The sequence below is a fragment of the Silene latifolia genome, chromosome 8 (genome assembly GCF_048544455.1).
Source record: "Silene latifolia isolate original U9 population chromosome 8, ASM4854445v1, whole genome shotgun sequence".
Lineage (NCBI taxonomy): Eukaryota > Viridiplantae > Streptophyta > Magnoliopsida > Caryophyllales > Caryophyllaceae > Silene > Silene latifolia.
In genome coordinates this window covers 101,040,210-101,112,298 of record NC_133533.1, presented here as the reverse complement: position 1 = coordinate 101,112,298, position 72,089 = coordinate 101,040,210, and the positions used below count along the sequence as shown (strand labels likewise).

The 72,089-nt window shown below is 37.3% G+C and overlaps 5 protein-coding genes, 1 long non-coding RNA gene and 2 other non-coding genes across 8 annotated transcripts; 1 reads left to right on the top strand and 7 right to left on the bottom strand.

The window, feature by feature from the left end:
• Nucleotides 1-20,423: 20,423 nt before the first annotated feature.
• LOC141595672 (uncharacterized) lies at nucleotides 20,424-24,085 on the bottom strand. Its single transcript, XR_012522287.1, has 3 exons — nucleotides 23,920-24,085; nucleotides 23,753-23,826; nucleotides 20,424-20,793 (listed from the first exon to the last, which is right to left on the bottom strand). It is a non-coding gene; the product is annotated as an uncharacterized LOC141595672 (long non-coding RNA).
• An 11,418-nt stretch (nucleotides 24,086-35,503) lies between these two features.
• Nucleotides 35,504-37,426, top strand: LOC141597133 (protein LURP-one-related 6). Its single transcript, XM_074417487.1, has 3 exons — nucleotides 35,504-35,836; nucleotides 36,083-36,331; nucleotides 36,839-37,426. Exons 1-3 carry the CDS (start codon nucleotides 35,591-35,593, stop codon nucleotides 36,980-36,982), a joined length of 639 nt encoding a protein of 212 aa, XP_074273588.1. The 5' UTR covers nucleotides 35,504-35,590; the 3' UTR covers nucleotides 36,983-37,426.
• Nucleotides 37,186-37,259, bottom strand: TRNAI-AAU (transfer RNA isoleucine (anticodon AAU)). Its single transcript has one exon. It is a non-coding gene; the product is annotated as a tRNA-Ile (tRNA).
• Nucleotides 37,427-38,152: 726 nt separating the features above from the next.
• TRNAI-AAU (transfer RNA isoleucine (anticodon AAU)) lies at nucleotides 38,153-38,226 on the bottom strand. Its single transcript has one exon. It is a non-coding gene; the product is annotated as a tRNA-Ile (tRNA).
• A 6,134-nt stretch (nucleotides 38,227-44,360) lies between these two features.
• LOC141595596 (uncharacterized) lies at nucleotides 44,361-47,042 on the bottom strand. Its single transcript, XM_074415562.1, has 5 exons — nucleotides 46,591-47,042; nucleotides 46,013-46,409; nucleotides 45,161-45,852; nucleotides 44,900-45,001; nucleotides 44,361-44,814 (listed from the first exon to the last, which is right to left on the bottom strand). The coding sequence occupies exons 1-5, from the start codon at nucleotides 47,040-47,042 to the stop codon at nucleotides 44,361-44,363; spliced, it is 2,097 nt and encodes a 698-aa protein (XP_074271663.1).
• Nucleotides 47,043-47,204: 162 nt separating this feature from the next.
• Nucleotides 47,205-47,870, bottom strand: LOC141595594 (uncharacterized). The gene has a single exon (XM_074415561.1). The coding sequence runs from the start codon at nucleotides 47,868-47,870 to the stop codon at nucleotides 47,205-47,207; it is 666 nt and encodes a 221-aa protein (XP_074271662.1).
• Nucleotides 47,871-51,425: 3,555 nt separating this feature from the next.
• Nucleotides 51,426-51,854, bottom strand: LOC141595593 (copper transporter 5-like). The gene has a single exon (XM_074415560.1). The coding sequence runs from the start codon at nucleotides 51,852-51,854 to the stop codon at nucleotides 51,426-51,428; it is 429 nt and encodes a 142-aa protein (XP_074271661.1).
• Nucleotides 51,855-58,447: 6,593 nt separating this feature from the next.
• Nucleotides 58,448-60,698, bottom strand: LOC141597132 (cation/calcium exchanger 4-like). Its single transcript, XM_074417485.1, has one exon. It carries the CDS (start codon nucleotides 60,403-60,405, stop codon nucleotides 58,597-58,599), a length of 1,809 nt encoding a protein of 602 aa, XP_074273586.1. The 5' UTR covers nucleotides 60,406-60,698; the 3' UTR covers nucleotides 58,448-58,596.
• Between the last annotated feature and the right edge of the window lie 11,391 nt (nucleotides 60,699-72,089).

Sequence of the window (72,089 nt, the reverse complement as noted above, 5' to 3'; positions counted from 1 at the left end):
CCCAAGCTAAGTTGGGTCCCTTATGATTAGTTATTCTATAAACTAAATTCTTTCGAATCCAAACTCGTCTAATAACCGTTTTTCTAACCCTTGGTTTATTTGGCTTGGGAGGAGTTCTAGGGTTAGGGTTTTCTTTTGGTCTAGGAATTTCTCTAGGTCCATCATGACTATTTCCCTTGTGAATAGATTTACTAGGTTGAGGTTGACAAGGATTCTGTGATGTACTAGGTTTCTTACTATGGTTGAAGGCCATGTCATAGAATCAACGAAATTTATTGTTTGTTTCTTCGTTAGGTTCCTTAGTGGGGATTTCAACATTCTTGTCAACCGTGTCAGCGGTTTTAGCATGATCGGCATTTTTTCTTATGTCATGAGCCTTTTTGACACAGTTGATTTGAATGTGACCCGTATGACCACAGTAATTGCAAATCAGGTATTCAGGAAGATCAGCATACTTCCTTTTTCTAAAATCAAAATCCGAAGGTGTTGATTTGCATTTAGAGTGATCTCTAGAGCTGTAGCACTCATGTCTTAACCCCATCTTCATATTATTGTCAGATTGTTCGGTTATGAAGTTTAGGACTTTTGTGCTACCTTCCCACTTATCATGGACCTTCCTAGCGTGTAGAAGTAAGTCTTTTAGGTTTTTAATTTCCTCTTGACATTTCGTGTGATCTACGTCATTGTCCTTTTTAAAGTTGTCACGAAAGTCTTGGAATCGTTTGTTAAGAATGAACACAACATCGGTGTGTTGTTTCTTAACATTGATCTTATCGGTCTTAGATTCTTTTAATTGCTTTGAAAGATAATCTATCTCTTTCTTTTGGTCTAAGATCACTGCTTCATCAGATGTGACCTTAGTTTCCAAAAGTTCTTTGGCTTTTCTAAGTTCTAAAGTTATAGCTTCATTAGCTATAACTTTGGCTTGAAGGTGCTTGATGTTAAGCTTTAGGTCTGAAGTTATAGATTCATTAGCTATAACTTTGGACTCTAATTCCTTCTTTTCAGCCATAGTAGAATCTAACGCTGTTGCTTTCTCAGCTATAACCTTAGATTTCAACTTCTTAGCTTTGGCCTTCAGAGTATGATTTTCTTCCGCAATTTCGAGAATCTGTTCCTTTAGATCTTTTAATTCCAAGTCCTGTTCGTGACACTTATCAAGGGATTATTCAAAGAATTCAATTAAAGCACTTTTAGACAACTTCTTAACGCGTTTTTTAAGCTCAAGATAACTTTTAGACTAACACTGCTGAGACAAAGGTTTGCTACTTCGTCGTCTTCAGATTCCTTGTCATCTTCTGAGTCAAGGTCTCCCTAACACGAAGCCATCATAACTTGCTTGAATTCTCTCTTTGTTTTCTCACGTTTTGTCTTGTCCTTTATCTTCTCCCATGTTGGACAATCCTTGATCATATGACCAGATTCTCCACACTTGAAGCAACCTCTATTTGCGAAGGACGACTTTGAGTCAGTAACATTTTTGTTGAATGACTTGTTGTTATTGTTGTTATAGGATGATTTTGTTTGTTTATTTCGAAATATCGTATTTTTGAAACGGCGTGCAAATAGAACAGTTTCATCCTCTAGTTCAGAGTCAACTTCTTCGCTCTTTAAGGCCATACTCTTATTACGGCTTGGTTCAACGTCATCTTTTTTAAGAGTAATTTCATGGGCCATGAGAGCACCAATGAGTTCTTGATAGGATAGGGTTTCAAGATCTCGTGATTCCTCCATTGCGGTGACCTTAACACGCCACTTCTTAGTCAGGCTCCTAAGAACCTTTCTAGCAATGTCCTCAGTACTGAATTTCCTACCTAGGTTTTTTAGTTCATTTATGATGCTTGAAAACCTTGCGGATATACTATCTAGAGACTCATTAGGCTCCATAATGAATAGCTCATATTTTTGCATAAGCCAATCTATTCGGTGCTTCCTAACAATGAAAGTACCTTCATAAGTTAGTTCAAGCCCATCTCATATCTCCTTGGCCGTAGAGCATGAGGAAACCGATCAAACTCTGTGGAAGTCATTCCGTTTTGCAGAAGGCTTATTGCTTTGGAGTTTTTTTCGGCCTTCTTGTAGTCGGCCTCGACATAGTCCTCTTCTTTCTTTTCATAGGTAGTGCCTTCCTCGGATGCCACAAGAATTTTGTGCGGTCCCTTTTGGATAATCCTCCAGCACTCCGAATCGTGACCTTTCACATAGTGAGTCATCATGTTTTTCCATAATCCATAATTCTTCCCATCAAAGACAAGACACTTGAGATATTTGGAATCCATTTATCACGTTATAGGCAGCGGAATATAAAACGATAAGATAAATGAAAAACAAGATAGATCAGCCTCTTTGGGGTTAGGCGATCAAGAGCCCGAGGCTCTGATGCCAATTGAAGAGTCTACTGATCCAAAATACTCAAGGGGGGGGGGGGGTGAATTGAGGATTTAAAACTTTTTAAAGCTTTTTCGATTATGCGTATGTAATTGATTATTTAAAGTTTATTGATTAAACTTTAACTAATCAACTAATGAAAGTAAACAGAATAAACGAAATAAACGAAAGAACGAAGAGACACACGGTTTTTGAAGTGGTTCAGTTTCACAAGTCGAAACCTACGTCCACTATTCTCGATTAATAAATTTAGTACCTTTCTACGGATTACAAATTTACTAACCCAACTCGTACAACTAACTCTAGCTGTAACTCAATGAGTACCGTTAAATACTCGAGTGACTAACTTACGCTAATAAGAAAGCACTAATGATTCTAACAAAGGTTCACGTTAATGAACAAGTTAAGAAATTAACTAAGCACTATTATCTTATAACGATAAAATAAGAACAAGTATGCGAGCTTTTAAAACACACGACCTTTCAAAATAACAAATCGGTTTTTCTGCTTGAAAATTTGCTTTGTAAAATTAAAATCAATTTTTATGCTTAAGGTCTCTATTTTTGATGTTGTAAATAACAAAGTATTTATAGGGAAGAAGGAGTAGGCCACACGGTTTTGCACAAACCCTAATAGCCGAAATAATAAGATATGTAAACAAACCATATCCGATTGGTAACATTACAGACCAACCTGGTTGCAGTAATAATTCAACCTAGTAGTTGTAGTAATGATCCAACATATGACATTGAACATGTTGGTAACATTACTGACCAACTTGGTTGCAGTAATGGTCCAATAGGTGTTGAAGAAATGCATTAGGAGTTTTTCATAAACATGAGTTCAGGTAATTCAGACAACTAATGGCAGATCAAGTTTTATCGACATGTGTACAGGAAGAAGCAAGGGGTAAGGCAGATCAAGTTTTTGCATATTTTGTACAAGTTTGAAGCTAACACAACTAAGCAGGAAGATAGACAATTTAGCAGTACCAGTTTTTGCATAGTAGGTTTATAGACAAGAAGTTAGGGTTAATTATGAACTTTGTACAATTTATTTTGAACAATCAGCATTAATGAACAAAGGCATCTGTGCACTTGTCGTAAGACTTCAACAATTTAGGCATTTCAGTTTTGAACATTAAAGTAACAACACAACCCACGCATAGTGACATAGTCTCATCACATTTAGCTGTGGTGGCGTAATGCATGAATTGTGTCGTTCTTCGCACAGTAATGCCCTCAAACAGAGATCATTGAGCATTACAAATTAATTAAATAGTAAATAACTCAATTTAAGGCGACATGTTCATCATTAGTCCTCAAAAAATGAAAAAAAATTAAAAATTTGAGAGAAAGGGAAACAGAAATAGACCTTCCTTCATCTTCATCTTCAAGTTCAAGGCCAAACATAGGCCAATATTTAGACAGTTCTTGCAAAAACCAACGTCTATGCTCAGGAGAGTTTTGCAGCGCTAACCATTTCTTTGTCCTCTTTTGTATATCTTCCTTCATAAACCTCGCCATATCATCCCTAGGATTCCCCTCATCATCTTCGAGCAAAATCTGATCATGCATGCAAGAATACGAAACCATAGAATCCATTTCGCTAAAGGAATCAGGGACAAAATCATCGGAATCAAGGACAACAACGGAGTAATCAGGGAGCAAATCACCAGATTCCGGCATAACATACCCAGATCTAGGCATAACATCACCGGATATACGCACATAATCACCAGATTGAGTCACAAAATCCTCATCAACATCATCGTAATCGTACTCACAATTGTTAAAAAAACAACTCCCATTATCACGATCTGAGAATATGCAACTAGTTTTTAGGTTTTTTTATCAACAACTTCAAATTCATCGCTCTTTTTGGAAAATTTCATCGTGTTGGAGGTTTGATTGAATGATTGAAGAGTGGGAGAGTTTAGATCCAAGATTTGAATTAAGAACATGAGAGACAAGGGAGAAACAACAAAGGATTTTAGGGTTTTTCTCGACGATTTAGAGAGAGAAAGGGACGACGAAAATGGCGGATGCGAGAGGATTTTTAGGGTTTCTGGTTTAGGGAGGATTAATAAGGTGGGTGTAATTAGGGTTTCTCGTTAGTGGGTGGTTAATTGTGTTGGGTTGGATTAACTTAATTAGTTTAGTGGTTAATTAGCTGGGTTAAGGTGTTGAGTTAGTGTTAAATGTAAACATAATAAGTGGCAAAAATTGTAAAAACAAAAACATAACAAGGATAATATGGTAATTCTATGGGTGCAAAACTTACTAAAAATGGAAATAGGTAAGAAAACCTGAATAATCCGTTTTACAAAATAAGGGAGAAATTATAGAATAGGAGGGAGTACATCATAATCGTAAAAAACAAAAAGCATATAAAGCGACTTGAAGTACCTTCTTAAAGCTGTTTTTCCAAAGGTAGTTGACTTGCTCATAAATATAAGTCATAAATTCTAAATTACAAACTTAACGTGAAATGTTAATCTAGTCGGAACCAACGAGTTCTCATGTTTTGAAAATGGTTTACGAGTTTCTTCACTAGTAATCTTAGAAAATAAATCTCTTTTTATTAAAGTAACTAAATCATCTTTCATGCTATTGCGAATTTTATTCATAGGTCATTGCCGAAAAAACCTTTTTTACACTTGTCGCAGGAATAACCAATACAAGTTTGAGGAGCAAGTAGACCCTTAAGTGTACCAAATGTTTCCTCGTCTCACCAAGCCTCGTGAAAAGATCACGTAGACTCTCTAAATTCCAAAATACATGAGCATTTCGAACATCTTAAACAAAGTTTCCAAGTTAATATTCTAAGCGTAGTAAATCAACACTTGAAAACTCACTAGGATAAAAGCGAGTAAGTCGAAGCAAACAAATTGCGAATATCAAATGAATAAAATCGACCTCTAGGATTGAAGCTAGACATACAAATAATTAAATTTGTACTTTAGTCGTTAAATCGACTTTCAGTTTCTTGCAAAATTTGATTAATCAGGCTAAAAAACTAGGTGCCTAAGACTCTGCGACCTCGGCATAAGACTTTACCACCTTAACTTTCCACTAAATTTTATATTTCTTTATTGTTCAAACTCACCTCAGACTTTATACATTATCCGTTAGACTGACCTCAGACTATGTTTTTGTAACACCCCCAACTACCTAGGAGCCTTTAGCAAGACACTCCTCGATAGGCGAGAGTGCTACCATCTCGGTTGCCCGAGGTAGTTCATATCATTAGACAATAAAAAAACGGTTTAACACTTTATTAAACTCAATCGCAAAAGAAATATCAATGAACAGTCTATTGATCCAAAATACTCAAGAGGAGGGGTGGGGGGGAGGGGGGTGAATTGAGGATTTAAAACTTTTTAAAGCTTTTTCGATTATGCGTATGTAATTGATTATTTAAAGTTTATTGATTAAACTTTAACTAATCAACTAATGAAAGTAAACAGAATAAACGAAAGAACGAAGAGACACACGGTTTTTGAAGTGGTTCAGTTTCACAAGTCGAAACCTACGTCCACTATTCTCGATTAATAAATTTATTACCTTTCTACGAATTACAAATTTACTAACCCAACTCGTACAACTAACTCTAGCTGTAACTCAATGAGTACCGTTAAATACTCGAGTGACTAACTTACGCTAATAAGAAAGCACTAATGATTATAACAAAGGTTCACGTTAATGAACAAGTTAAGAAATCAACTAAGCACTATTATCTTATAACGATAAAATAAGAACAAGTATGCGAGCTTTTAAAACACACGACCTTTCAAAATAACAAATCAGTTTTTCTGCTTGAAAACACACGGTTTGCTTTGTAAAAATAAAATCAATTTTTATGCTTAAGGTCTCTATTTTTGATGTTGTAAATAGCAATGTATTTATAGGGAAGAAGGAGTAGGCCACACGGTTTTGCACAAACCCTAATAGCCGAAATAATAAGATATGTAAACAAACCATGTCTCCTTATTATCTCTTTCCTGAAAGCCTTAAAAGATAATAAAGAATATTCCAAGAGATAGAATATAATCTATTCAAATATTATCTTTACTATAAATTCCAAGATTATGATAAGATTTCCTAAAACAAGAATATCTTTTATCATAAACAAATATATTAAGTAAGATATATAAGATATGTAAAGATAGTATCATAGAATAAAATCTTTACGAAATATACCCTAGGTAACACGAGATGTCACGGCTCATATGCCTCGTGACTCGTGCAACCCTAGTCTTAACATATGGATTAGAATTTAGGTTTTAAGAGAGGCTATATTGAAACCCTAATTAGTACTATGGTCCAACTCATAAGTTGGTCCAAGATAACTACCAGTCAACGTCCAACATAAAACCAAACTCCGCACTAAACCGGGTTTTATTATATAAATACTTTTATTAAAACATTTAAAATAAACTTTAAACAATTTTCAAAACAATTTTCGAAACAATATAAGTCGTGTATAAAAACTCAGCATCTCAATGTTATAGTAGGAGAGCTATAACATTGAGCTATTTTACAGTAATGTTATAGCTGCAAAGCTATAACTTTACCAATTCAAGAAACTCATTCTTGATTATCGATACAAGATAATCACCTATACTATTCTAATCTTCAAGGAGATCTTCGAGTATAGGCTACGTCATTATCCAAGCTTGATTAATCTTTAGACGGACTTCGTCTTCACATAAATCTTGAATGAATCTTTAAACCGTTTGATCTTTGAATAAAGGCTTGAACTTTTTATACAATTGTCACAATCTTCTTTGTTGCTCGTTTGTAATAAGTTGATTCTAAAACACTTTGACAAACGATTACACGCAACAAGTATATAAAATATAAAACACCTTGACATCATCAAAACATAAACATATAAGCTATATGATTCAACAACCAATTATGAAGAGTCAAGGGCGAGAACACCTAAGAGGGGGATGAAGTGAATTAGGTGTCTATTTAAAAATTTAAGCTTAGTGAAAGCTTCTTTTACAACTCTTTGAACACTTTTGACTACACTTAGATGAAAAGTGAGGTTGATACTTAGAACTATGGAGTTAGAAGTATACAACGACAATTCAGCCAGTTTAAGTCACAGTATAATCAACGGCGGATTCTAAAATAAGATCGAGAGTTAAAGTGCATGGGAAATAAAACATAAGTAGACAAAATAATCGATGTTTTTAAAAAACTCCGCGACCTACGTCCAACGTTATTTTATTGAACGTTCCAAAAATGTAAACTCATACAAACTAAAACCTCGAACAATAAAACAACTCCCCAACCTACTCCGGTTTCTATTTGCTTAAAAGTTACTCCGCTTCCAAGACTTCTGCTTAAAGCAACTCCGCAATAAGACTTATGCTTTGGACTACTCCGCCGAAAGACTTCATGCTCAAAGCTAATTCGCAATAAGACTTGGTTGCTTAAGATAACTCTATCATAAGAATTTGGATTAGTTGTACTCGGTTTGTTACAAGACACACAAATCTCAATATATTCACACCTTGAACGGAGGAGATAACGCTTAAGTTCTTAACTCAATACATTGAACAACATAAATTACTTAGTGCAACGAACTAGCTCTTTTAAAAGACTCATCACAATTTTGCAAAACACGACTCAAAGTACTTTAAGAATGATAAACGATTTTGCAAGTTTACTCGATTAAAAACTTCAAGTCTTTTTCGATTTAAATCTTGTTGTTGCACACTTTTTCAAATTAATTTAGCATGATATTTAGAATGTCCAAGTAGTGTATACTTCACACATTAAAACATCACACAACATTATAGTCCAAGTGAAGAAATATTGTAAACAATTAAGGCTTGAGCAACACTCGAAAATGGGACGATTATTGTCCAAGTAAAAATCGAGACCCTTATGCAAGAAACTAGTTACTTGCTTAAGTAATCTTGCTTACTTGTCCAAGTAATCTAGCTGCCCAGTCACACACAAGTATAGGTTAAGTTTTTGATCAAGAACTGAGTATAAATGGTGGTGTTTATGGGAACCATAAACATTGCCAATTATGTAAAAGTAAACAACTCATTTTCGGTAAATGCCTTTTTTTTTGCAAGCAAACTCTTTTATAAGACATCAAAAACCATCTTCTCAATTTAAATGATCAAACCAGATTTTTTTTAAAGTGTATACGGTTTGTCGAAAGTTTGGAAAGCAATTTAAAAGAGTTTAAATATTTTAGAAATGTTTCTTTCAAAGACGAGCTAGAAACCACAATGAACAGCACTGTGTATTTTGAAGCACTTAGAATTTATAAGAGTTTAATGATCTCTTATAACACCATGACTCTATTTATGAAATTCTTCATCTTTGATCACACTTGTGCAATCTTCATTGACGATTAGATCTTCCACGCTACAAGATTAAAACTTAAGAGGCACACGATTAAATAAACAATGAAATTAATTTGTCTTAGGCATTATCAACATTAAAACTTATCAAATTCGGTTTCAACAGATTATAATAATTCCAAAACCAAATGGTCTAACACGGGAAATAAGAATTATCCAATCTAAATGGCATAATAATAAATAAGACTCAGCGGTGACACGCGTCCTCTATTATCCCCGAAGCACTCCATAGTAGCCACATGATCACCTGTCAAGACTCACTGCTCACCATTTGCCGGCAATATCAAATGGATCACCGCAGACAAGTCAAAGAAGATAAGAGAAAAGCACACACACAAAAGTCAGTTACTAGTCACAATGAAATACTTATAAAACGTATACAACAATAAACACACCACCACTAAAACCAACTCCACACCAACCACTCCAATCCTGATGTCTAGCGACGCCGGCTAAAAATCACAAATAGCATCTCTAGAACATTCAATCACGACGCGTGCTACAAATCACAGGTAGCAACCATTACATCATCATAATACGGCACCCGCTACAAATCAGGGGTAGCAACCATCAGCCACGATGCCTGCTACAAATCAAAGGTAGCAACCGCAAAACCTAGACCATTAATGTACACATTCTCCCTGTGGGTGGCACAACCACGGGAAACGATCCCAAACGGAGCCAATCTTCCAATTGACTACTCTAACACCGATCTCCAACAACAGTATCAATAACATCAAAATTATATTACAACATCTTAATCACATCAAGAAAACACAACAACACACTAATAACTGAGTATGGAATACCCTACCTTAGTAGCAATCCGCAAAAACCCTAGCAATGACTAAAATTCCTCCTCTACAAACTCGTTACCTACATATTTACATAATCAGGAATTACAACCACCCTAATATGTATCAATTAACAACAATCCTCCATATCCCAAATTCTTAGGGTTTAGATCAAGTACCAATTAATTTAAGGCATAGATTGAGACTTACGAGAATCAGTTGACTAGGAATGATGAGAAACGATGCACAAACCACCACTAGATGACCAAACTCCTTGCTAGATGATTGGAAATGTGATTAGGAAGAGTTTAAGAGTGTTTAGGGTTGATAAAGGACGGTTAAAAATTGATTAAGCGTCTTATAAACTTCTCCCTTAAACACGAAATGAAACAGGCGAAATAAACAGGCGAAATAAACCTCCAGATCGGTACACTCGGTCGAGTACCAGGGACCTACTCGACCGAGTATAACATATACTTGACCGAGTGCCACCAAGACAGAACCAGGTCTAACACGACTCCCCCACTCGGTCAGCGATACCCGACCGAGTACACAACACTCGGTGGAGTGCCTCCCTACTCGACTGAGTGCTCCAACCCAACAATGCGGAGTATTACAGCTTTTTCACTCCACTTGAGAAAACGTGAGTTTAAAAAAAAAAAAAAAAAAAAAAACGAACACATGAGCTTTTTTCATTAGATGACTTCCCTTAAAAATTGTGTCAAGACTCCACAATAGTCTTAAGTTGAGTCTTAGATTTCCAAGACTCAACTTAAGACTTTGTGAAGACTTAGTAAATTATTGAGGGTAAGATTATTGGTAGTCTTGAGACAAGACTGAGATAAGTCTTGCGACAAGACTCACTCAAGACTACCAATAATCTACCCTAATTTTGACAAAGTATTGTTGATTATTGGGTCCTATGTGTCATATCTTTTTGTAAAAAAAAAGAAGTGAAGTGGAAAAGTAGAGTCTGAGGTGAGTCTAACGGATAATATACAAAGTCTGAGGTGCTGAGTCTGAGGCGAGTCTGAATAATAAGAAATAATAAAAGTTAGTGGAAAGTTGATGTGACAGAATCTTAAGACTTGGAATAGTCTTACGATAATTTGACCCTGAGAGTCTTGAGTGAGTCTTGTCTTAAAACTCATGCGAGTCTTATCTCAAAACTTACCAATAATCTTACCCTTATGAAGTGAATAATTTCTCCCTCATTTGGATGTAGTCGGAGTTGTTGCATGATTTATCTCTTGGCAAAATTATATAGAGCTATTTCGGTAAATTAAATACAAATAATTATGTTATGTCTTTTGTGTAAATTAACTAAATACAGAAAAATAAATTATAATTTTAAAACAAATGGAATAAATCAATCTTCTATTTTCAATAAATTGAAGAACTAATTAATGAACATATAAGTTAACTACATGCAATACTAATAAGCAAACTAGCAGCCTCCACTTTTCCAACTCATCTGATTATGCTGGCTCATTCTAGTTTAAGACCATTCCAAATTAAGATAATGGGGTTGCTTCAAAGATTGATCATACGCAAATTAGGCATTAATTGAACTTGTAAAAGAAAATTACATCAAAAAAGTAACAAATCTAGCTAGATGTATAAGATTTGTCACAAACTTGAATATTATTGATAACCTAATAAGGTATTTATACAATTACAAATCATAGCTAAATTGTTAACCTAAACTACAAGAAAACAATCATACAAAGATTACAACGATATAAAGAAATACATATAAACGAGAAATAAGGAAAGACGGAAGACTCTAGAATATACAAACTAGGAAAATAAGCTAAGGAGAATTATTATTATTATTAACATGCTCCCTCAAGTTGGACAATCCTTGGATTAGACCAATCTTGGAAACGAGAAGCTGGAACCGAGCCCGAGCAAGGGGCTTTTTAAGACCATCAACCAGTTGATCACTACTAGAGACATGAACCACACGTATTGTACCTGCCTGAACATGTTCGCGAACAAAATGAAAAGCAATTGGCAAGTGTTTTATACGAGAATGGAATATAGCATTAGCAGCATAATTTGTAGCACCCAAATTATCACAAAATATAGTAGGAGATACTTATAAAGGAAGCTTAATTTCAGTGAGAAGTGAACGAAGCCAAAGAAGCTCCATCGTAGTACTTGCAATGCGCGAAACTCCATTCAAGAACAAGCAAGACACTTTTGCTTCTTAGAGGACCATGAAATGGGAGTCCAACCAAGATACACAATATACCCAGAAGTAGATACATAATTATCTTTATCACCCGTCCAATCCGCATCACAAAAAGCGTGAAGGGCAAGAGGAGAGTCACGATAAATCTGCAAACCAAGAGTGGAAGTTCCTTTAAGATAGTGAAGAAGACTTTTCAAAGCAAGCCAATGTGAGTCTTGAGGATCCGGTAGAAATTGAGCAAGACGATTGACAGTAAAAGCAATGTCAGGGCGTATTAGGGACAAATATTGCAACCGACAATGGCACGATACTCACTCAGGTTAGAGATGGAAGAACCAAACCGAGGGTTAAAGGTGGATAAGTGACAAGGGGAGTCGGGGTAGGTTTGGCATCAATCATATTATGGCGAGAGAGAAAGTCGTGTATGTACTTTGTTTGGGTAAGGAGCAGGCCTGCGGAATTAGGAGTGGCCTCAACACCCAAGAAATAAGAGAGCGGTCCCAAATCCTTAAGCGAAAAATGGATAGCAAGTATAATAATAAACTGATTAAGAAGAGAATCGGAGGAACCAGTGACGATAATATCGTCGACATATACTAAGAGATAGAGAACAGAAGAGCCTTTTGCATAGAGGAAAAGAGAGGAATCAGAAACAGTAGATCGAAAACCATATGAGAGAAGAAAACCTTTGAGCTCATTATACCAGGCACGAGGTGCCTGTTTGAGTCCGTAAATAGCTTTATTGAGGCGACACACATGACTTGGACGAGTCTCATCAATGAAACCAGGTGGTTGGCTCATATAGACTGTCTCAGCCAAGGTGCCTTGCAAAAATGCATTATTGATATCCAATTGACGAAGTGGCCAATTGTGATGAACGACAAGTGTAAGAAGAAGACGGACAGTGGTTGGTTTAACAACAGGACTGAAGGTGTCAGAGTAATCGACACTCGCTTGTTGATGAAACCCTTTAGCAACAAGGCGAGCTTTGTATTTTTGAATGGTGTTATCAGGGTTATATTTAATACGATATACCCATTTACACCCAATAACATTATAATCAGACGAATGAGGAGTGAGTTGCCAGGTACCATTTGTAACGCCCCGAAAAACAAGCAGGTAGCTCAAAATAGCTCTTTTATTAATAATAAACAGCAGCGAAATTACAAGGACGTCACCGCCGTATTCCCCCTTTAGAGAATACAAGGCTAAACAATTAAAATAAATAAATTATTAAAGCTTAAAACTATTTACAACAATATATATAATTATTATCCTCTATAATGTTAATTCCTCACACTTGACCTTCCCAGATACCTGTACCTGAAAAAGAGTGAGAGTAACGGAATCAGCCAACCACAGGCTGAGTATGACTCCAGTTGCCTCCACCGGCCTTATGTCATATCCTTTATTCAAGGAAATATCTTTATTACCATATGACCCAATACAATAATTTACCAGAATACAGTATTCCCTGCTATTGACCAACACGGTATCCCACAAACATTTTACGACTACCATACCAACAAGATATATGTTCATATGACACTAATACCGATATACCATTACTGAAGAGATATAGACATTACCTTTTTTCCTCATGGGCCAACGCCCTGGAGCTAACGCTCCCTTTTTAATATGGGCAACGCCCTGGAGCTAATGCTCCCTTTTTAATATGAGCCAACGCCCTGGAGCCAACGTCTATAGTACCAACATTGCTTCCTTTTTACTATGGGCCAACGCCCTGGAGCCAACGTTTACCAACATTGCTCCCTTGTATAGAGCCAACGCTCCTACTGTGTACACAGTTTTTATTTCCCTGTAATGTCATCTCAGACCAATAATCGTATCCCGAATGCTACAATTGGCCAATTATGCAATATGACAACAGTAACCTTATCACAGTAATATACTTATAAGACGATAACCTATATAACATGTGAGCAGTATAACAATCATAAGATGAAATTAACAATAAAACTAATATAAACCGATTATTTCTAATCTCTTATTTCAAAGGTAAACAATTACTTATATCGACGAAGGGTGCCGAAATCATACCTTATACGGATATAAAAAGCCTTATTACCTCTCTTAGTATTGTCCCATAATTATTTTAGCCCCGTATGTAATCTCACCCATAAATTATTCATGTTTCTCCACTCAACATTTTTGATTTACCTCTCTTAGATTAACTCTATTTTGGAACAATTTTGGTGGACGGGATGTAGGATGGGGCATAATATCCACTGGTGTAGCAAAAATTTTCTGAGCCTACCAAAGAGTGGGGGTGGCTTGGGCATTCGAAATGTGAGATGTCTTAATCAAGCATTATTGGCTAAACATGGGTGGAGAATCGTTTCTGGAGAATCATCTCTTTTCTGCAGGATTTTCAGGCAAAAGATTTTTGGCACACAGGTGATCCAGCAAGGTATGACCCCCCTTAGGGGCACCGGGTGTTCATGGGGTACACGTAGCATCCTATATGGGTTATCAGTCATCATGGAGAATATGGGGTGGAAGCCTGGTTTTAACTTGAAGATCAATGTCTGGACTGCAAGATGGGTGGGGGGAGAGAGACTGGAGCCCAAAGAAGACTGGCTTAACCTTAGCAATGGATTCCTTGCTAATCTGCAGGTACGAAACCTGTTCCAATCTAATGGTAGGTGGAATAAGGTCTTCATTGAAGGGTTGTTCACTGAGAAGTGGGCTTCACGGATCCTTGCTATACCAAGGTGCGAAGTGAGAAGCGAAGATAAGGTTTTTTGGCCGCTTACAACAACAGGCATTTATACGGTAAAGAGTGGATATGGTTTAATATTTACCGATTACATGGCCAAAGTTGGGACGGATAAGGACAACTGTAGACTCAGCGATCGAGGACGACTGTTCTGTCGGAAAGTGCTATGGAGGTTGTCTATCCCACAGATGTGGAAACTCCTACTCTGGAAGATTATTACAAATGTGCTTCCGACCGGGAATGAGCTCATGAAGCGGAAGATTGATGCGGATCTATTCCGTGACATGTGCAGAGGAGACCAGCACATTATGGAAACACCTGAGCACCTTTTCAGGGACTGTGGTCTCTCAGGAAGGATCTGGGCTGGATCGGTTCTAGGCATTCGGGTCGAGGGTGCAGGAGGCATTCCAATCTCAAATTGGATTTGCGACTGGATACACTATTTACAAAAAAAGGATGAGGGGATGAACCAGGTGATCCATTTTGTGGCAACTTTGTGGGGCTTATGGACAATGAGGAACAAAATCAAATTCCAAAATCAAACGGTCAATTCGCATGTGATCACGAATATGGTCTACAAGGTTATTGGGGAGAAAGTACACATCTTGTGCAATTCCATGAACTTGAGGCAAAATCGGAGTGATCTGCGACGTGAGGAAGAAGGATCCGTCCAAAGGGATGTGGTCGATATTCGCAACGGCCACCCTGTGTGTGTTGTAGGTAAGTCATCCGGCTGTACGATGGTACGCGTAAAAGTGGATGCTAGCTGGAACCAGACTTTTGAGGCGGCTTTCGGGTGGATTGCTTATGATGACACGGGGCAGGAATTAGGTCGTAGACAGGTACGCACCAGAGCTGAATCACCGCTGCAAGCTGAAACCCTGGGGGTTCGGGATATCGTGGAGTGGGCACGTGAAGAGCAGATTTTACATCTTGATATCTCGTCGGATTGCTTGCAACTTATCAGCCAAATAGCAGGAGTGGACAAGGATAATCACAGGATCGCATGGCTCTTGGAGGACCTTAGGGGTTCTTTTAGTTTCTTTCACTGTTTATGTTTCAATTTTATTCTGAGGCAGATGAATGGCATTGCGCATAGCCTTGCTAAGCAAGCCATGAAACTGTAGAAACTTCTTTGACAAAAAAAAAAAAAAAAAAAAAAAAAAAAAAAAAACATTTTTGATTTGCTTGCGATGAAACGATGTGTAATTCATACACACATATAGGATTGCACATATAGCATGACTTGATGAGTCATTGGGTAAGCCACGTGGGGTTTGGGCAAAATTTGTGGTTTTTTTTTTTTTTTTTTTTTTGATAATTATCTATAAAAGTAAAATTTACGTAATAAAAAGATAATTTTACGGGTTATTACATTCTACCCTCCTTAAAATAAGTTTCGTCCCGAAACTTAAAATTAGAAAATCGAAAAGTTAAAACTTCACTTTTCAAAAGATTTATAAGAATTGAATTCAACAATTTTTTTTCAAATTCTCGAAATGAGTAAAAAGTGTACATCTTATATCATGGAACGCAAAAATTCCCGTCGCGAACAAGAATTCAAAGACAAACTCGATTCATGTGTGCGCTGAACTAGTTATTAGACGTCAATAATAATAAGTCCTAGCATCACACTAATCGCACAAAGCCAAGTAAAATCAAATTGAAAAGCTCATTTTCAAATTCTTAATAAAACTACTAATAATATTTTTTTTAATATAATATTAAATTTTCAAACTACAACAAAGACAAACTCAAACTAGTTTAAAATTTTTGTTATACATGAGATAGTTTGAGTGTAAAACTTAAAACTCATGGGAAGAACACTTGTTTACAATGAACGGAAAGACACGAAGTAGAAATCTGAAAGGTAGAAAATCTCGAAACTTGACTAAACTATGTCTTACTTTAATAAATTAACCACGACTCGCCTATTTTCTTAATATATATATGACTAACAATATGGGATAACTAACTCATGCAATTTACATACAATAAACACACAACTATAATTAACCAATGTACTTATTCACTTAAATGAGCAATCATGGCCATATTACATCTATCCCACCCCACTTTTAGGCTAAAGTTTGGCATCAGTTATATGAGCTAGAATAGCATACTAAAGGTATGAAGTGAATGAAGTGAATGAAATGAACAAATACAAGAATCATATATATACATAATTACACATCTTGGTAAGATAAAACGACATGAATACATAACACAACATAATCTCAACCCCACTCTCACTTAGACAGTTTCTATTTTAGCCTATTTGTCTCAAGTTTTATATACTAGGCCCAAAAATCTTTTTCCCGCTAGACGTATGGCCGAAGGCTCAATACGCGGTTGCAGGGTTGCTCTGATACCAATCTGTAACGCCCCGAAAAACAAGCAGGTAGCTCAAAATAGCTATTTTATTAATAAACAGCAGCGAAATTACAAGGGCGTCACCGCCGTATTCCCCCTTTAGAGAATACAAGGCTAAACAATTAAAATAAATAAATTATTAAAGCTTAAAACTATATACAACAATATATATATACTTATTATCCTCTATAATGTCAATTCCTCACACTTGACCTTCCCAGATACCTGTACCTGAAAAAGAGTGAGAGTAACGGAATCAGCCAACCACAGGCTGAGTATGACTCCAGTTGCCTCCACCGGCCTTATGTCATATCCTTTATTCAAGGAATTATCTTTATTACCATATGACCCAATACAATAACTTACCAGAATACAGTATTCCCTGCTATTGACCAACACGGTATCCCACAAACATTTTACGACTACCATACCAACAAGATATATGTTCATATGACACTAATACCGGTATACCATTACTGAAGAGATATAGACATTACCTTTTTTCCTCATGGGCCAACGCCCTGGAGCTAACGCTTCCTTTTTAATATGGGCCAACGCCCTGGAGCCAACGTCTATAGTACCAACGTTGCTTCCTTTTTACCATGGGCCAACGCCCTGGAGCCAACGTCTACCAACGTTGCTCCCTCGTATGGAGCCAACGCTCCTACTGTGTACACAGTTTTTATTCCCTTTTAATGTCATCTCAAACCAATAATCGTATCCGAATGCTACCATTGGCCAATTATGCAATACGACAACAGTAACCTTATCACAGTAATATACTTATAAGACGATAACCTATATAACATGTGAGCAGTATAACAATCATAAGATGAAATTAACAATAAAACTAATATAAACCGATTATTTCTAATCTCTTATTTCAAAGGTAAACAATCACTTATATCGACGAAGGGTGCCGAAATCATACCTTATACGGATATAAAAAGCCTTATTACCTCTCTTAGTATTGTCCCATAATTATTTTAGCCCCGTATGTAATCTCACCCATAAATTATTCATGTTTCTCTACTCAACATTTTTGATTTGCTTGCGATGAAACGATGTGTAATTCATACACACATATAGGATTGCACATATAGCATGACTTGATGAGTCATTGGGTAAGCCACGTGGGGTTTGGGCAAAATTTGTGGTTTTTTTTTTTTTTTTTTTTGATAATTATCTATAAAAGTAAAATTTACGTAATAAAAAGATAATTTTACGGGTTATTACACCATTTTTAAAAAGAGCAGTGTACTCCTCGACCATAGCTCTGATACCATATAAGATTTGTGAAAAGCTTGAATATTATTGATAACCTAATAAGGTATTTATACAGTTACAAAGCATAGCTAAATTCTTAACCTAAACTACAAGAAAACAATCATACAAAGATTAAAACGATATAAGGAAATACATATAAACGAGAAATAAGGAAAGACGGAAAACTCTAGAATATACAAACTCGGAAAATAAGCTAAGGAGAATTATTATTATTATTATTATTAACAAGATCAGAGTTGTAAACGTCAGTCCAATTACTAATTAATTCACATGTAATCAAAATGTTTATTTTAATTTATTCAAATCCCTAGCCACCTAACTTCATATTCCACACCACTCACAAAATTAAACATTGGAGCAGAACGCATGCACAAAGCACAAAAGTTGTAGGGAAACAAGCATTTACAAACGAAGAACTTATTTATATATAGTCCTTTTCTTCCGATTATATATTTATCATTCAAGTTTTGAGTATCTTATCTATTGTTATCTACTTATCATACAATAACAACCACAAATGGTCCCTCATCCCTCCTTATCTTTGAGTTAAAGTAAAAATAAACAAGCAAATAATCGGGACTGAAGGAGTAGTCGATCTAATTGTCCATAATATCATAATCCATTTAGTGGTTTTCCGGTGTTAAGAATATCAAATCACATTAAGGAAACAATAGATTTTTCCATGTATATTTGGTTCAGTCAGTTGCATATATTCTTAGGCTTGATTTACTCCTCAAATCAAGGGATTAGTTTATCTTATTTCCTAGTTTGTTATAGTGTTCATACTCTATGTAAATCCTATAAATTGTTTGTATTATGATCACTGTAAATGCAATTCATATATACAACATTCTTCTATATCTTACATGGTATCACGATCCCCGACGATCCTAACTCTACTCGTCCTCCTCGTCCTTCACACAACACCCATGGCAACCGTCAATAATGCCCTCATTCCCAACGTTGACGAACCCACCAAACCACTTATGTCCATTTCGTTTCCCACCTCCATCAAACTTACCCCGTCAACTTATTGCCCATGGCGATACCAAATCACCTGTCTCCTCCAAGGTTACGGCCTATTCTCCTTCCTCGACGGCAGTAACCTACCACCATCACCCACTGTAACCCCACCTGCCACCAACACAAAACCCAACCCCGACCCTGTTCCCAACCCTGCCTACACAACCTGGTTCCAACAAGACAACCTCATACTCGGAACCTTAGCCGGATCCCTTCACGATTCCGTCTCCACCATCATCCTTGATGCTAACACTTCTCACGAAGCATGACAGACCCTTGCTAGCACCTGGATACACCTGTGTTAAAACCTTTTCTCAAGATATCTTCCAAACTGTTGGGGTCCTTGCTTTGGTGTGGAGGCGGTTCTATCTCCTCTTCTTCGACCTGTTCGTCTTCGACCTCACTCTCAATGTCGCAAAGGAAGATGTTAGGCATCCAGGTGTGCGACAAATAGGAAGAGGGACTCGAACGCACGGTGGAACCGGTGAACCGCGCGAGCTGGGGGAAAACTTTCTTCTTCTCTGACTCCATTCCCCCTATCCGCCAAGAGACCCATTAGACACCTTCTTTAAACAGGCATTATTGGGGAATTCCGTCCTGTAAGTACGGCCGCCCCGCCACAGCAGGCGGGTTGGTTCCTCTGTCGTCACCGGGGAGCTCTTGGCGAGGAGACATGCCAAACCATCCCGCGGGCATATCCTTCAAATAAAGGATCGCCTCCGTAACATCACACTCGGGGATAACTCGATCTCCGAATACATGCTCTCGATCAAAGCGTGTACTACCCAACTAGCACAACTCGGGAAGCCTGTGGATGACGAAGATATTACCACCCAAATCATCCAAGGGCTTTCTGAGAACCTATACACGCACATTATCGATGCGGTTCGAGCTCGGGACACACCCATTTCGTTTGAAGCGCTTCACGAAAAATTAGCTCAACACGAATTAACTGTCAAACGAGAACCATCAAACACCTCTTTGCCTCCCTCTGCTCACACCGCAAACAACCACCACTATTCCACCAACACCCCTCGCTATTGACACCCTACCACCAACTACAACTTCTCCAACAACCGCTCCTCCCACCCTGCCCCCACCCAAAACAGGAACAATCCCGCGACAAAGTCCTACCACAAATTGTCGAAACAAACATAACAAAGAATATAAACAGATAAGCATATTAAATAAGATGTGAGTGACTTGATCAATCATAACTAAACTTGGGATCATACATGTTTAAGACAACAAAGATAAGGAGAAAGGATGAAGTAAATAATTAGGAAAGGCATAAGCAACAACAAATAAATGAAGAAAGAAAATAAAGGGGGTAAACACGATCACTTAGCCACGAGCACGTATTTCAAGGAGATATGAGCAATACAACCATCCAAATAATGCAAGACCTTTACTACACTCATTAAATATAATTTCTCCTGGTAGGACGACCCTAAAGATCATAGTAACACGGTCCTAGTCTAAATCTGGCCAGACTCTCGGGACAGAACGGTTCCCGATTTGACATGCGGCAGAACAGTCCGCATCCAAGACTCGATCGACATAACGGAAGTCGAGTACCCACATTCGGTAGAACAATCTGAAAGAGGTGAAAGGAATGAGATAAATCCGTACTTGGCAGAATGGCACAAGTAGGCATAAAGATAAATAAAGCATGTAAGATAACATTATGGTATTTCCACAAGAATACGACTCCTCACAAGTAATTATTTATAATAACTCTTTCATACTTGTATTATATTGATAAGCATTTCATTTCATAAATTTACATGCCAGTGGAATAAAATATAACAAGCGGTAATGAATAATTTACGTTATGTAAAACATGAAATGAAACGTAAATAAGCACATGTGATTCATTCGTAAGCCCACTCCATAATATAAGATTGGCCCAATGACTATAAAGTGCATACAAGCCCAAATATGAGACATAATCAACACATAAAGAAAAACAAAGGAAGAAGGGAAGCAAGGGTGTAGCCATATACTCCACCCGTGGTCACCCAACACGGCCAGACCGTGGCCACGCCACTAGCCCACGGCCAGCCACCAGCCCCTCCTAGCCTTGTCCATCGCCCGCCCCCACGGTCAGCCACCAGCCGTGGCCAACACCTCCAAAGTCGGTCCAACAAACCACAACAATCACTTACCCAATGCAACAATACATGTAAATAACAAGACAAGTTCATGAACATGTTTTAGACGGGAAATCACATCGACATTACGACTTAAAGCAACCACCTACCTACACCACATTGACCATTTACCCGCCAACACAGCCTATAAAACCGACCTTTCACTGCTGCCCAAACAGCCAAACACAGCTGTATAAACCGTGTCAAAAGAAAGCATGTTTGGGATAATTTTAACACGAGTTTCTAAGCATATGCAAGACGGAATTGTTGGGATTCATTAATCTCATATGTTTACATATTCATAGTATGATAGTTAAATTTAGTCATAAAATCAAATCGGATCTTATGCATGCAAAACTATTACAAAGTATAAGGAGAAAAATCAATTCTTACATTGATAATTTCGAATAAATGGGCACTAGTAAGTTCACCTACTTACTAGTTCTTGAGCTTTCCAAAATGGAAGAATAAGATTCAAGTTGAGAATCTCTCCTAAGGAATTATACCCAAGGTAACCCCTTAATTATTTTAATTAATATAAGACTAGTATTAATTAAAACAAGCTTAAAATTTGACACAAAAATGGTGTTTTGTTCTCTTGTATTTCGGTCAAGAGAGGAGTATTTGTGAGGTTTATTTCTCTAAGTTTTATTTCACAAATTGTAGAGAATTATAATTTTTCTAACACTAGAAAAATTATGTAGTGAAGAATGTGAATTAAAAAGAGAAAAGCCCTTGGCTTTTTTATGCATAAAATCGGTTGGGGGAGGGAAGAGAGCCAATGCATGAGCTTCACATTCTTCCCAAGGCAAACTAGGTATGCATGGCTATAAGTTAGAGTAATCATTGGGTTTTCTTATTTATAATAATCAACACAATTTTAAACCCTAACCCTCCCCATTATCGGTACACTTAATATAAAATGGAAGGTCCATTTTATTTTGTCATTTGTCAATTTTGTCATGTGTCACATGTTACATGACATGTTACATGACATGTTACACTATAGTGTATTTTTAACATATTAAAAATCAACTATTAATAAAATATGTCACATACAGAATTTAATTAGTAATTCTTGATTACTTGTACCAAAGTGGTTTATCGAATTATAAATTACAACGACTTGTATTTATAATAAATTATTCAACCTGTTTCAATTGTTTCGTAAACAATAATTTAATCTAAGTACTAAAAAAATTCGATCACTTAGACCGTATCTAATTTAATCAAATTACAATGAGACACGTTAATTTTACTCACAAAATCATCCGTCAATTTTAAGCAATTTAATTAACTCGTATCGGTATACGATTAATTAAATAATCAATTAAGAGTATTACCCTATAGATATGACCTCTGGGTATCAACTGATCACTACCGTCGCACGACAGTAATGTCAAACTCTAGTCAGCCAATCATTACCGATATGTGTTGACCAGTTGACTGTAAAATATTACTTTCCCTCATGCATTCTTAAATATGAGATTTAAACATGTGATTATCATGATTGACAATTGTGATCGCATTATTGTCGGGGACACTTACTCCAACAGGAATTTTTCCCACACAACAAGTAACAACAAGATGAATTTGACATGTATAAAGCAAGCTCAAAACAGTCCCGAAAGACCACAAAAATTGTTCCACATTTCAGCTCTAAAACTCGCCTTTCACGGCTCCAAAACAGGGTCCAAAACAGTCCATTCGAATCCAAATTAAGACGGAAAGGAAAGCAAGGTTAAGACGGAAACAAAGCACAACTAACACATGAATAACAACCACTAAAATTATCGTAACAATACTCGAAAAGACCATGAAAACAGGCCATTTCCGCCCGTCTTATGAGACGGAAATTCACAACTCACCAACTCATATTCAACTGTCTTTACATGACCTAATCAATTAAGACAATCGGACAAAGACTACAGATCGCACGAAGGTATATATAAATAAGCTATAAGAGTATAAACAATAAAGAAACACAATAAACACAGTGACCATAAAAAGACCCCTGCTGATATACTCACGCCACCAATAATGTCGCACGTTGAAAGGCTAGAAGCCAATATATGAGGACAACCTGGGAAAGTTAACACAATAACAGCCTTGAAAGCATAGTAGCCAGTGGAAACAAATCATTTTATTTTAAATGTAGGTGAAAACAGTCCATTTTAAGACGGAATTTCACCCGGTAAAACACACCCTCCATACCCGAAACACACATGGAAGATGCAAGCTATGAAACTACTCCAAATAAGCATGTAAAAAGACTAATAGTTCTACACATCCAACCACACATATGAGGGAAGCATAAAGAACCAAACTTTGTGACAAATAGAGTGAAAAATCGAGATAGAGGGTGAAATTTCGACACTTTGTCGAGTAACCTATCACCGTTACCTCGAAAGCTCTTTAATCTTCAAGTGAATGGTCCATAATGTAAGAATCTCCCTCCGGGTCTTCAAATTCTTCACCTAGAAGCAAGGAAACGGAATGTTAAAGCTTAAAACCGAAATTCTTGTAAGATGGGTCATTTCGAAACCACTACAAGAGTGGAAATTTCTTACCTAGAAAGTTGAAGGACGGAAAGGGTAAGAGAATGGCGCAAAAATCAAAGGAAACGGTCGAGAAACGAAGGAGAAATCTAAGTTTGAAGGGGGAGTGTTAATGGAGCTTCACGCTTGTTGTGTTACTGTATGTTGTTGTACGCAAATAGAAAGAGGGAAGGAGGAGTACCGGTTGAAAAAAATGTGAGAGTGAGGGAATAAAAGGGATTAATTTAAGTGAGGTGTAAAAAGGTAGGTATGTGTTGTCGACTTGTGATTGGTCCGGATTAAACTAGTCTCACAAGAGAAATGTGACGGCCTTTTACTAGACAGAAATACGTCTCAAGTCTACTATAACTTAAGACGGAAATTATTATTATTATCAGTATTATTACTATCCGACTAAATATATATATTTTTATATAAACTAAGCTTTAAAAATATAATTTTTATAAAGATTATGCTTAAAAATGAAATTAATTAAATTAAGTAATTTAAAATATTTTTTTAAAGTTATTATATGAAAAGAGCCGGTGTTACACCAAACCCTTCAAAGGTCGCTGCCAATATTGTAGGGAAACTGGTCATGTCATTAGCGATTGTCCTGCCTTCAAACGCGACTATCATAATGTTGTCTTCCCACCTCCACCTCCTCGACAAAATCGTCCCCATGCACACACAGCCACCGTGCCCTCAATCTTTCCCTCATCCTACCTCGTCGATAGTGGTGCCTCGCACCATATCACCAAAGACCTCGAAACACTCTCCCTTTATACACCCTATGACGGACCAGACGACCTCATCATAGGAGACGGGTTTGCTCTACCCATCACCTACAATGGTTCTTTTTCTATTCGCTCAACCTCTCGCTCACATTCATTTAATAATGTTCATGTTGTTCCATCTATTTCTCGCAACCTTTTATCTGTGTCTCAATTCTGTCGAGATAACAATACCATTGCTTTTTTCTCACCAACTTTCTTTTGTTTTAAGGACCTTTCAACGGATGAAATCCTTCTCCGCGGACTGTTTCAAGTGGCGTCTATATATGGCAACCACCCCCGTCACGGCCCAACGCTTATTACTCCACCACGTCCTCTAGCAGCTTGTGGCATGCTCACTTGGGACACCCGTCTACTGTAACCTTGAAGCTTTTAAATTCTCTTTATAATTTCCGCATTTCGTATTTCTTGCACTATAACTCGTGTTTAATCAATAAAAGCCACAAATTACCATTTACGACCAACACTCTCTCCTTCGCTACCCCTCTTGACTTAATTTATTCCGACGTATGGACCGCACCAATTTTGTCCCACGATTCGTATAAATATTATGTTATTTTGTTGACCATTTTACACACTATTTTTGGCTATATCCCGTCAAAAACAAATTCGACACCTTGTTTACTTTTCAGCGCTTTAAAGCCACTATTGAGAAATATTTTCAAAAGCCAATATGTCAATTCTATTCGGATAATGGCGGTGAATATGTCAAATTAAACCTGACCCTTCTCAACGATGGAATACTTCATCTCACATCCCCACCACACACACCCCCGAACACAATGGTTTTGTCAAACGACGCCATCACCATGTTGTTGAAACAGGTCTCACACTCCTCACCCATGCTAATATGCCCACCTCGTTCTGGCCTCATGCCTTCGCCACTGCCGCATACCTTATAAACCGGTTGCCCACTCCCACACTTCAAAACAAAATACCTTATTCTCTTTTATTCAACCAAGATACTAATTATAACAAATTACATCCATTTGGTTGCTTATGTTACCCATGGCTTCGTCCCTATACCCAACACAAACTCGAACCCAAATCTCGACCATGTGTCTTTGTTGGCTACTCAACCACTCAAAGTGCCTATCTCTTCTATGACCCCTCAACCAAGAAAACATATACATCACCTCATGTTCGATTTATCAAACATGAATACCCATTCGCTGCTCTCGCTAAAACGGGCACCTCGCCTCTCCCCTCACCTGACCAATGGTGTCACCTCACCATTCCTCTCCTTGAACCTTTCATTCCCATCTCATAGCCGCCCACCACATCTCCCCCAGCCACCACTGATCCCACCCCACCTTCCTCACCCTCCACAACTCCTTCGTCCCCTGTTTCCACTCCCCCCTCGTCACCTGAGACACTACCTACTAACGCATCATCCCCATCCTCCCCACAACCCACCACCCCCTCCCCACTCCCCCTCCTCCACCACCACCCCTACGAGCCATCACTCGTCTATCCAACAATATAGTCAAACCCAACCCACGATATACCAAAATAGCCACAGTTCTCTCCCCTCATACGACCCCCACTACCAAGAAACAAGCTTCAATTGACCCATGATAGCGTGCTGTAATGACTGATAAACATCAAGCACTCCTTCGTAACCAAACATGGACCTTAGTTCCTCGTAACCAAGCCCAAAATGTTGTCGGTTATAAATGGGCATACCGTGTGAACTACAGTCCGGGTGGTACTCTTAAACAACACAAAGCTAGACTCGTTGCCAAAGACTTTCACTAACCCCCTGCCGTCGACTACTCGGAAACCTTCAGTCCCGTTATCAATCCCGCCACTATTCGTCTTGTCCTCTCAATTGTCGTGGCTCACAAGTGGCATCTTCATCAAATAGATGTCAACAATGCCTTTCTCCAAGGCCACCTCACTGACTCGGTTAGCATGGACCAACCTCTCGGGTTCGTGGACACCGACAAACATGACTATGCCTGCAAGCTTTACAAAGCGATCTATGGACTCAAACAAGCCCTGCGGGCTTGGTACACCGAGTTAAGAAACTACCTTCTTTCTTGCAATTTTCGCAACTCAGTGTCAGACCCCTCCCTTTTTATTCTAAAAACCCCTTCCACCACATTATTTGCGCTTATCTACGTCGATGATATCATCGTCACTGGTCCTAACCCCTCTCACATTCAGGATTTCATTGATCGACTCTCCCACAAATTCTCCCTCAAATACCTTGGCCCCTTATCCTTATTCCTCGGCATCGAGGTCACACCAACCAAACACTGTCTCCACCTTAATCAATCAAAATATCTCTCCGACCTCCTCCATAAGTTTAATATGCATGAGAGCTCCCCTGCCTCAACACCAATGGTCACGCATCCACCGCTTGTTAAAGAACCTTATCAACCCATTGAAAATATAACAGACTATCGAACAATTGTTGGTAGTCTTCAATACCTTTCACTTACGCGACCTGAAATTGCCTTCCCAGTCAATCAATTACCCAATTTCTAACCCACCCCACCTCAAGTCATTGGGCTGCACTAAACGCCTCCTTCGATACCTCCACGACACCCTTCATCTCGGCATCTACCTCACCAACTCCACCCCTCTCACTCCCCACGCCTATTGTGACGCGGGTTAGGGTGGGAATCATGAAGACTATGTCTCGGCCATGGGCTATCTTGTCTACCTTGGTGCCAATCCCATCTCTTGGTCCTCCAAAAAGCAAAGGGCCCTATCACGTTCCTCTACCGAGGCTGAGTTTAGAGCGGTTGCTGACACCACCTCCGAAGTCCTTGTAACGCCCCGAAAAGCACGCAGATAGCTCAAAATAGCTCTTTTGTTAATAATAGACAGCAGCGAAAATACAAGGGCGTCACCGCCGTATTCCCCCTTCGGAGAATACAAGGCTAAACAGTTAAAATAAATAAACTATTAAAGCTTAAAACTATTTACAATTTATACTTATTATCCTCTATAATGTCAATTCCTCACACTTGACCTTCCCCGATACATGTACCTGAAAAAAGAGTGAAAGTAACGGAATCAGCCAACCACATGCTGAGTATGACTTCAGTTCCCTCCACCGGTCTTAGGTCATATCATATATTCATAAAATTCTCCTTATTACCATATATCATCCAATAAAATAACTTACCAAATACAGCATTCCATGCCAGGAACCAACCCGGTATCCCAAAAAACATTATATGACTACCATACCAACAAGATATATATTCATATGACACTACTGCCGGTATACCATTACTGAAGAGATATAGACATTACCTTTTTTCTCATGGGCCAACGCCCTGGAGATAATTCTCCCTTGTATGGAGCCAACACTCCCTTTTTAAAATGGGCCAACGCCCTGGAGCTAATGCTCCCTTTTTAATATGGGCCAACGCCCTGGAGCTAACGTCTATAATACCAACGTTGCTCCTTTGTATGGAGCCAACACTCCTGCTGTGTACACAGTTTTTATTCCCCTGTAATGTCATCTCAAACCAATAATCGTATCTCGAATGCTACAATTGGCCAATTATGCAATATGACAACAGTAACCTTATCACAGTAGTATACTTATAAGACAATAACCTATATAACATGTGAGCAGTATAACAATCACAAGATAAAATTAACAATAAAACTAATATAACGGATTGTTTCTAATCTCTTATTTCAAGGTAAATAAAGGTAAATATTTACTTATATCGACAAAGAGTCCCGAAATCATACCTTATTAGGTATATAAAATAACCCGATGAAAAACCAACACCCTTGTTTTCCTCCTTTTGCCTCTCGGTTTTGCGTAACAAAATTTGTGATTTTATTTATTTTTTTTTATTTATATATATATGCATGTAGGCGGTGGAAACTTTAATGTGGTGACACCTACCCAAGTCATTTGGTGAGTCACACTTCATCACGTGTAAAATTCTAATTAATTTTTTTTTTCTTTTTCTTTTTATAATTATGTAATAGAGTAGAAAAATCGTAACGTTTCCGACTCATATACTTTTAGACAAATTACTAAAATGGAGCCGTCTTCGTGTATACAGAAAAATACGAGCTTAATCTATGAAGTCTCTAATGATCCTATTATTATATATATCTTAAAATTAATTTTATTCGGGGTATTACATTCTACCCCCCTTAAAATAAGTTTCGTCCCGAAACTTGAAAATAGAAACATAGAAAAATTGAAAGTCTTTTTTTTTTTTTTTAATAAATTTTTAAAATGCACCAAAGACGAACTTTCAACTAATTAAAAATTTTCGAAATACGTAAAACAGTTTGAATACCAACATTTCGAGAACATGGAAACAACACCGATTGAAATGAGCGGAAGGACATGGAGTAGAATCCGAAAGGTATAAAATCTCGAAACTTGACTAGACTATGTCTTACTCAAAACTTTAAAATAATTTATTAGAATATAACAAAAAACTTTCAATCATATTTATAAAATGATTAAAAAGTGTATGTCTTATATAATGGAAGGCACGAATTCCCGTCTCGAACAAAAATTCGAGTAATCCAATTCAAAGACAACTCATTCATGCGTTAGTTAGCGCTGAACCGGTTATTAGATGCCTAATAACAAGTCATAACATCTCACCAACCGCATAAAGTTAAAGTAAAACTGAAAAGTTCACTTTCAAATTCTTAGTAAAAGTAAACTATTATTTTTTTTTAAAAAAAAAGCAACCACAATTTTGAAAATTAAAGACTAACTTTAACTAGTTAGAAATGTTCGTAATACGTGAAACTATTTGAATATCAAAACTTCAAAATCTCGGAAATAGGACCAGTATCTAATGAGTAGAAGGGTTAGTAATTGTGCTAAAGGTAAAATATCACGATTAAAATGATCTAAGATACTATAGATAATATAATCAAATTTATTATAAAAACACATATTCTGTTTCATAAGACAATCTTTTATCATAAGACCAAACCATTTAACTAAAAACCTCATCATAAATAACGACCAAATATCCTTTAAAAGCGAAAGAATACAAATCTCAACTACCTTAATATTAATGTCTAAATAGTAGTAACTTATTCTCAATTAAATATCGAATTTAGTTAAAAGAACACTCATCTTAAAGTCTACTTTTCCTAAAATCAAATTTCAAACTCGCTTTGACATCATGATGACTATCAGTTTAAGATAGAATTTGGTCAACAATTCACATTCTCAACTCGACCTACCCCAAAGGTTCAATAATCCAGGCTTAAAAAGAATCCCCAAAATTTAAGAAAGATACCCTATATAATGCATCCTTACATTCCTCATTCCTCACACTCAACCATACAAACAACTTCAATCTTATTTACTGTAAAGTTGGTTTGACCATTTGCATTCAAAGTAAATCAACATCTTTTAAATAAAGCCTTTGTCCATCTTATTCATTGATAGTCAACAACTATCTTGGAACAGTTAGCTAAGAATAGCGAAATAAGTATACTTCCATTTTTTTTTTCTCACACCAAATCTGGCTAACACCACCACCTAATCTCGTTCTAACCTTTGGTTAGCGGTCTAAACAATAATATCTCAAATCCTCAAGCACCATAACCACAAGTCATAAAAAAAAATTGAAGAAATTAAAAGGTACACTATCTCCCACTCTTAACCATAAACTTAATTATTAATCCACTCTCATCTCATTACTCAATCTTTTTCATTATTTCGTCTCATAATACAATACGTACAAAGTAACCAGTTATTATATTTTCACCGTAAACCATAAGTCAGGAACAAGGGTAAGTGAACTGTGAAACCATAAAACAATATTTACATATATATTAATATCGATTTCAAATAATATATCAACTTAATAACCTTGGTCACTTCCGAACCGTAAACTTAGCACACAAGCCTCCCCCTAATTCAATACCAGTAACAATTCCATTTCCATATTAAGAAGATATTGTCAAATGTTCATTTAAAGAACTGTTCAACCCCTAGAGTAAATATTCGAGTTACTCACCCGGAGGCCAAGGTCAAAGTTTAGCAATACAATACAACAAGAATCTCTTGGTCACATTATCACGTGTCAAGAATGAAGTCATATTTCAATTGTCCAACCAAAAGGGCTTACAAAAATTTCATGGTCCAATAAATAATGGGTTTACCAACTCAGGCTATATATATGTGTATTTGATGATCTATTTCTTATAGACCAATGATTTCCTTGTAAAATTAAACCATCCCACCCCAATAATTAACCAAGTTTCATCTCACTACTCTGTCTCACTCATTACTCTGTTTCATAATATTATACTCCAAAGTAACCAAGTATCGCATTCTCATCATCGACCCTAAGACGAGGACAAGGGGTGAGTGAACTGGCGAACAAAACCGCGAAACAATATTTCCATCTCAATATCGATTTCCATCTCATAATAATATAATTCAATAACCATGGTCACGCTGGACCGTAAACACAATATGGCACATAGGCCCCATAACTCAATACCAGAAACTAATATTCATCTCAATTTCAATATCGATATTGTCAAAAGATTCAAAGAACCGTGTTCAACACTTAGAGTACAACTCTAAGCTACTCACCCACTAGTCTAGGTCAAAGAAATCAACGACTCAAACACAATATCAAGCAATAAAACCCAATCTTGGTACCATACGAGTACATGCTTGAAAACTAACATCAAAGTTCATATTAATTGGCCAATTAAATTCCAATCATACGTGTGAATCATTACCTTAGGCACTAAGCTTGATTACTGCACTCAAACCCCAAATTTGTGAATTATCTCACCTTCACATGCCTGATCAGTTTATTATTTTCACAAGAATCCTTTTGCATAAAACGTGTAATCCTTAGTAATTAACTCAATTTATATACCATTCAAACCTAACCAAACCTATCTCACCAAACAAAGACAATATACAATAATTATTACGATTATAAAATTAATTCATATATTATAACAACTACCATCAAGTAGCTAACAGATATCACCATAGAATTTCAATTAAGAAAAACGGTTAGCATATACTACATATAACCCCGAACAATAATAAGATTAATAAGATCGGTAGAATCGTGTTACCCCACACGTTCACCTCATATTACTAAAAGCCTTCATCCCAAGGGTTGGAGTGTATGTCAAAATTCCCTTCCCGTCTCTAAAAGGTAGTATCCTTACTTATCTATGTAGCCATTAAAGTTTTAGCTTATAGCTTATAATGCTACTATATAGAACATAAGTTAATATTTAGGTTTATTTACAATAGCATGCCACACACTCATACAGACTTATCTTACAACCAGTTATTATAAACAGTTACACTAACCCAAACTACTTATACGTACCACCCCTCCAACTCTAACAAGTTTACATACGATTACATATACACTAAACAACCAATGTGTACTTACAACAAAAATTTTGGTTGTTTAAACCGTTAGTCACGGTTGGGTCGGTCAAAAGTCGAGTAATCTTTGTCTACTCATCCTCCTCATCTGAATAGTTCATCATCCAATGACTACACCCTGGTTCAGATGGTTCCACATCCTCCTTGGGTCTATTCTGAATGGGTAATTTTCCACACGATGGTGCTATCACAATACACTCTTTGCTCGTGGCAATCTCTTTTCCTTTCCCAACCGGTGAGTCCATCACCTAAACTTCATTCATTTGCTTCTCTCACTCGCTACGCTCATAGGTCTCATTTCCCCATTTCTTCTCCCACTCTACAATCTTGGGTTTCCATATATCAATATATGACTCTTCTATAGGAGAATCGTACCCCTATGGGATTGGGGCATCTCCAAAGGGTACGGGGATTTCTACGGGCATCCCACGCTCCTCTTCGATTGTCTGGGTGAGTTCCTTTAGTGCCATAGACACCAAGTAAATATCTTGGGTCTCTGGATAACCATTCCCAATTCGTAGGTGAAATTCCTGGATTTCATGCATATATTTCTCCCTTAATCTACCCCAAGCTCCAGTGTGGTAAGGTAAGGACTAAAGCTCTCCCTCGCACGTATATATCATGAAAGGTCGAGTCATGAACCTCTGCATAATAATTCATGTAATTTTCCAAACGTAGCAGATGCTCTTCTAGCGGTCGAGTAGTATCCATAGTTAACTCAGAAGGGTGGATATTAGGAAATTTAGCCATCGTAAACTGTCAAGACAAAATTTAGGAAACAAATAACATAAATACATAAAATTAGTTTAAAAAGTAATATTAGTAAACCTTTACATAGAAATATTTACTTCCTACCCCAAAACTTCTACCCAACTCTCATCAAGTTTTAATTTGTTTTAAGCAATCTAAACTTTTCTTAGGCTCTGATACCAATCTGTAACGCCCCGAAAAGCACGCAGATAGCTCAAAATAGCTCTTTTATTAATAATAGACAACAGCGGAAATACAAGGGCGTCACTGCCGTATTCCCCCTTCGGAGAATACAAGGCTAAACAGTTAAAATAAATAAACTATTAAAGCTTAAAACTATTTACAACTTATACTTATTATCCTTTATAATGTCAATTCCTCACACTTAACCTTCCCTGATACCTGTACCTGAAAAAGAGTGAAAGTAACGGAATCAGCCAACCACAGGCTGAGTATGACTCCAGTTCCCTCCACTGGTCTTAGGTCATATCATATATTCATAAAATTCTCCTTATTACCATATATCATCCAATAAAATAACTTACCAAATACAGCATTCCATGCCAGGAACCAACCCGGTATCCCCAAAAACATTATATGACTACCATACCAACAAGATATTCATATGACACTACTACCGGTATACCATTACTGAAGAGATATAGACATTACCTTTTTTCTCATGGGCCAACGCCCTGGAGCTAATGCTCCCTTGTATGGAGCCAAATCTCCCTTTTTAAAATGGGCCAACGCTTTGGAGCTAATGCTCCCTTTTTAATATGGGCCAACGCCCTGGAACCAACGTCTATAGTACCAACGTTGCTCCCTTGTATGGAGCCAACACTCCTACTGTGTACACAGTTTTTATTCCCCTATAATGTCATCTCAAACCAATAATCGTATCCCGAATGCTACAATTGGCCAATTATGCAATATGACAACAGTAACCTTACCACAGTAGTATACTTATAAGACGATAACCTATATAATATGTGAGCAGTATAACAATCACAAGATAAAATTAACAATAAAACTAATATAACGGATTATTTCTAATCTCTTATTTCAAGGTAAATAAAGGTAAATATTTACTTATATCGACAAAGAGTCCCGAAATCATACCTTATTAGGTATATAAGATAACCCGATGAAAAACCAACACCCTTGTTTTCCTCCCTTTGCCTCTCGGTTTTGCGTAACAAAATTTGTGATTTTTTTTTTATATATATATATGCATGTAGGCGGTGGAAACTTTAATGTGGTGACACCCACCCAAGTCATTTGGTGAGTCACACTTCATCACGTGTAAAATTCTAATTAATTTTTTTTTTCTTTTTATAATTATCTAATAGATTATAAAAAATCGTAACGGTTCCGACTCATATACTTTTAGACAAATTACTAAAATGGAGCCATCTTCGCGTATACAGAAAAATACGAGTTTAGTCTATGAAGTCTCTAATGGTCCTATTATTATATATATATTAAAATTAGTTTTATTCGGGGTATTACAGTCCTATGGCTTGTCTCGCTCCTTACTGAACTCGGTTTACAGCGTACTGACCCACCCACTATCTAGTGTGACAACCTCTCTGACACTCACTATTCAGGTAACCTGGTGTTCCACTCTTGTATGAAGCACCTCGCACTCTCATTTCACCTTGCCAAAGAACAAGTTTGCACAGGTTTAGTTCGTGTACAACACATTAATGGTGACGATCAACTAGCTGACACCCTAACAAAGTCACTCCATAAGCCGCGCTTCTTTGAGCTATCATCCAAGATTGGTCTTCGTCTTTGTCCGTTCATCTTGAGCGGGAGTGTTAAGAATATCAAATCACATTAAGGAAACAATAGATTTTTCCATGTATATTTGGTGTAGTCAATTGCATATATTCTTAGGCTTGATTTACTTCTCAAATCAAGGGATTAGTTTATCTTATTTCCTAGTTTGTTATAGACTTATAGTTTTCATACTCTATGTAAATCCTATAAATAGTTTGTATTATGATCACTGTAAATGCAATTCATATATACAACCTTCTTCTATATCTTACATTCTGATATAAGCCCTTAAGGCACATTAAATAGAGTAACTCAAAGAAGAAAGTTTAGAATTACGTATCTCATTGAAAATTGAAAAGGTGATTTAATACTCCAATATTTTCAAAATATGAGCAAATATTATGAAATGTACACTCATATATAAAGATTTTCTGTTAAAACTAAAACCGGCCGGACTCAAGTTGAAAACTAATCGTGCGGACGAAGTACAATGTAACATAACCTTGCACTAATACAATAATTTTCTTCAAAAAAAAAATACAATAATACGGTTTAAAAAGTTCCGATGTAATTTGAAATACTTGTACCATTTTTTCGAACACGAGCCCTAAAATCTACGAAACACTCATGTACGTACATGTGTGAAAAGATATCATAATTATAATCTTACTCATGGTTCAATACGTCAAATTTGATAAAGTCACGTAAGAGACGTTGTTATTAATATAACACCCGTATGGGAGCACATCAAACTAACAACCTAACTCTATACTTTATATGTAAAGGAGACTTCCTTATTCGTTGCCTCCTTGCTTACTACGAAACGTCAATGCATGTCCAACCTTTTCTACATGTCAAGTAGTCAATCTTAGCCAAACATTTCTAGCTACTCTTTATTCCTTTTTTATTCTTCCTTATTCTTCACTCTTTATACTCTTATATAACAACCTTATGACTTAAGGAAAAAATTACTTAAAGAAAAATGGGGACGGTTTCTAGGAGTAATAGCATTATAATGCCAATAATAAGCAAGATGTATTGTTCAACGTCACAAGTTGTTTTAGTTGTAAGACGACGGCCGCTTATGGTGGGTGGTGGCGGGTTTGTGGTTACTAATTGTAGCCAAAAGGTTGTTTTTCAGGTGGCTGGTTGTGGTACTCTTGGTAGGAAAGGAGAGTTGATGCTTCTTGATAGTGATGGTGATGCCGTCCTTCTTATCCGACAACAGGTATGTCTGGCCATAATAGGTTGCATATTCGAATCCCCTTATTTTGTAGCCAGACATGGCGCGGCTACTTGTCGTATTTCATTTGCCACAAATAATAGGAAGTTGATATTAGTTGACACAATTCGTGTTCCTAGTTTAACCTTATTATCTCGTCATGGATAGTAGGCTTGAGTTACTGGGATAACGTTGTTTTCGATGTTTTATTAATGTATTTGTACCTTATTTTTGTGCATCGTATTATGATAGGGCGGAATAGTACAGGCGTTGAGCATTAACAAGAAATGGAAAGGATATTACGACAATGACGGATTACAAAAAACGGTTTTCAGCATAAAAGAACCAAATGCATGTTTCTCAAGATCAAATGCAATTAGGATTTCAACTGAGCCTAAGACGCTACACCGTGGTAGAAAAGATTGCAATTTTGAGGTTGAAGGCTATTTTCCTGATAGAGATTGTCGTATCCTTGACTCGGCCGGGAACATCATAGCTCAGGTCCATCTAAATTCAAATATTTATATAAAACTGCCTTATATATTTTCAAACCCGCTCAATTACATAATTTAATGCTAACAAGTACAGAGTATTACATAATCAATTATTGCATGGAATCACTTAGCTGAATTATTTCCTTACCATGATACATTGATACCCTTTTACAAGTTGATGTTAACTAGCTAGATACTTATTCTATGAAGGGGCTATATAACCTAAAAAATAGTGGATTGTTTTAGAATAACCTTTATTCCATCACCACCAAGGATTGTTGTTGATAAAAAACAACCACCATGTATAATTTGTATATATGGGCAATATGCAAATCCCTTTATTAACTTGATTTGCATTTAAATCATTTAAGTCTTCAATAGTACGTACTACGTAGTACGTAAAACAAAGTTTAATTATAGGTCTGTTTTGACAATTTGTCCTTCTAGATAACATCCATGTCTATCTCCCATATGCGACCGTATCATATAAGACCCTATATATTTTGATACGCAGGTTGGGACAAGAGAAGAAATAGTGAGGGTAATGAAAAGCAAAGATGTATATCATGTGGTAGTACAACCAGGGGTGGATCAAGCCTTTGTTTGCGGAGTCATTGCGGTTCTCGACTACATTTACCATGAGTCGACCAGATGTTAAGAGTTTTTGCTTATCCGATCCTACATGAGTACATGACAACAAATCCCATTTCCAGTGGACATTGCTACTTTTATTTGCTTTTGTTGATGGTAATTAGTTTGATTTCTTAGTGACATTATATTTTGTTTCAATAATTCATGGATATTTATCTAACACATAGTTGTATAGCTTTCATTTCGAAAAAATTAAAAAAAAATGGAAAATGGCCTATGCAGGTCTCGAACCTGCGACCTTCGCGTTATTAGCACGACGCTCTAACCAACTGAGCTAATAGGCCAGTTTGTTGGAATTGCGAAGCTTTTACATATTACTTTATATCTTGTTTATCTGTTGCTTGTTGCTCTTTTTTTTTACCTAAAATGTAAGGACGGCCGATATATAAACATTAAACATCTACCAATCTGTCTATTGAGAAGGGATTCAACTATGTGATTTAAACAAAAAGATTAATTGAGACAAGTAAACTGCCTTGTGACTTGTGAGTTTTGAGATTGTTAAAATAAATACACGAAACTGATATACTTTGTATGTCAGGGAGCAATTAGTTGGGTTTTCATTTTTTTTTCTTTTTTTTCGTGTGTGTAAAGTATATAGCATTCAGTTAGTCCGAATTCGTGTTAGAAAGGATTACTAAGACCGTAAAACTCTTTCTCATGAATTTTTACGGAAAAGATACAATATAAAAGAGACAATTGGAAAGGGATTCAAATATGGGATTTTAATTCACAAAAATCTCATCTTTTACCATTAGGCAAACCTCAACCCATGGGTCATAACAAACTTCCTAGTACAAGAGATTTACCGAGAAGATGAAACTATGGTCGAACTTCTTATACAGAGGGATTTATAAGAGCATATTTGAAGATAAATAGTGCGATAAACTTAAATGATTGGGTATAATATTTTAATAACTTTATTAGCTAAATTAACTCACATTTATAAGGGTTATGGAGACATTAGTGTTTGCTAATCGGAGTCATTGCGGTTCTCGACTACATCTACCATGAGTCTACGACATGTTAGTGTCCTGCATGACAACCAATCTCATGTCCAGTCGACATTGCTCGTTTTTTTGTTTTGCTATTTATTGATAGCCTCTATGTGTTGCAGATTATATAGTTGATTGTATAGCTTTCATTTCTAGAAAAATTAAAAAATTATAATAAAAAATGGCCTATGCAGGTCTCGAACCTGCGACCTTCGCGTTATTAGCACGACGCTCTAACCAACTGAGCTAATAGGCCGGTTTGTTGGAAAAGCGAAGCTTTTAATTTAAATCTTAGTTGCATCTGTTGATTGTTGCTCTTTCTTTTTCCTTTTTCTTTTTTTTACTACCTATAATGTAATTACGGGCGATATATAAACATCTACGAATCTGTTTCTTGAGAAGTGATTCAGTCAACAATGTTATTTAAACAAAAGGAATTTTAAGAATTAAAATTAATTGAGACAAGTGCCTTGTGACTTGTACTTGTGAGTTTTGAGATTGTTAAAGAAATACCTGAACTTGATATATTTTGTATGTCAGGGGAGCAATTAGTTGGTTTGTCAATTGTTTTTTAATTTTTTTTTTTTTTTGTGTGTGTATATTATCGGGTTTAGTCCAAATTTGTGTCAGATTGGATTACTAAGACCGTAAAATTCTTTCTCGTGTTGACCACTAGACAAACACCAACCAATTTGCCCATAACAATTGGAAACATAGAGACATAAACTTACTAGTACAAGAGATTTATCGTGAATATAAAACTACTGTTGAACTTCTTTATATAGAGGGATTTATAATAATATATTTGAAAATAAATAGTGGGATAAACTCAAATGGTATAATATGTTAATAACTTTATTAGCTAAATTAACTCACGTTTGTAAGGGTTAGGGAGACGTTATCATATATCCCTTCTGGCTCAATCAAATGTTCAATTTTGGGAATTAAGACTTAAGAGGTTGTAGTTACTAGAATTTGAGGTGATTGTGTGGAAAAAAATCACTTGGTTTTCAAGGTAAAATGAGGATAATTGAGAGGAAGTGTTGAGTTTATCGATCCGGTACTTAAGAGGGGGAGGGGGTGAATTAAGTACCCTTTTAAAAATTAATGCGAAATTAAAGCACTAGGTCGTTCACGAATTTCCTTCTGAAACAATACACAGGCTAATTGAACAGTCTCGGTGACTGTTCAAACAATCAGAGTTGTGCTGTATTGTTCGTTTGAGTGAATACGTGAATCAAAAAGGAAAAACAAATAAAAACAAAGGCAAACGAAATAAAGAAAGCAAGAGACACACGATTTTTAACGTGGTTCGACCTACTCTCTAAAGGTCTACGTCCACCCTCTCTCTTATTATTATTTCCTTTATAACCAAACTCGATTACAAAGAAAACCCCCACGATCAACCCCGATCGTGCGACTCGAGTACAACCCCGTACCCCAAAAACACTCTCTCACAAAAAGTGAAAATTACAACACAAATTGTCTCCTTATATGGTTCAACAGTTGGAACGATGGAGACAAAATATTCTTATGAGTATAAGAATATGTGTACTCAAGAACGATCTTATAAAACACGGCTTTAAAAAGCTATTTTGCAAACTCAAAAACAAAAGTCGTTCTAATCAGATTTGCAAAAAAATACTTTTAAGAACAAGCACTACTGACTTTGCTGAAAACTTGAGAACTTATTTTTTACGCTCAAAACTCACGTCAATACTTGGTTGACTTTAACAAAAGATTCTTCCGTCTTTTATACTTGCTGAAGATTTGACCTAATTAAATCTTTTTTGTTAAGCAACTAATCTTTAGACAAAATCTTTGACCATAATATTTTTAGTTGCCTTTTCAAACACCAACTCCTCAAAACAAAAAGATATTTCTTGTAGAGCAAGCAGTGGTGAATCCCACGGAAATTTTTAACCAAAAACAATTCAAAGGAAAATATCTTATTTTGAAAGTATTTTGACCAAAATAATAAGCCGTGAATTATTGGACCGAACAAAAGAGTAAACACATATTTTATACCCTTACATATTTCTAGACCCAATCCAAGGCACGATCCAAGTAACGTCCAACTTTTCTTCCGAGCAAATACGATCTACTCGTGGACCTGTCAAACACACGTCTAGCACACACCATTAAATTAGAGGGATAAAAGTGAAGGACTTGTCATCATCAATAAAACTGGTGCAACAAATTCCCCCTTTGATGATGGCAAGTCCCTAAAGAAGTTCCCCCTCAATATTGGAATACACCTGCAAAAACATTCCAGAAGATCCAAGACAAAGAATAACGGAGAAATAGGAAACAATACGATCAGTGAAATAACTAAACCAAAGTGCATTAGAACGTAGTGAGAAAGATCGTCACAATCAAGGTCTAAATCCAGATAGCTACTAAGTACTAGAAGTCCTAAATTTTTCCCCCTCTTGACATCATCAAAAGGAGAGGGATGCGCAAAATAAGTCAATGGAATGACCATAGTCAAAGACACCAAGTAGCAGCTACCGGACACAGTCAAAAGACATCATCGTAATAAGCAAGGACGACTAAATAAAGTACTAATTATACACAAAAGCATCAGAATTAAGTAGGCAAAAGATAGAGGGCAGGTCATGGTTTTTTTGAAAGAAGGGCTAGGAGCTGTTGAAGTAGGCCAGGCATGGAGAGAAGAGGAGCGAGGGTAGTTTTGATTTCAGCCAGTTCTGCTGCAATTTTCCCAAGACCACCAATCATGGTGTCAGAGAGAGTCACCAGCTGAGCAATAACCTCGTGAGAATTTCCAGAGCTAGCACCAGCATATCCATCGTCACGCAACCCAACCAACCTGTCATCTGCAATTCGGAGGTGCATCTGACCCAGTAACCCATTTTTCATACAATCCTTCATTGTGACACAATAACCATCTTCAGAAGACAAAATCTTTTTCTGCCACAAAACATGAGTTAACCACATACCATAAGGCAATTCTCGCTTCTTTTGTTCAAGTGCAGTTTGAATCGCAATGGCAACTTCTTTTATATCTTTGAAACACGGCGGATGCCGATTTAAACTTACCCATCATAAGATGATAGATAAGCGAAAATCATTAATAGAGCAAGAACCGCGAGACGTGTTTCTAGGGGTGATGGTGCGGAACACGATTAAACGAAATCGATGAGGACCGTCAAGACTACTAGGATAGATATTGGTTTTGAGATCTGCATCTGAGTTAAAATATTGTAAAACAGTCAACGGTCCACTGTCCTCAAGAGGCGGCCACCCACCCTTATCAGCCAATTCGAGTCCTTCACACGGAATAGCAAACATGGCCGCAAACTCTTCAGCTTTTAAACTAACATCTTTATTGTTAACTTTAGCAAACAACAGATCACCAGAGGTATTCACCATGACAGACTGATAAAATTGAATTATTTCAGGTATAAATACAACCGTGTGCTTACTAAACATTTCTAACCATCCTTGTTGAGTCAAAATATCAAGGAAAAAAGTAAAGGCAGCTTTAGATTCTAACCATTCTCGAGGATAGTACCGGCCTGGAAGAACCGTGTGCTCACAGAGGCGAAGACAGGTCTTTAACGCCGTATCAGACATCCCCACAGCTTTAAGAACGGCCCGCACCCTATCCTTATCAACAGAGGTGGCAAGAGTCGCTTTCACACCCGAAGTATCACCATCATCATCCCCGTCATCTTCATCTCTACGCTTCCTCTTAACAGATCGGCACTTTCCCTTCGATAACACCTGTAGAGTTTTTAAACTCTCCGCAACAGAATCAAGCCAATCATCAGTATCGTCATCATATACCATCTTTGCTTTCCCTTTACCCCTTACTTGATCTGTATTCACATTCTCTTCACCATTAGCCACTGGTTCTTTAATGACGATTCCTCGACGACCCCGTACAGCCCGCTTTGGAACCACCCGAGATTTGGGCTCATGCTGTGGTGACTCCTCGTTCTCCGTAACTGGCGGCTCGAGAGTGGCGGCAAGCACTGGTTGTGAACGGGTGGATTTGGTAGTGGAAGGATTAACAGGTTTAATTTTGGGAACCTTTGATTTAGGTGAAGTGTTGGTGGGTATGTTGGTTGATTCCGGCTGGGTTACGGTGGAGGGTGTGGTTTCCGGTGGGGTAAGGTTCTCGGGTATGGTGGGAGTAGGAGGCTTAGAGCGGTTGGAGGCGGCTTTGGTTTTCTTTTTCGCCATTGTTACCGCGGAATAAGGGAAGTGATTTAGGATTTTGAGGGTTTAGGTTTAATTTGGGGATTTGATTTGGGTTGAGGGTATTTGACGGGTGAAGGGATTTTGGTCATGTGGGCTTGGGCTTGTTGGTTAGATTTAGGATAGGTTTGCTTCTTTTGCCAAGAAAAATATGCTGATTGTGTAGAACAGTAACATCATACAGTTTGTCCGCCCATTACTAGTCTATATGAGAGAACCGACTAGAGTAAGTAGACTACTGCTAGGTGCAATAACATTAGGACAAATTATCAACTTAAAGACGCAACGACTCCCGTCTAGTCAATCATTGAGAGATTAAAGTTAGGACAAAATTGACTATGAGCTATCATTCAAAAGACCCAATTCCAACCGAATTTTCTCAAATTGTTCTCTAGCCAAAGGTTTAGTAAAAATATCGGACAACTGATCTTCCGTTTTACAAAATTTTAAGCTTATGTTCCCTTTTTCTACATTATCACGAAGAAAATGATGACGAATGTCAATATGTTTTGTCTTGGAGTGCTGAACGGGATTTTTAGAAATACTAATTGCGCTAGTGTTATCACAAAGAATGGGAACACAATTAATGATCATACCGTAATCCCGCAGCTGTTGTCTTACCCATAGGATTTGAGCACAACATTGAGCAAAAACACGACATATTCACTCTCAGCAGTAGATAGAGCAACCGTATTTTGTTTCTTGGAAGCCCAAGAGATAAGACACGGTCCTACAAAGGTGGCAATACCAGATGTACTTTTTGTTTCAACTGAGCAACCTGCATAATCTGCATCTGAGTACCCCGTGAGAGTGAAATTGCAATCCATAGGATACCATAAATATAAGTCCTGAGTACCAATCAAATACCGAAGAATGCGTTTTACAGCTGTTAGGTGTGATTCTTTGGGATTTGATTGAAACCGGGCACACAAACATACACTATAAAGAATATCCGGACGACTAGTTTGTGAGATATAAAAGAGAGCCTATCATACCTCGATACACCTTTTCATCTACACTTTTACCTTTTTCGTCTCTGTCAAGTTTGAGTGTAGAACACATAGGTGTAGGAAATGGATTAGCTGTAGTCATACCAAATTTCTTTAGCATCTCCTTGATGTATTTTCTTTGATGGATCATTATGCCATGTGTGGTTTGCTTTATCTGAAGACCCAAAAAGAATCCTAGCTCGCCCATCATGCTCATCTCGAACTCCGATTGCATAAGATTGGAGAAATATGCACATAAAACATCATTAGTTGCTCCAAAAATGATATCATCTACATAAATTTGAACAACTAATAAGTCCTCCTTCACCGGTTTTAGAAATAATGTTTTGTCAACTGAACCTCTTTGAAAGCCATTTTCAATAAGGAACTTTGATAGTCTATCATACCAAGACCTAGGTGCTTGTTTAAGACCATAAAGTGCCTTATCTAATTTATAAACATGATTAGGAAAATTACTATCTAAAAAACCGGGAGGTTGTTCAACATACACTTCCTCTTGCAAATAGCCATTAAGAAACGCGGTCTTAACATCCATTTGAAAGAGTTTGATACCCATATGAGCGGCAAAAGCAATAAGGAGACGAATGGCTTCAAGTCTCGCCACTGGTGCAAATGTTTCATCGTAATCAATCCCCTCCTGTTGATTGTATCCTTGCACTACAAGTCTAGCCTTGTTTCTCACAATCACACCTGCATCATCTAATTTGTTTCGAAATACCCATTTCGTTCCTATGACGGAACGATCTCTTGGACGTGGTTCCAAGTGCCACACCTTGCTTCGTTCAAATTGGTTAAGCTCCTCCTGCATAGCAATAACCCAATCAGGATCAGTTAAAGCATCATTAATGTTAGAGGGTTCTAATTCTGATAAGAATGAATAATGGGCACAAAAATTTCTTAAAGAAGATCTAGTTTTGACTCCCTCATGAATGTCAGTCAAAATGTTATCCATTGGATGTGAACTTTGATGCTTCCAACGTCGAGGAACAAATGTTTCTGTTTCTGGTGTAGATTGAACGATCTTTTGGTTCTGTTTGATTACGCTCGACATTCGTATCTGAAGACCGAACGATCTTGGGTTACGTTCGATTCTCGCTCAACATCCGTATTTGTCTTTCTTGACGTATTTGAGCTCTTTGAGGCCTGATTTGTCTCATTAGACCGTGCATTGTCTGTTCGAGACGCCTGAACTTGGTGATTTTCCGGGACTTGACGGATCGTGTTCTTCATTTCCCCCTGAATTAAGTGGACTATTACGCACTGTTCCTTCCAACGATGAGGGATTCTCCTCTAGTTCAGGTGGATCATCTCTTATAAATCCAATCTCAAAGTCATCATCATCCTGCAATTCAGCGTTAAGCACATTAGTTTCATCGAAAATTACATGTACACTTTCCTCAAAACACATTGTTCTTTTATTGTAAACTTTATAGGCCTTGCTTTCGTTTGAATATCCAATGAAAACCGCCTCATCGCTTCTTGGATCAAATTTTCCCAAATTATTTTTGCCATTGTTGTGAACATAACATTTTGATCCAAAGCAGCGGAAATGTGAAATGTTTGGCTTTCGCCCATATAGAAGCTCATAAGGCGTTTTCTTATGGATAGATCTAATAGCAACACGATTACGAATATAACAAGTCGTGTGTTCACGACTTGACCCAAAAGTTTCTAGGTAGCTCGCTACAAAGTAACATGGATCTTGTCATATCCTCCAAAGTTCTATTCATTCTTTCCACTACACCATTTTGTTGCGGTGTTCTAGGAGCAGAAAAGTTATGATCAATGCCATGTTCCCTGCAAAAAGATATAAACGAATCATTCTCAAATTCTCTTCCATGATCGGTTCTAATGGAGATCAATTTGTGACCGAGTTTGTTTTGGAGTTTCTTAATTAAAACTTGGAATTCTTCAAAAGTTTCACTTTTAGCATGCAAAAATAAAGTCCAAACAAACCGTGAATAATCGTCCACTAGAACACATACATAAAGACTTCCACCTCGGCTTCTAATCCTTATCGGACCACACAAATCCATGTGAATGAGTTCTAGAGGCTTAGTGGTGCTAACAACCCTTTTAGATTTAAAGGAACTTCGGACATGTTTGCATCGAGCACAAACATCACAAACTCCATCAATTTCAAACTTCATAGAAGGTAGACCTTCCACTAAATCGAGTTTGTAAAGTTTGTTTAGAGATGAAAAACCAACATGTCCAAACCTCTTATGCCATAAATTAGGATCGTTTTGCATTACCGACAAACATTTAATGGTTTCCCTAGGAATGCTTCCTAAGTCAGCCACATAAATGTTATTGACTCTCTTACCTTGAAGAACAATTTCATTTGTACTTTCTTTGATTACATAACAAAGGTTTGCATGAAATTCAACTTTATTTCCTTTGTCACATAATTGAGAAATACTAATCAAATTGTGTTTGAGACCCTTTACAAGCAGCACATCATCAATGGAATGTGAAAGAGACTTACCGACTTTACCAATACCAATTACTTCACCTTTTTTGTTATCTCCAAATGTCACATTTCCACCGTTGTAGGCCGATAATGAGAGGAATTGGTTTCTATTACCTGTCATGTGTCGTGAACATCCGCTATCAAGATACCAACGGCTGCCTCCTCTCATATGGCCCTGCAAAAGAGAATTAGTTAGATGATTTAGGAACCCAAACAAGTTTGGGTCCCTTCTTATGACGAACAGTATCTAAAACATCTTTTCTAATCCACATTTTCTTAACAACTCTTATGTTTCGATCCAAATGACCTAAGCGTTTTTTACACGCATTAAATACGTGACCTGTGTGTCCACAAAATTTGCAAATAGTGTATTCAGGTAGACCCACGTACTTAGGCTTACGAAAATCTCTCTCGATGGGTTTAGATCTTTTAATCTCAACAGTACTGGCGTCAGTCTGAATTGAACAGTCGGGAGGAGTGTTTACTTTCTGTTCAGGGATCCAGACAGTACGATATTGAGAACCGCCCTGCCTGAAATCAGAACGTGAGTCATAGCCTAATCCAAGTTTATTGTTGTTCTTAGACTGATTGACTAGAAAATCTAGGACGGTAGTACTACCTTCCCATTTAGCAACTACATTTCTTGCATTACTTAAATCGGTCTCCAAATTAGTAACTTTCACAAGTAATTTCTTATTCTTACCAAGGAGAGCATCATAATCAACATTAAGTCTATCAAATTTGGAACGAATTTCAGAATAAGTGGTTGAACTAGTAACATGTAATTTTTTAATCTCATCTAGTTCATTTGTTAAGACGTGGATTTTATTAACAAGGGACTCGTTTTCAGCAGTGAGATCGTTGAACGATCAGGTCGTCATTTGTTTGTATGTTCTTCAGATTTCGTCTTAACTCTATATTCTCCTCCGCAATACTTTCAATTTCAGATTGCATAGCCTCAAGACGCTTGTTTTGTTCATAACTAGTATCCAAAGTCTCATCAAGCAATCTTACAATTTTTTCTTTAGACAAAGACCTAATCTTAATTTTGAGATTCGAGAGATTTACCTCATCTTCGGATTCGCTATCCGATGCATCAGAGTGAGCCATGAGACACCTTAGAGAGTCATCATCCCTTCTTCGTTGAGATCTAGGCTTGTAGGTAGACCGTAGGCAGAATTTCTCATCTTTCTCATTTTCAGAAGGTTCCTCGTCCTCTGAGTCGGACTCACCCCATACAGCAGCTATCATTGCACGTTTGTACTCCTGCTTAGACTTTTCACGCTTGTCCTTAGCTTTTTCCTCTTCCCATTTAGGGCAATTTCGGATCTGATGATCCCGTTCACCGCATTTGAAACATCCCATTCTAGAGGTAGAACGAGATGAGGAAGATGAGGAAACAGATTTCTTTGGTTTATAACTTTCGAACTTTCCTTGATTTTGCTTTCTAATTATTTTGGCAATTCTTTTAGACAAAGAAAGCAACTTCCTCCTCAAGATCACTTTCATTATCACTTGAGACGGCATTCAAGGCGGACCCTTAGCTTTGGGTTTCTCTTCGACATCATTGTCAAGTGTTATTTCGTGTGCCATAAGAGATCCCATTAAAGCTTCATAGGTAAGAGTGGCTAAATCTCTACACTCTTCAATGGCCGTGACTTTTTGTCCCCATTTCCTGGTAAGACTTCTTAAAATTTTACGGACAATGTCCTCAGTTTCAAATTGTCTACCAAGATTTGAAAGTTCGTTAGTTATGCTTGAAAAACGTGAAGACATGCTTTTTATGGGTTCATCCTCGTGCATTCTAAAGTTTTCATATTGTTGCATTAAGAGATCAATGCGTTGTTTCTTTACTTGCACGGTCCCCTCATAGGCTAGAGATAAGCTATCCCAAATTTGTTTAGCCGTTTTACATCCCGCAATTCGACGGTTTCGATTCACCAATTCGGATTGCGGGAGTGATATAGCCCTAACATTCTTCTCCGCCTTTTTGTAATCATCAGATGTGTAGTCCTTGGGTGCTTTTGCACTAGACACACCATTAGCATTGGTGGTAGTGATAGCTAGGGGACCATTTTCGATGATTACCCAACATTCATAATCTGTTCCTTGTATGAAATGCATCATACGATTTTTCCACCAGCCATAGTCCGTGCCATCAAAGACAGGACATTTGACAGACTTGGAATTCATGATAAAATAAAGTACAAAAGAATAAACTCAAAAAGGATCAAACTCTTTGCTGTAAGGCAATCAAGAGCACGAGGCTCTGATACCAATTGTTGAGTTTATCGATCCGGTACTTAAGAGGGGGAGGGGGTGAATTAAGTACCCTTTTAAAAATTAATGCGAAATTAAAGCACTAGGTCGTTCACGAATTTCCTTCTGAAACAATACACAAAGCTAATTGAATGTCTCGGTGATTGTTCAAACAATCGAGTTGTCTTTGTATTGTTCGTTTGAGTGAATACGTGAATCAAAAAGGAAAAACAAATAAAAACAAAGGCAAACGAAATAAAGAAAGCAAGAGACACACGATTTTTAACGTGGTTCGACCTACTCTCTAAAGGTCTACGTCCACCCTCTCTCTTATTATTATTTCCTTTATAACCAAACTCGATTACAAAGAAAACCCCCACGATCAACCCCGATCGTGCGACTCGAGTACAACCCCGTACCCCAAAAACACTCTCTCACAAAAAGTGAAAATTACAACACAAATTGTCTCCTTATATGGTTCAACAGTTGGAACGATGGAGACAAAATATTCTTATGAGTATAAGAATATGTGTACTCAAGAACGATCTTATAAAACACGGCTTTAAAAAGCTATTTTGCAAACTCAAAAACAAAAGTCGTTCTAATCGTTTTGCAAAAAATACTTTTAAGAACAAGCACTACTGACTTTGCTGAAAACTTGAGAACTTATTTTTTACGCTCAAAACTCACGTCAATACTTGGTTGACTTTAACAAAAGATTCTTCCGTCTTTTATACTTGCTGAAGATTTGACCTAATTAAATCTTTTTTGTTAAGCAACTAATCTTTAGACAAAATCTTTGACCATAATATTTTTAGTTGCCTTTTCAAACACCAACTCCTCAAAACAAAAAGATATTTCTTGTAGAGCAAGCAGTGGTGAATCCCACGGAAATTTTTAACCAAAAACAATTCAAAGGAAAATATCTTATTTTGAAAGTATTTTGACCAAAATAATAAGCCGTGAATTATTGGACCGAACAAAAGAGTAAACACATATTTTATACCCTTACATATTTCTAGACCCAATCCAAGGCACGATCCAAGTAACGTCCAACTTTTCTTCCGAGCAAATACGATCTACTCGTGGACCTGTCAAACACACGTCTAGCACACACCATTAAATTAGAGGGATAAAAGTGAAGGACTTGTCATCATCAATAAAACTGGTGCAACAGGAAGGATGTAGGTGAAGATGAATAAACAAGGTTTGATTAATTGAATTCCTTGATAATTACATTTATTAGGCCCTAGCACTTTATGTTAAGAGTACCTAATAAAGTAATTTAAACAAATATCCTGGATAAGCTATTAAATTACCTTTCACTTATAACTTGTGTGTATATTAACGACCCCAAAAAATGATCCTTATTCTCAAGGATCACAAACAATTAACGTTTGAGAATGATTCATTGATTCGCAAGAAACCATTAGACAAATAAGTAATAACGACACTCACCAGAGTTGTCACCCATACTAAATCTTTTCCTCCGATACAAAATATCCAAATCATTGCAACTAACAATACTTGATCATCCTTAAACTTCGGCCCTTGTAAATACCTTAACTTGCTTATGCATCAATTCCGAACATGTAGCAATATTCAGTGATCTTGCACTGAAAGTCGCTACCCAAAATTCATTATTCAATCAACCTGGGTTGAAAATAAAGAATAGGATACACTATCAGTCAATAACTTTGCATTGGAAAGTCGGTTTTATTAGGGAAGGGTCAAACTTGACTACATGTCATATCAAACCACCTGAGCTCAACTTGAATTTGTCATCCTATCAATGAGACGATACACTATCAGTCAATAACCACACCGAGTTTCGTGTCCAAAATTGTGAGGGAGCTAAATTTTCTGAGAACATGGCTACGGCTGCTGAAACACCTAAGGATAATGACCAATCAAAAGAAAGTGAGAGGACGGTAACCTTGACTAGAAATGTCAATTATGATACTAATGAGGAAATGGACCTAATTTCAATGAGACGGAGATTAGACGGTGCACATATAGAAAATCTATCAGACACTTTGTCTTATGATGATGATTGTCCTCCTGCCTTCCATAAGATTTTCAAAGCCAAAAAGTTCAAGAGAAAATCCAAGTCTTCGGCAAAGGAGTTTAATCGCAAGAGCACCAAAGATTAAAAAAAAAAAGTCGAGCAGGAAAGCGGAAGACCAACTCTTAAGAGATGAAATCGTCGCAAATAGGGCACAAGTAAATTTGGAAGACATCATTGAACCTTGGTCTGATGATGACTGATAATGATAGGTTTGTGGAAGAAAGAAAGACTAAAGATGTAGAAAAGTTGTTGGGATTTGGGGTTGGTGAAAAGGTTGGACATTGACGATCTGCTTAATGTGTGGCCTGAAATGGTAGAGGGGATGGTAGTAGAAGTAAGTTTATTGAAATTAAATTATCGGGACTAAAAACCGTCTTCATGTGTGTGGACAAATACAATTTAAATCCTCTCTTGTAAGACTTATTAGAAGTGGTGGTGCAATGACAATGTCAACTTCTTAGAAATAATGAGAGGGGGTTGGTCTTCATCTTATGTGGGATGCATATATGGCTTTGGTTTAGATGGATCTGGCTAAAGGCTTGCACTACCAAGTTATGAAATTCTTCTATGAGTAACGCTATGGAAAAGAGTATACACAAGGCCACAAGGGATAGGATATGAAGTGGATTGAGATGACTTGGGAGGAAATGACGGGTATTTTTTTATCGTAACTGGTTAAGAAGCTATTTTCGAGAATAAAGTTATCTTATTGGCCCTCTATAATGGACAAATTGCTTTTGAGATTTGGATTGTGGTGTAAACTATGGAGAGCACTTTTACCCTACACTTTAGAGGAATGGTTAAATAATTGGACAATATTAAGATCATGGAAGGAGAAAAAGATTATACAAAGGAGATTTGGTGCGTGATACTAGTACGCAAGTTTTTCGTGTTAAAAAGGATAAATTATTTGGTTTTTTTATACTCGTTTTTGTTGTATTTATGTTTCTTGTAAACTTTCTGGAATCCTACTCATTGTAGGTATCTGGGATTTCATCCCATTCTGTTAATCAAACAAATAAAAATAAAGAATGAGCCATAACCGTAGGACATTGGCGAGTACTCCACTCTCTTATTGGAATATCAATTTAGTAGGACATTAGCATCAACCACAAATTTGATTGTTTTTCATTGCTTTGAAAAGAGCATCACATATTCACATTCATCCAAAACAAGTAATTGGGCAAGTGGATACAGCCCATTCCTTTACTTCACATTCGATCACGTCAACCGTAAAATCAAAAGTATTGCTAAAACACAAACTGATCAAAAGTTAAATTACATTATAAACAAGTACATGTAATAAATTAAAATTACATAACATGAGTGGTAACTAACATGAGCATATTGTGCTTTTGTGGTTGTATTTGACCCGTTTTAAATTTAAAATCAATACAGCCATCTTCGACTCGAATTTGTGATCAAGAACAAGCACAAGTATCCTCAACAATCAAAGCCTCATATTCCTTCGCTCTAAACAAGAAATAACCAACACCAAATCCCAACACAATCGCAATCAAAACTCCCCAATTAAACGACATAACTGCAAGCATCAACATATACGCAATCCCCGAATTAACTCCCACCAACACCGCTGTCGCAACTCGGACCCATTTACCCACCCGAGTTCCGAGTCGCGGAATTAATGGTGCGGCGATCGATGGTTGTTGATGCGGCGGCGCAACCGCCATGGCTAAGAAGCTGAGTCGTCGATCTTCCATATACTGGTAAAACACGGCGAAGAGGAAGCAAACGAGTAGGGTTAAGGCGTAACTCGTCCATGACTCGGTCTTCCACCAATCGAATAATACAGTTACTTTTTTACCCCAGTAAAAGGTCATGTGCATCATTTTTGATTGATTTGGGGGAAAAGGGTTTTGATTGGATTGATTGATTATGAACTTGATTCGGGAATTTTATTGAAAGGGGAAAGCGGGGGTTGTTTAGAGGAAAATTGGTAGGAAAATGGAGAGGTTTCTTTGAATTAACCAATCAATTGTTGTGTACAACTAATTTGGCATTTTATCCTGTTTTCTACGTTTTGAAATGGTAGTACAAAGTTTGATGTGACGTACACTATTGTACTACTACATTTTTAATCATCAATACATACTGCATAGTCATCAGAGACGTCACAAAAAGGGGCGGCAATGACTCGTGCCGGTCCATCGTGCCTGAAGAAGAAAATGATACGGTCCAGGCAGGGGAAAGTGAGCTCCGTGTCGGTATGTATTGTGCCGTGCTTAGAGTGCCAAAGGCCCAAATGTGCCGTGTCCAACTAAGTCGTGTCGTACATGGATTAAGCACGATTTTTTTTCCCGTAAATTTCAGCCCAGATACGACCCATCGCGAGATAATAGTCTTGACTTAAAATGATAACATTTCTTAGTCTCCTAGGGTTTCCTCACGAAATCTCTAGGGTTCCGTCTACTTTTCTCTTAGTTCATCCTTTCGATCGAGGCTTCTCTCACGTATCTCATCGTGAGTGAGGTTGCTTTTGTTTGCTTTTGTTTCTTTGTGTTCTTATGCAGGGCCTGAAGAGGAACGAGACACGGGGACATCCACAGAACGGGAAGGAACCAATGGGTGGCGGGTCTAATAGTGATGGTGGGGCAGTTGAGTGGGAGGAGGAAGCCTCTGATGGGGTGTAGAAGGGTGCGCTGATGCTTGTGGGAAAGATTTGGTCGTCAAGAGCGATTAATGTGAAAGCTGCTATCGAGACAATGATTCGATTATGGAATCCATCGATGCCAACGCTAGGGAATGTAGTCGATGCTAAGGAGAAGACTTTCATCTTTAAATTCGGGTCGGAGAAAGACAAAGCTAGGGTTTTGGAGGGACAACCATGGCACTTCGACAAGTTCATGTGGTGCTTTAACGAGCCTAATACATCAGGTAAACTTACGGATGTTCCTCTTTTCCATTTCCCAATTTGGGCACGTGTATACGACCTCCCAATTGCTGGCCGCTCGAATGTAGCAAATCTCAGGCGAGTGGGGATGTGTCTAGGGTCGTTCATAGAGACTGAAATGGGACCGAATAATGACTTGGATAGGGCAGTTCGAATTCGTGTTCTCCACGATGTGCGAGAGCCATTGAAAGCTTTGATCCCTATTAAACTTCGAGGAGGACAGACGTCTGAGTTCAATGTGAAGTATGAGCGGCTACCTATTTTCTGTTACGGATGTGGGGTTATTGGGCATGTCGAGAAGGATTGCGACCAGGGACCGTACGAAGAGGATGAGTTGCAATTTGGGGAATGGCTTAGAGCTTCTCCATGGAAGGTTACGAAGACATCAAATGACGGGTCGGGCAAGGCACGAAGGGACCTGAACAGTCAGTACGACAAAGTGAAAAAAGACGAGACTGAATTTGACATTGCAAGGATGATTGAAAAGTTACAAGCTGTGGCGCTGGAATTGAAGAGTAAAAAAGGGGATAAAATGGAGGGAAGGAGGGAATACACGGAGGGAGATGAGCTGCTATTAAAAGAGGGAGGGGGTGCGATAATTTTAAGTGAACAAGGGGAAGCTATGGAGATGGGAGGGGAGCTGAATGGAGAACAAAGTGAAGGGGTTAGGGAGAATGTCGAGGAGAGGTCAGGGGCCGTGGTAAGGAGCTCGGTGCTGATGAGGGATTTGGAGAATGGAGAGGAGACGGGTGAGGGTGAGAGGAGTAAGGGTACTGTGAAGGAGTGTGAAAAGGGGAAGGAGAAGAAGGAGGGGGGCAAGAAGTGGTCACGGTTGAACAGGGACACCCACCAACTGCTAGGGAGGACCGTTGAGCTCCGTGGCCTAGGAAAGCGTGAACGAACAGGGGAGGAGGAGTCGGGGAAAGAGAAGAGGTCTAAACTTTCTACAGACGGGGGCGTCTTAATACCTGAGGCGGCGGTTGAGGATGCTCAACCCCGCCAGGCCAAATGAATCTCCTAAACATTAACTGTCGGGGCTTGGGCAACCCCGACACAGTTAGATCCCTTCGTGCTTTGGTGCGAAGGGAAGCCCCGGCCATGCTCTTTTTATGCGAGACGAAATTGTGTGGTCGTGAAATGCGGAGGGTGAGGGAAGGCTTGGAAGGGTATCATGGATTGGAAGTGGATAGTGTGGGGAGGTCGGGGGGTCTTGCGTTCCTATGGAAGAAGGAGATAGATTGTACTTTTGTTTCGGCTTCAGTGCACTACATGGATTTTACTGTCAAAGAGGAGAGTAGGGTGTGGCGAGTAACTGGGTTTTACGGATGGCCGAACGTTGCTGAGAGACACTTGTCCTGGGAGTTGCTGCAGTTATTGAGTAGACAGTCGACACTTCCGTGACTATGTATTGGTGACTTTAACGAAATTCTATTTTCTACGGAAATGAAAGGCGGTAGTCGACCTCAGAGGCAAATGATTAATTTCTAAAGAGCAGTGGATGAATGTGGGTTAAGGGATATAGCCTGGGAGGGGTATCAATTTACTTTCGATAATGGGCAAAGTGGAGAAGCGAACAGACAGAGTATGATCGATCGGGCTATGTGTACGACTGCTTGGACTGATATGTTTCCCTATGCCAAATTGATTCACCTTGATCGGGAGTGGTCGGACCACGCCCCGATTAAATTGTTGTTCGACAAAAGGGAGAAGGGGCGAGTGATGCGGAATCGTTTCTATTTTGAGCAAGTCTGGGTCGGTGAGGAAGGTTGTGAGGAGGCTGTGGTTCGTGGGTTTGATAAAGGGCGAGGCGATTTAGTGGAGTCTTTGAAGGCGTGTGCATCCGAGCTACAAGCTTGGAAAAAGATTCATATTGGTAAAATAGGATGGAGCATGAACAGGAAAAGACGACAATTGGCTCGCTTGAATGAAGAGGATAGAACGCCTGAAAATGTCCAACGACGGCGTAAAATTGTTGCTGAAATTGCGAGTCTTAGCCGGCAAGAGGAGCAATACTGGAGACAGAGGTCCAGGGCACTTTGGTTACGGGAAGGGGATCGCAATACCAAATTTTTCCATATGAGAGCAGGGGAGCGGAAACGGAAAAATTATATAGGAAGCCTCATTGATGATACTGGAAGGGAACGAATGGGGGATGACGAGGTTGCCATGGTAGCTAATGACTACTTTCAGACGCTTTTTACCTCTTCCAACCCGGAAAATTTTGATGGAGTGTTACAAGGAATCGAAGGGCGTGTCACGGAGCGCATGAACCTGCTGTTACGAGCTGAGTACCGAGAAGAGGAGGTGGTCGATGCCCTAAATCAAATGCATCCTCTGAAAGCACCGGGACCGGATGGGATGAACGGGTTATTCTATCAAACATATTGGCAGGTAATTGGGCCGGAAGTGGTGAGTACTGTGCTTCAAATTTTGAGGGGAGAGTTATCGCCGGAAAGATTAAATAAGACTAATATTGTCTTAATACCGAAAAAAAAAAGCGCCGGATAAGATTCGGGATTTCAGGCCTATTAGTCTTTGCAATGTGGTCTATAAGCTTGTCTCCAAAATTCTAGCTAATCGCCTCAAGCTGTTCTTGAACGAGATCATCTCAGAGAATCAAAGTGCCTTTACGCCGGGGAGAGCTATCTCGGATAATATTTTGGTCGCTTTCGAGATGTTTCACCATATGAAGAATCACCGGAGCTCGGAGGGGTATATGGCTATCAAATTGGACATGGCCAAAGCTTACGATAGGGTAGAGTGGAATTTTCTGAGGCGGGTTCTTGTGTCGATGGGGTTTGACCAGAGGTGAATACAAAGGGTAATGGAATGCGTAACCACGGTGACCTTCTCGGTAATGATTATCGGTGTCCCTTCGGAGGAATTTAGACCGTCTAGAGGGCTTAGACAAGGTGACCCGTTTTCCCCGTACTTATTTATTATTTGCGCGGAAGTTCTGTCCAACTCTTTGAGGCGGGCGGTCGAGAATCAGACGCTCCATGGAATTCGTATTACTGCCAATGCCCCGACAATATCCCATCTCTTGTTTGCCGACGACAGTATTTTCTTTGTCCGGGCAACTATTGAAGAAGCGGAGGTGGTAAATAATATTCTTAGGGAGTATGAAAGGGCTTCGGGTCAGCTTGTTAACCTCGACAAGACAATGGTCTCTTTTAGCAAGGGTGTGTCGAATGGCCAGCGAAGGAATGTGGCCGAAAAATTGGGGGTTGTGGAAGTGGATGAACACTCACGGTACCTGGGGTTACCAACTGTTGTTGGTCGCTCAAAAAAGACTATTACTGATATCATTCGGGATAAGTTAAGCAAAAGATTAAATGGTTGGCGCGGGAAATTGTTGTCTAGAGCAGGTAAGGAGGTTCTTATAAAGGCTGTGGCCAATTCACTCCCTACCTATGTGATGAGTGTGTTTAAAATTCCGGCGAACTTTTGCGATGAGCTTAGAACGATGATATCTCGATTTTGGTGGGGCCATGGTGAGGAGAAGAGAGGAATGACGTGGGTGGCTTGGAGGAAATTGACACGGGCGAAGGGGGAAGGAGGTTTGGGATTCCGGGATTTCCGTTTTTTTAACCTTGCTTTGCTAGCGAAACAAGCTTGGAGGCTCGTATCATGTCCTGAAAGTCTTTGGGCACGCCTTATGCAAGCTCGATATTATCCGCAAGGGAAGTTTATGGAGGCTGCGTTGGGACACTACCCTAGCTACACTTGGCAAGGCATCTTAGAGGCAAGGGGGGTGCTTGAGAAGGGATTGAGAAAAAGGATAGGCAATGGGAGGGACACGTTGGTGTGGGGAGATGCGTGGATACCGAAGTCTCAGACGGGTAAGATCATTACCCCGTGTAGTTTTGGCAACGAAACAATGAGGGTGGCTGAGCTGATACAACCGAACCAGGGTGGGTGGGATATGGTAAAAATCACCAATCTTTTTTTGCCATTTGAAAGGGAGAGAATTACTAACATTCGGCTGAGTTCGAATGATGCTGATGATTTATGGTATTGGGGATTAGAAAAGGATGGTTTATATACGGTGAAATCGGCGTATAAATTGCTAGCAGGGGAAGCGATTGATTGGGCTGAGACGTCGGCTAGGGAAAGGGAAAGATGGCTGTGGAATAGGATGTGGCAGGTTCCGGTTTGGCCCAGTGTTAAGCTTTTCTTTTGGCAGCTGTGTAACGAAGCTCTTGCGACAAAAGCAAACATTGCTGCTCGGATCGGAGGTGAGTCTTCTTCTTGTCCTTTGTGTCATAATTTTCATGAGTCAAGCCTTCATCTTTGCCGTGAGTGTCGAGTTGCAGGTTGGGTTTGGGAGGTTTTGGGTCTGTTTGGGGAGGAGGAGGGGAGGCCGGATAGCATTCGGGGATGGATTGAGATGCTGTGGGAGGAGATGGAGAGGGGGAATTATGGGATGTTTATGATTGAGTGTTGGGCAATTTGGGAGCATAGGAATAAGGTAATTTTTGAGGACGCAGCAGTTGACCCTGAGAAGATCATCAAGAGGGTACGAGATGTGGCGTGTGAGGATGCGGAATGGCGAGATGACTACGGAAGCAAAGGGGGAGTGAAGCCGTGAAGGGAAGACGTGAGGAGGAAGGGAGTAGGGGAAGTGAAGGTTGGAAGCCTGCGCCAGTTGGGTATGTCAAGATCAATGTTGATGCAGGGGTAAAACAAGGGGAAGGGGTTAGTACGGGAGCGGTATGCAGGGATCGAAATGGTGAAGTTGTTTGGGGAATGGCGGTGGTGCGCGAACAGAGCTGGGACCCCCATATTGCGAAAGCGGTAGCAGTGCTAGACGGGCTTCAAGAAGCTATGGATCGTGGCGTACAGGATGTGGTGCTCGAGAGTGATTGTTTGCAGGTAGTAGAGGCTCTAGAGGGCAAGCGTAGCGGAAGGAGCGAGTTCTCTTTAATTATAGATGATATTCTTGTCTTAAGTAGTTCTTTTAATTCAGTTGTTTGGTCGCATACTAGTAGAATTAATAACTGTGTAGCTCATTCCTTAGCTCATGTTGTTCCTAGAATTATCGGTAAGACGGTCTGGACGGATAACTTACCACAGATCGTAAACAATGCTGTAGTTTTTGATCTATCGTTAATATAGTGATACCCCGGTGGGTGTTTTCCTCAAAAAAAAAAAAATGATAACATTTCTTAGAAGAGTTTAAAATGTTCCATCTTCATATCATAAAATTACCAATAATGTTTGTAGTAGTGCCTTTAAGGTTACACACAGATTTTGTTAATTATTACTCCGTACTGTATATACCTTAATCTTACCTATGGTGATCTACTTGTAACATTAAATTAGTCACTTTAACCTCACTGTCAATTTATAATTAATTGATTACTCTGTATCATTTCTTACATAACTAATTTCACAAATTCTAAAATAAATTAGTTGCTCAATTAGTGCTAATAAATGGATATTTTTTTTGTCCGACAGTGTGAGACGATCTCACAAAAGAATTATTGAACTAATTTATCATCATTTCTCAAAGTAAAGGCAAGTTAGTTACTCTATTCTGGAAGTGAACCAATCTGTAAATATGCAATTGATTCCAACTGTTTAGCATCAGAAATTCAATACAAAGAGGAAAATTTATACAACCATAGAATTATATAGTATATACATCATGAATGCATACATAATTAGTAGCCTGAAACTTACAAGCTGTCAAGTGAACCAAAACCAACAGCCATACTAATCCTAATCGAAAGAAACACGACATAAATAACAATGAGACCGATACCCAAAACCTTATTCGGCCGCATATCATTTTGAGGCAATACAATGAGCGCATAGATGAGGCCGGCTGTGAGAAACCCAATTGTCAAGAACAAACCAGCGTCTTGAGGTACCAAATATGGTTCGGAACCTGTAGACCAGGCTCCAAGCACTAAAGAAACTCCCAATCCTATTAATGTGTTGAACATTGGACCTGCATAACATCCTGACATTGCGATCTGTACTCCTTTACTGTCGTTCATTGCAAATGATGAGTTTGACATTAGATCATTCATCGAGTTTCCCCATGCCAATATTGTTAAGGCCAACATTGATGGATTGATACCCAATATTGTACCTAATGAAACCAGCAAAGAAACCAGCTCATCTGCAACTATGTAAAACCAGATGATACTCATGAAGAATCCACCAATTATCCATGGGAATAAGAATCTACGAGGCGGGTGATCGGTTTTTGTGTAAACAGAAGCAAGAACACTGAGAATGAATCCAGTACCAGAGCCTATGAAGTACGCGATTTTCCCACTGAATGGATCTGTGTTCTCCCTGGTGTTCCACAGAAAAGCCAAAAGCACCGGGGCTAAGAATGCACTTGCAATCGCGTACATTTTAGACCACCGATCCTCTTCAATGATCGGGATTGTTAGTCTTCTAGGAACGTTTAATGGCATCTCAAGTAACCAGCACAGGTTTGAAAATGAAAACTTGGATTGCTGTTCCTCATTAAACCAACCCCACACAGGCAGACGAAGATTGTTCATACAAATTGAATCAGGAAGGTCACTGGGATTCGGACCAACTAATGGGGCCTTGGATTGCTCTTCCTCATCCCATTCATTTTCATCGGAAATGGGATTTCCCACAAGAGGAAGGAATAGGTCAAAACTGTCCGATTTTGAAACGCTGCCCTTTTTCCTCCATACCTCAGTAAAGGCAACAAATACAACATAACAAACATATATGGAGAGAAAAGCTATTGCACCCAAAAGCGTCACCTTCCCGATAACTATAATCAATGTAAGACAGGATATGGTGAAGAGAAGGAAGCAAACGTCCCTAATGAAGCATTTCTTATCGATTTGGACCTTCTTTTTGGCGATACTAAGACAAACAACTCCGACAACAATACAAGTTATGAAAACATCAGCACCAAGAACACCATTTAGGCCAACATCGCCTGAACCCGTTCCCATGAACGCAGCAATACTTGCAAATACATCAGATGCTCCATTTCCTAAAGGGAGTAATGTCACCCCTGCAATAGTGGGTGACATTTTAAGCAGATTTGAAAATGTCTCGAGTGAACAACAGAAGTAATTAGATGCTGTGCTTCCTAGTAAATAGAACAGTACAACAAGCCATGAACCAAGAACAAAGTAACCTAAGAAACTGTAATTTTGACAATTACAGTAGAAAAATTTGATGTAATTGAAAAACCCATCTGAAGTACAATCTGGATTAGCAATTAAATAATCACATTTGTTTTTATAACCTTCATGTTCATAGAATTCAGGACATACTTGTAAATCCATTAACTTAATACCCTTATCATCTGATGAAGTTTCATGCAATTCTTGCATATTTCTTCTATGTTTCAGTTTCACCCTATACACATGAAACATACTTCTCACACTTCTTTTTTCAGCTAATGAAGAATCATACAACAATGTGAACATTACTATGATAGATATTATACTAAACAGAACCCGAAATCGAGGATTTCTCATCACAAAAACTGTAGGAGACTAGAAAAGATTGAACCTGTTAAAAAGTGAGTGAATGAGTGAAGGGACAAGAGAGTAAAACAAACGGAAATGAATATCAGAAACAAAAATTCTTGTTTAAGACGGGAATATCCGTCTTAAACTTAAAACATGTTATTCAAGTAGGTTATAATTGTTAGAAATGTGGGAATTAAAGACAGTTAAGAAAAATTCCTAGAGAATAGGAAGTTTAGTTTAGTAGTGTGTTAGTGGGAGTATTTATAGGAGAACTATATAAAAATGGAGTAGAGTAAACTTAGTCCACTCATAAATCTGTACCAATGATATGCATCCATGTGTTAATCTTAGCCGCGTATCATTGCAAGGCCGACATGAATATATGTACGTAGCAAATTTCAAAGAATCAGGAATGGTTGTGGTAGGACAGCAGGGTTAGAGATACTTTCACATAAACGTTATTTTATTTTTTATTTTTTTTTGGGCAACAGAAAATTTCACATAAACGTTATTTTAAAGCATCCATTTTCGAAATAATGGTTAAAAATAAAATATTTGTCGTTTGGGTCGGTTTTGAAAATATTTGTCAAAATGGTGTCCACGTAGGCTCGGGATTTCTGGACCTAAAACACGCCACTACCAATGCGTGTTTATAATGAGTAGGGAAAGAAACTTCATTAAAAAATGGACTAAAACAAATACGCCATTGGGAATGGCTGGTTTCGGAGGGGAAACACGCCACTCCCTATGGCGTGTCTTATGTAATTTTTTTTTTTTTTTTTAAAGTTCAGTCAGTTGAGGAAAAAATTGTTGTAAAGACACGTCACTGCTAATGGCGTGTTTCCTTCACAAAACACGCCATTAGTAGTGGCGTGTTTCAGGTCTAGAAATCCCGAGCCTACGTGGATACCATTTTGACAAATATTTTCAAAACCGACCCAAAACGACAAATATTTTATTTTTGACCATTATTTCAAAAATGGACTCTATTTTAAAACACAAATTCTTGTTTAAGACGGGACTATTCGTTCCAAGCTTTTCTATATGGGGTGATATTTGACTCGTTTTAAACTTAAGAGAAATAATGTTATCTTAAACAAGACTAGACCTGCAAAACTGACCCCCCAATGACCCGACCCGACACTCGAACTCAAGACCCGAACTTGACCCGAACCCGAATTGACCCGACTTAGTATAAAACGACCCGAACGTTTATTGTTGCAAACTGATTATTATCCACAACGTTTATTGTTGCAAACTGATTATTATCCACAACGTTTATTGTTACAAACTGATTATTATCCACAAATAAATTTGACTGAATAGTGACCTCTTTATCCATTTGAAACTCAAATGTGGTTCATAAAATCGTAGCTTTGAACTTCTGACCACTAGCATTTACATGTGCACTTCTGGCCACTTACACTTAAACAATATGATTATATTATGTTGATGAGACGGTGTAAATTATTATACACCTTTAAGACTTTAAATTTCTTTTGGAACTCCAGACCCAAAATTATATGATATGCCCTCTTTGAAAACTTGTTGACCATTCATCTAAATCTCCAAAAATTCGAAAATCTATACAATGTTATAAATTATCCATACAGTGCATAGGGGTACCACAGTTAGTAATAACCAGAAACAATGGCCAAAGATTACGTGCTTTGATAACAAATCAACAGCAAGAAGGCCAATAGCTAAACATTGGCAATTGAATAAAATCATAGATTTGAAAACAAGACATGTAATTGAGCACTAAACGCAATCAAACGACATGTAATCAAGAAATATTTACATGCAATTGACCAGATCTAGAATTTTATATCATATATGTTGCCATTAATTTAATCATAATAGTCGCTCTTCATCATTTTCCTTTTAAAAAATTAAACAAATTACTGAAATATAGAAGCAATACAACTTCGATGATTATTTATATATATATATATATATATATATATATATATATATATATATATATATATATATATATATGTCCACTCTCCTTAAGTGAGTCCGTAAGTCCAAATCTCAGCCCTTAGATCTGAAAAAATGAATTACTAGGATTAAAACAAAATAAAAGGGTGAGATATAAAAGAGGACTCAAAACCCTAATTTCTCATTTCAGTCACCCACAAATCTCTCAACTTCTCTCTCTCATCTCTCTCAAACACCTCTACCTGCCCATGGCGCCGCCACCACCTACGCTGCCACCTCCTATGATGTTCATGACGCCACCACGACAACAACCCGCCGCTCTCCCCTTCTCTTCTCTGTTTTTTTTTGTTTCGTAAATCTCAGTTCTACACACAAAAATGGTGTAGAAGTTTCATTTGGTTTTGTAAATTAATTAAAAAAGACAAAAAATGGCGACAGGGAGGGTGATGCGACGGCCGTGCTGTTGTTGGATGTTGTCGTGGTTGGTGTTAGGTGGTGGTTTTTGGTCGTCTTTGTTGGTTGCGGTTGTGGTGGGTCATGGTGTATGTCGTGGTATTTTCCGTCCGCCTGTTTTCCCCGCCTCCTTCTGCCGCTCCTCCTTCCCGTTTCTCCTTTCTCTCTTTTTATTTTATTTATTCTTTTTTCCCAATTCTGTGTGCGTGGTTGTGGAGGGCATGGTTGTGGTGGTGGCCGTGGGGTGTGGGTTGGATGGGTAAGTCGTTTTTTTCGTTTTTACGATTTTCTTCTATCGGCAGCGGTGGCGGATCTTAATGGTGTTGTGGAGGCGGGGAAGTCGTGTGGGGTGGTGGGTGTTGGCGGTTGTGGCTGTTGTTTGTGGCGGGTCATATGTGGGGCTGTTGTGGTGGTGCGTTGCCTTCTACATTCTTTTTTTTTTTCAGATCTGGTGGTGCGTGGTGTTGGTTGCACGGGGACTTGGTGGGTGTTGGTTGTCGTTGTCGTTGGTGAAGGACTAAAGTTACGTGAATATGGACTAAAATTATGCTAATATCGACTAAAATTACGCTAATTTGGACTAACTTTACATCCGTAAAGTACTAAAGTTACATTGATATAGACTAAAATTATAATCGTAAAGGACTAAAATTACGTAAATTCATAAATCGGTGATACATAAAAAAAATTTATATTAGAAAATAACTTCAAAAAAATTAAAGTTTCACATTTAAGTATTAAAGTTTCACTCGTGAAATATTAAAGTTTCAATCTTAAATTAGTGAAATTACATAAAATTTAGTAACATATATTATTATATAAATTTAATTTTTTATATTGAAAAATAACCTAGAAAAACTAAAGTTTCACCTTTAAGTATTAAAGTTTCACTCGTTGAACATTAAAGTTTCACTCTAAAATCAATAAAATTTCATAAATTTTAGTCAGAATTTCATTATTACAAAATTTCAAATTTTTATATTGAAAAATAACCTAAAAAAATATAAAGTTTCATTTTTAAGTATTAAAATTTTACTCGTAAAACATTAAAGTTTCACTATTAAATCAGTAAAAATTTAAATTTTTATAATAAAATTACATTATATAACATAAATTTAAATTTTATATACAAAATGATCATAAAAGATTAAAGTTTCAATTGTAGAGAATTAAAGTTACAATAATAGATTAAAGTTTCACTTATAAAACATTAAAGTTTCATTTCAAAATTTGCTTTGAAGTTTCAAATCTCAATCATCAATCTTACAAGATCTAATGGCTTAGATTAGGACTTAGGGACTCAATTATTTAGGTGGATATATATACACACACTACTACAAATCCAGGCAACTACAACGCCCCTTTAACAACGATTATTCACGAAAATCACAATAGACGTTGTAGAATGTATGGCGCGAATTTTACTAAAATCAATTACAACGGGTATGGTTATAAAAACCGTTGTTATTAGTTTTAACAACGGGTCACACATGCACAACCGTTGTTAATAATTTGGCGCAAAATTGGCGCAAAGTTAGTGAAAAGTAATCACAACGGTTATTTTTGAAACCCGTTGTTAAAACTTATTTAACAACGGGTGTTTTTTTACAACCGTTGTTAAAACATATTTCACAACGGTTGTTGTTTAATAACCGTTGTCAATACCTTCCATACTATAAACCACACAAATGTAAGTCTGCTGCACCACAAAACACAACCCTTAATACACAAACACAAACACAGCAGACAAACAAACACAAAACACACACTCTCTTTCTCTCTTTCTCTCTTTCTCATCGTCGCTTTATCTTCTCGCCGTCACTGTTGATTTCATCGTCTCTTACGTTCGTATTTATCGTAAATCTCGTAAATCCTTTAGTTTCATCGTCATTATTTTCTTTTTCTATTTATTTCTTTTGCATGTATGTGTTTTTATCGACCATTATGTTATTTGTTTAAGTATTGTTCGCATAATTAGTTAGTAAAACAATGAAGAAGCAAGATGAAGAAGCAAGATAAACATAATTAATATATATATATATATATATATATATATATATATATATATATATATATATATATATATATATAGAGAGAGAGAGAGAGAGCAAAGTTCTTCTAAGTCCCTTTTTTTTTTTGAGTCCATAAGTCCCTCCCACAACCCTTGGATCATGTATGGTCGAAGGTTTAGATTGAAAGCAAAAAACACACTTAACACTAATGAATTCACTTCTCTCTCTAGTTTTAATAATACATTCACTAATTCATTATCATACACAATTAACACCATATTTTGTCTTATACTTCAAAGTTTATGAAAATTTTGTTAACATTTTTCCTGTTTCGGTTTTTTCGTTTTTTTTTTTTTTTTTTTTCGAGACAAGTTTTTATTTATTTGTTTTTTTTTTTTTTTTTTTTTCGAGACAAGTTTTCGACATTTTAGGATTTTACGAGTGTAATTCTAACAGCAAAAAGTGTAATTTTAAGGAATATTTTCGAGAATTTAGCGTTTTACAAGTTTAACTTTAATCTTTTCCGAGTGATTTTAACGAATAATATTTTGAATTTTTGTCATTTTATCACAAGTTATTGTAATTTAGCATTTTACGAGTGTTATTTTAATGACAAAAAGTGTTATTTTAGTCCGGGTAAGTGTAATTTCGGTCAATGAGATTGTTATTTTTAGTCAAGGAGAATGTAATTTTAGTCCGAGAGAAGTGTAATTTTAGTCCGAAAAGTATAATTTCAAATCCCGAGAATGTAATTTTAGTCCATTGAGAATGTAACATTAGTCCAATGAGAATATGAGAATATGACCAAGTCCAATGAGAGTGTAACATTAGTCCAATAGAGTTAAGTGTAATTCTAACAGAAAATAGTGTAATTCTAACAACAAAAAGTGTAAATCTAACAACAAAAAATGTAATTTTAGCAGAAAAAAGTGTAATTCTAGCAAAAAAAAAGTATAATTTTAACAGAAAAAAGTGTAATTCTAACAACAAAAAGTGTAATTTTAGCCGAAAAATGTGTTATTCTAGCAAAAAAAGTGTAATTTTAACAGAAAAAGGTGTAATTCTAACAACTAAAAGTGTAATTTTAGCCGAAAAAAGTGTTATTCTAGCAAAAAAAAGTATAATTTTCACAGAAAAAAGTGTAATTCTAACAACTAAAAGTGTAATTTTAGCCGAAAAAAGTGTTATTTTAGTCGAAAAAAGTGTTATTCTAGCAGAAAAAAGAGTAATTCTAGCCAAAAAGTGTAATTATAGCAAAAAAGGTGTAATTGTAATTCTAGTAGAAAAAAAGTGTAATTTTAAGATTAAAAAAAGCGTAATTCCAACCAAAAAAGAGTAATTCTAGCGAAAAAAAGAGTAATTGTAGCAAAAAAAAAAGTAATTGTAATTCTAGTAGAAAAAAGTGTAATTTCAACGAAAAAAAGAGTAATTCTAGCGAGAAAACAGAGTAATTCTAAGAGAAAAAATGCACATCTAAGATGAAAATCAACAAATAACCTTAGATCTATTTATTAGATCTAAGACTAAAATAAAACGATCTAATATAACAATAATTGAAGAAAAATGAGGAGACGACATTTTAAATATATCTAAGATTAAAATTAAAAGATCTCACAAAATTAAACATGAGATCTTTTTTTTTCGATCTAAAACTTAAAAAATCGACTTTTACGATCTAAAAAATCGACTTTTATTAAAACAAAACTAAACGAGATCTAAAACTTCCACTGCCCTCATCACAATTAAAAAAAAAATATTAAATGTTAGATCTAATACTGGTAAAAATGTTAGATCTAATACTCGTTTTTCAATCAACCAGCCTGAAAGATGGATTTGTTAAAACAATTAAATAAAAATGAAAAAAATCGAATTGACTGATCGTGAAAACAAGGAGAAGAAAGAGCAAAGAAAACAAAACAATAACTATAACTATAACATTCCCACTACCCCAGGCCACTAAGTTTAAAAAAAAAAAAAAAAAAAAAAAAAAAAAAAAAAAAAAAAAAAATTGACAGATCTGAAAACGAAAAAGGTGGGAAAAGAAGGGAAAATAAAACCAAAAAAACAAGAAAAGAACAATAACACCACCAGTCGAACTTCTAGAATAAAGACGGTGAAGGATTGGAACGGAGGCGAGTTGAAGAGGGTGGCGGAAAGGGAGGCTTCGGTGGCGGAGATAAGGCGGGTTAGTTTTTCAAAGACGGCCATAAGGTGGGTGCGTGGGGTGCAGGTGGGGTGACAGAGGTGGTAGAAGGGGCGAGTCGGAATCGGGTGTAGAGTGCGGTGGTGGGTGGTTGGTTTGGGTTTGGGTTCATAGTTGGTTGTGTTGGTGGTGCGAGGTGGAAGGGAGCGGTGTGGTGGGTGCATGGGGTTGGTGTCGGGCTGGTGGGTGCGTGGGGGGTGCATAGGGTTGGTGTCGGGCTGGTGGGTGCGTGGGTTGTGGGTGGTAATGTCGGGTGGGATAGTGATGGTGGGAGTGGCAGTGGGTGGTGGAAGATAGATTTAGGGTTTTTATTTATTTTGATTTTGAATTAATTTGGTTTTTAGAGAGGGAGTAGAGAAAATGAGAAATGAATTGTGTGAATGAGAGAGAAGTAGGTGGAAAAATAAATGTTATATAGTAGATTAATAATTGATTAGTGTAGATTAGTAAAGTAGAGAGGGGGAGTGTTTAATTATGCATTAATCCTCCTTTTTTTGCTTCCAATCTCAACCATTCATCTTCTCCATCCAAAGGCTCACAATGAGACTCATGGACTCAAAGGTAAGAGGAGGACTCAAATGATCTTTTCTCTCTCTCTCTCTCTCTATATATATATATATATATATTTATAAATACATAAATTAAAAAAAAAAATTACATATATAAAAATGCAATTCTTATATTTTCATAGAGGATCTGATTCTGCTCTATCGTATCCGTCCTCTCCTCCTTGGCTATTTGGAGGTTCCGTTCGGCGGATTGCTATATCGTCATATAGCCGCAATCGTCGCCTCCGTCAAGCCATCTTCTTTGGCGTGCTTCGGTGCGGATCGAGCATCCGCAAGGTAGCTCCTGAAACTTTCCTCAATATGGAGGAACCGGCGAATGAAGCTGTTGTTGTTCTCGATCATGGTAAGAGTCTTAAGGATGAAATCATTCATTTTGTTGGAGTTTTTGGAGTTTGTTTTGAAAGATTAAGTAGAGTTTGTTTTAGCAGTTAGGGTTTGGAGATGAATATATTGAGATAATGGAAATGTTAGTTGAGATAATGCAATGTATTTATACTAAGCAATGTGTGGGTTGAGTTGTTTTTTAATTAATATATATGTTAGGAAGTTGTGCCATAATCATCATCATATCTCTCAATAATGCTGCTTCAAATCTTATTACTAACCCTTCTCATTCCATATTATCCGTTCATATGTACAGTGATGTCAGTAATAATGCATGCATCGGAATTCTAACGGGCCGTAATTATGCATGCATCTAGTAATATTTAATTTAATTTTTTTTTTTTTAAGAACAAACAACAACGGTTATTTACAAACAACCCGTTGTCTTTAGTTATAACAACGGTTTTGTATATTAAAACCCGTTGTTATAACTTTCCCCCCAAAATTGAGTCACACTTTCCACAACGGGTTTTTATACTTAAAACCGTTGTTAATATTTTTAACAACGGTTTCCTTAAGAAAACCAACCGTTGTTAAAACCTTTTTACTACGGACGCTTTAACAACGTCCGCTTTTTTATACAACAACGGTTTTTGACCGTTGTTATAGCGTGTATTTGTAGTAGTGATATATATATATATATATATATATATATATATATATATATATATATATATATATATATATATATATATATATATATACCATTAGTAATAAATTATTATGCATAGACCACGTCATACGTAACAAATATAGAAATATAAATTACACCGATTTCACACAGAAAAATAGAGAAATCAGATATGTGTGGGATGGTTGATCAAAATTTTATGAGCAGAGAAAATTGGGCAAAAACTTAACATAATACATGACGTAACATGGTAAGCCAAGACAAAACCCATAAACCATTGATAAATGTAAGCAAGAATAAGTGCACACTGATTAATCATATTCAATTCATATTGTACAAGAATAATTATTCAATCAATAATAATTGTCAGAGCAAATTTGACATGCAGTGACATAAAATGCAACTTACGTGCACATCGACTCGAAGTAGTAGCGAACTCGGCAAACAACAACATACCGTAATTGACAAAAAGTGGTAAACAGAGCTATACCCTACTTGAGAACAAAATTGGCCTCAGGAATTTGATAATTTCATAATAAAGACCAGAGCTTTAACTTATATATGAACAATTCACTATGCGCAAGATCATCCTTTGAAAAACAACAAACTAATCCTGTGTTAAATGGTTTTAGTGGGTAAAACATGATTATTAAGCAATAGATTGGTAAAGCATATATCTTGACCATCAATAAATTAATTAAAGGCATCAAACTAAGCACTTAGCCATACACCTACTATGATCACATCACAATTTACGAAAACGTATCTCGCCCGTATCAGTCAAGGTATAACATGATTCGCAAATTCTCAAATAATATAAATGTAAATTAGACCGTGATTATAAAACTCAATAGTAAAAATAGTTAAAACGACTTACAAATTAAGTTGGCCTCATTTATAATATAAGAATCAGATATAAGAGAAGAAGATCCAGTACTTAAAAACGATGAATAATATTCCCGGCAATCAATTGTTGATATTGTATAGAGGCTCGTGTTGATAATGTGTTATGAAATGTAAAGAAGTAAGTGTATGATAATAGAGAAGTATGTACAACTTATTAGCATATCTGGGGTATCTTACACCTTATCAAAAATGTATATCCCCCATGTTACTATTCACTGATGAATAGTAACTCCAATGATGAATAGTGCCACACTTTTGGGTTGGGCTGTTTGCTTTGGTTTGATTGGGCCTTTCTTTTCGGTGTGCTGCGGTGAGTGTACAATTGAATACCGCCTTTTGATTTGCACGTACATGGCCTTTTACCATGCGGCCCAAATTACGTTTCTATTCAGCAATTCAGTAATTTATCTATAGCTTACACCTTATATTCAGTATAAGTAAATTCAGCCTTTTGTTTTTTAAAAAAGGGTAGGTTTCTCTAATGAATTTAGCTTATTCATGAATATTGATTGAAACAGGTTCATTTGCAATCAACTATATCTTTAAATTAACTTTGTAACAACGATTTGCAAAGAAAAGCCGTTTTAGCAACCGTTTTGTGTTTTAACAAAAAATCACTAATGAATGCAGTTTTTTCATAAACATTGGCTACTATTGACTTAAACAGGTCCATTTGCGATAAACTCTATATTTAAATTTACTTCGTAACAACGATTTGCAAAGAAGTCACAACGATCTGCAAACAAGAAACGTTTTGTTTACCAATATATAAGTGTATTGGTATTAGCATTCTTTGTGAGTGAGATAGTTACCCGATCTATTTAACAGTAATGTGAAAGATAAAAAGATATTTCAATTAGGTTAACTTATTAGGCATGAGGTTTATGCTTTACTAAAGGTTCCTGGGGTCATCGGTTAATTTTGAAGGATGTATTACAGTTGTCATTTTTGTGTTTGAAATGAAATCTTAATCGTGTTTGTTTGGGTGGCCGGTGACTAATTGGTGTGCCCTTTAGCGGTTTAGAATTTTGTTTAGGTGGCTAATTTAAAGTTTGCAATATTGCATTTAATTTTTAGTAATCAAAGCTTATATTTAAGGTATGGAAACCTGGTGGCCTTGTAATTTTTGCTGGGTTAGTGCTTAGTCAAATGCAATTGGTTGTACGTTTTAATGACGCGGAATAATATAACTACGCTTTAGTTTACGTATAACAATTTAGGTATACGCTTTAATTGACATTTAGGGATGCGGAATTCCAATTATTTAAAAAAAAAGGGCAGTTGTGTGTCTGACTGCGGGCCATAGGGGATGATCAGACCTCAAATTTTGTGAAAAACTAAGGACTGATGGTAGGGAGTATGGTTCACTGTGTTGTTTAGCAATGAAAACGTGTTTAGCTTAGTAGGTAAGTATAATTGTCAGAATGATTTGGTTTGAGATGTACCTAAGTTGTAGGATTGTACTTGTTTATTTGTGAAATTGTTATGCTTGATTAGGGTGGGGTTGGGGTTAGGCTGTACCTTTTGCTAATACCATGGAAAGTAATGTAAGGTGAGGTGACCCTTGATGGAGTTTTAGATTGGTAGCTGATTCGAAATACCATAGAAGTAAGGATTGAGACGGACATAATTACTGCGATTGTACTTGATTGTAGTTATTAAATACAAACTTTATTTATAATTATTATGGTTCATTAGAGTGTTGTTTAGCTTAGGCTGTACCCTTTACTAATAAGTTGAACAAACAATGTAAGGTGATTTGACTTTTGATTGAGTCTTGCTTCTAAGCATGTGAATTAAGTAGAGGAAGTAAGGTCCTGTGATGTCACTAGCCACACCGTGAACAGTAGCATGCAGGCTGAGATTTGGGTGTCTGAGCTCTATATATGCCTACTTCCGATTGGAAAATTACAGTTGTGCATGACCAAGGGTGAGGTAAAAATTGTCCTTGTATTCAGACATCCCAATAATTCTTTCTTTGTTTAGATTGCTAATTTGTTTAGGGTTTGTGCAGCAAAATAATTTGGATTGCAGTGGCGGCAGTTGAATTCAGAGGTAAAAAAAAAGGGTGCTTAACATTTTTTTTTTAAAAAAAGGTTTTGATTGGCTATGAGTTCTGTTTGTGCTTTCAAAACTTGGTCTGCCTTACGCCTTCATGCTTACGAGACAGTGCGCATGATAATTTATTTTGTATGATCTGTTTAGAAGCGGTGTTATTTTTGGGTTACATTGTATAGGTGTCATATTTGCTGTGTGTTAGGGTACGTGCAGGCTGTGGTGTTTGTGGTTTGTTAGAATCAACAATATTCAAATTTTGGTTGTGTGTTGGAGTAGCCTGTGTGATATTTTTACGTTTGTTTATGCAACTATGGCCTGCTGAACTTGTGCATTGACTGTTTCATGTTTCTTTTCTTTTATTATTTAAAAAAAAAAGGGAATGTTGGTCATTGCAATGTAACGGTTCCTGGTTATGGTCTATTTGGTTTAGGGTAAAGAGTATTGGCGCTTAAATTTATAACAAAGATAGGTGCTTTTGCAGGGATAGGTTGCGTTGGATATTAATAGGAGCTTGGTGTGTATGTCACAGT

What these genes read in the sequence shown, in the direction of transcription:
- LOC141597132 (XM_074417485.1), bottom strand. Translation starts at nt 60,405, where the DNA reads ATGAGAAATCCTCGATTTCGGGTTCTGTTTAGTATAATATCTATCATA.
- LOC141597133 (XM_074417487.1), top strand. Translation starts at nt 35,591, where the DNA reads ATGGGGACGGTTTCTAGGAGTAATAGCATTATAATGCCAATAATAAGC. An exon ending in TCCTTCTTATCCGACAACAG is followed by an intron (nt 35,837 to 36,082) that starts GTATGTCTGGCC and finishes GTATTATGATAG; the next exon opens with GGCGGAATAGTACAGGCGTT. An exon ending in CCGGGAACATCATAGCTCAG is followed by an intron (nt 36,332 to 36,838) that starts GTCCATCTAAAT and finishes TTTGATACGCAG; the next exon opens with GTTGGGACAAGAGAAGAAAT.
- LOC141595594 (XM_074415561.1), bottom strand. Translation starts at nt 47,870, where the DNA reads ATGAATTCCAAGTCTGTCAAATGTCCTGTCTTTGATGGCACGGACTAT.
- LOC141595596 (XM_074415562.1), bottom strand. Translation starts at nt 47,042, where the DNA reads ATGGGATGTTTCAAATGCGGTGAACGGGATCATCAGATCCGAAATTGC. An exon ending in TTTGTGGACACACAGGTCAC is followed by an intron (nt 45,853 to 46,012) that starts GTATTTAATGCG and finishes TCTCTTTTGCAG; the next exon opens with GGCCATATGAGAGGAGGCAG. An exon ending in GAGGATATGACAAGATCCAT is followed by an intron (nt 44,815 to 44,899) that starts GTTACTTTGTAG and finishes TGTTGCTATTAG; the next exon opens with ATCTATCCATAAGAAAACGC.
- LOC141595593 (XM_074415560.1), bottom strand. Translation starts at nt 51,854, where the DNA reads ATGATGCACATGACCTTTTACTGGGGTAAAAAAGTAACTGTATTATTC.